Source organism: Periplaneta americana, chromosome 1 (genome assembly GCF_040183065.1).
Source record: "Periplaneta americana isolate PAMFEO1 chromosome 1, P.americana_PAMFEO1_priV1, whole genome shotgun sequence".
In the NCBI taxonomy this organism is placed as follows: domain Eukaryota; kingdom Metazoa; phylum Arthropoda; class Insecta; order Blattodea; family Blattidae; genus Periplaneta; species Periplaneta americana.
In genome coordinates this window covers 159,278,137-159,350,225 of record NC_091117.1, presented here as the reverse complement: position 1 = coordinate 159,350,225, position 72,089 = coordinate 159,278,137, and positions in this window count along the sequence as shown.

The following is a 72,089-nucleotide window of genomic DNA, read 5'->3' as shown; positions in this document are numbered from 1 at the left end:
AGGGTTTGGGCTACCGCTGACCCTATTATTACACAAAATATATCTAACAATTACTTTAATTTTAATTACTATGGTAAAACTAATAATACAAAATTATTACATTATGTTATATTATAAACTTTTTCTTTTGTAATTTCCTTGGGCTACCGCCGGTAGCCCCGGTAGCCCGCAAAATACGCCCCTCTACAGACGTGCATATCCGGACCGACCATGTCCGTTACACATTACGCTATCTGCATTGCTTTAGTGAAGTTTCCTGTCCCCACCCCTCAGACAGCGCACTGAATGGAATACTGTAAGTAGACAACGTAAAAAACATCAGATGAATACACATAAATAAGGTGTACAGAGAAATAAAATTATTTCATTTCCACACAACTATTTTTGCTTGTAACTTTCGACTCAGTCATTTCCGGTCCAGGGTCCCTTATTTCAAATTGATACATGTGCCCTTCCCCATCATCCCTGAAAGTTTGTAACACTATCCCGGAAACATCCTTTATGTATATGTAGTTACCTGGTGAAAGACATTTAAATGTATAGCATCGTCGTAAAATATAAAATTTGCAAAAAAGAAATTGATATAAAACAAAAAAGTACTGTAAAGGAGATCAGCATAGTCGAGGGTTTAGCCAGCGGAACACGTACTCCGAGACTGCCATCAGGCGTGGGTTTGATTCCCACTTTGACTGATAACGTGGTGGCCAACCAATTGAAGCAGAATTGCTCGGTAACTTTCGGCGTTGGATCTTGGACCCATTTCGCCATCATAATTATACTTCCCCTCTTTCATGAAATCTGCGTTCCTTTCCCATATTTTAAGCTTGCTCAGATGTAGAATGGTTCGGGCCGCAACCGAACTTGAACCCCGTGGTATGTGGTCATTAGTTGCTGGTGGTAGTGCTATGTATAATGGGCTCTCTCATGGCCCATGGTAACTCGTGGGACCTGGAGTTGAAGGACCGCGGTGATGTCTACGCGGAAAGGGATTCTGTAGGCTGTAGAGAAGTTCGGGGATGGCCCGCAGAAGAATCTGTAGCGCGGCGAGCCTTAGGACATGCACACCATTCCAATCCAGGTATTGGGCCCACCCAAGCGGCCTACTTGCGAGGGCAGTGCCCCTCTCCTCTCCTTGGATGAGATTAATACCATGCTTTCCCAACTGTAATGAGACTGCCAGATAAGGTTACGGCGAATCCTTGTACTCATCTCGCCAAAACACCGTTATTTATTTCCAATTTCACTGGATAATCGAACAGTTGATTTACCCTCAATAAATTACTTTAAAATATCATAACGATCATGATCATCGACAGCATCATTACCATCTACGTTGGACCATTACATTTTCACTGTTGTAAGAATTGAAGGGTTCAGGGCTATAGTGGGCCAAGCGCCATTTATTAAAAAACGGAGAAAGCAAGGTTTAATGTTAACTAAATACCATAGTTTAATAAAGATTGACATGTCATTTAGTTTTAATGTTCATACTTTATATTACTTGCTATATGTTTTCATTAAATTATGGTAACCACTTAATTTTAGTCCTTGTTTTCTTCGTTTTTAATACTATATGGCGCTTGGCCCACTATGGCTCTGAACCCTTCAATTATGAATGACCATTTTATATATATATATATATATATATATATATATATATATATAATTTATGTAAATAATTACACTGCGATTATGTGAATAAAAGCCGCAAGATTACCATGTAAGGGAACTATGAATAAATATAATACAAGGGACAAACCCAGTCCCTATAAGTGAGAAATAAATCTTCGTTCACTGCAGTGGATCGGACCCAGGTTTTCTATAGGCAGCCTATGTAACAGGAACTACTAAACTCAAACCCTAGCGTAGGTACACTGGTGGACAAAAATTTGGGACACTTGAATTTTACTTTGTATTTAATATGTCACCAATATGTTTTAAATGGTGAGTGATTTAATTATACGATTATAAACGTAATATAACTGAAAACGAAAATGATTATGACTTCATACCACCAAAAATTACTAACAATAACATTGGTGTTGGTGTTATGAAGTCATGTTCATTTTCTTTTTATGTATAGTAAGATTATAATCTTATTAATCACTATTTAAAAATATTGATGACCTATTAAATATATTTACAAAGTAAAATTGAAGTGTTACAAATTTATCGCCCACCAGTGTATTTAGTTTACGCTACTATTCTGCCGGTTTACAGTAATATTCTGCCCCTTCTTAGACGTATTCTTTCTCGTTGATTTTATATAAGAAATTCACTTTTTAATCTCCTATTTCTGTCAACTGTTAGATGTATTCTTACAAGTTATTTTATGCAATAAAATATCCTTTTATTCTTATGTTTCTGCCTCTCTCTTGTTACATGTATTCTTACACGTCGATTTTACATAAAAATCAAACATCATTATCTTATTTCTGTTTATTATTCGACATGTTCTTACTTGTTGATGTTATATACAAAAATTATTTTATTTTATTCTCCCATTCATCTATTATTAGATATATTCTTACATGTTCATTTTATTTAAGAAAATTTAAGTTTATTCTCATCTTTCTGTATACGTAATCTTACTTGTTGATTTTATATAAGAAAATCACATTTTATTCTGATATTTCTGTGTGTATAATGTTAGATGTATTCTTACCTGTTGGTCTTACGTCAGAAAAATCACATTTTATTCTTCTATTTCTGTTTTCTTCCTATTGTTAGACGTATTCGTAAACGTTCATTTCATATAACAAAATTATATTCTTTTCTATATCTCTGTTTGTGAAGAATATTTCACTGTCAGAAGGGACACTTTTTAAATCTCTTTCGAATGATGATACTTTGCAGTAAAAACGAAGTTTAATTAATATTAATTCTATTAATATCAGTAATGTAATAGAATAAGAGGAACAGAAGCAAGAATGGTACACACAATTCTGAAGAATGTCCACAAAAAACTTTAGCACAAATCATACGACTTCAGGAACTTGAGTCTTTACAGATTAATTATGTATCCTAATGTGCAGTCTTGAAGAATTTTCTTGTGTGGCGTGGTTTGTAACAACTGCGTGATAAATGCGTAAGAAAAATGTAATTTTGTAGTTAAAAATAAAAAACAAAATTCTATACGAAGCAACTATGAAATTCACAACACCTTTTTAGCTTCAGAATACTAGATAATTAGACATGATACTCCTGAACAGTTAATTCTTTTCCTGTAATATTCTTTTACCTTTAAAACTAAAAAATAATGGTATTTTACAAACAACTCTAATTAATGTAACTCTCAAAATATTGAGATTAGAACACATGTTTGCATGACATTTTTTTGCTCAGAATGTCTTCGGAAATACGTTCTGTAAGTGACGGTAAATCCTCGTGAATCACTCTGTATAAAGAATATTTTTCATTTTTATATTCAGGTAAATAAAATAGGCTACCAAACTAATGCAGATAGTTCAACACAGTTCACTCAATTAAGATTATTATTTCTTCTACCTTGTACTTTATTTAATGTAGTGCAATAAAGTTTTGGTATAATGTTTGAAACATGGATAGTACTCACTGGCCAGGTGATTGACTCCATTTTTTATCTAAATCTTTTGGCAACAGCAATAGCGTTGAATGTGGAGGAACCCGACGCTGAGGTAAGCGTTTTTTTATAGTAGTTGAAGCGCTGTTCTCATGACATCTCTCGCCTATTCATAAATCAAGTGCATACAGTATTATAAAGCTTGTGAGCAAAATATTCGCTGTTTACATTAATATCTGTTATATTATGATTGCATGTCACATAACTACGCAGTTATGAATTGCTTCATGCTGCCTGTCTGTTGCATAAAACTTACAAAAATTATTTTTATGGGTAAATAATTATCACTAAAAGAAAACATTAGACCCTTTTGTTTATTGAAATGTGTCGTCACATCACTATAAATGAAATCTAATAGCTTACAGCGTTCATACCCTATAAACAGAATGTATCTTAGATTTCTCGACTCGCAATACATTCGATGTTATAGAGTGGTGTTCCGTTGAACGATAAATTTCTGGTAGATTTCTAAGACATAGAAATCGTAACATAACTTTAAGACACGATATGTTCTCGAAATGAAGACCACTTCTTGGACATAAATTCTGTAACCAGTAAAAATAGTTGAAACAAAACTACAAGGTTATTATCTAGAGACGTTTCGAAAGTTTTAACGTGAATATTTCCACGTAGTAAGCCTTACGAGTAAATAAATTTAGCATACGATATTTCTTATGCGCCATATATAAGTTTTGTCAATTATTATAAATAGGCCTTTCATTTATATCTGAAAATAGGCCGACTACAATCCTCCGCTAATCACACGGTTATCGAATATCTTCGTAACGTAGGTCAGTGATAAATTCGAAGTTTTATCGGTTGTATTGTGTTATATGATTATCGTATGTTTTTTTTCTGTCGATCCACTGAACAACGGATTCAGTACGTAATTGACATGTATTTCAGAATTCGCTGCTTTCTTGTGTAATGACTAGAGCCCGAATGTTTGGAAAAATGCCATTTTTACTGAGTGGAAGTAAATCATTATTTTCATACATGTAAATGTGATTTGGGGTAAATCAAAGTGATAGGACCAATTTTTATTTTGCCTAGTTTGCCTTTTTAAGGTGTGTCTTTCTAATTCTATAATAAATGCCTTTTTTGTCATTTTGAAGGAATATTTCTTGTTTATTTGCAATTTTCTAATTTTCTAAATATATGAAACAATGACTCACTTTACTAGCAGTAGCAAATAAAAGTAATTTATTTCTGTGCTTAATCTGCTAATAATCGTACTTTAATGCTATTGGATTGGTGTAATATGAATAATGATCGATAATCCACAATTACAAATTAATACAATGCCATGTTTTCACGATACCAACAATCAGCTTTATAATTTTAAATATTAACCCCGTTCTCATAGAAGTTGTCACGTAGCATTTGCAATTGTTTGCTTTCATATTTTCAAATCTTACTGTTAAAATTTTGTGATACAGGTGTTTATTATTGTAGGAGAAAGAAATTTGAGTGAGGAACAGTCAGTTATTTTCGGATGGCAGAAGGTATAAGATCGGTTAGCTAGAATGCCTAATTTCAGTAAATCATTGAAAAATAAACTTCATGGTTATGTTAGTGAATTTAGTGCCCATGTGTTTTCAGAGGATGGAACAGTTTTGTTATGTAAGGCTTATGAAAAAACAGTTAATCACGATAAAAAGTATTTTATAAGTCAACATGTGTCACCTACGAAGTAAAAAATGAGTTATGATATAATTTTAATTTATTGCTAAAATATATTATGTCTTTTTAAAATTCATAATGCTTTTTTCAAAATTTATTGTGCCTTTTTTACGTTTTATTGCCTTTTTTGCCTGCCTTTTTTGCGGGCCCTAGTAATGACACAATTTTCTCCCGCATTTATTTCATTCCGAATTCCTGTCTTCGTATCATGTGAGAGAATTTCTTGATTCAAATGTATAAATGATACATTTGGTTCATTGAAAACAACTCTTTTTTCCACATTATATGTCTTCACTAAGAATCAATCTCACTAACAAACTTAAAAGAGACTGTTTTCTTTCTGAAGGCTTGGAATGAGTCGTAGTTAATGCACGATTTATTCAATATCTTGCTCGTCTCCACTTACTAAGCACACCTTGTACTCGTAGTACAAATAGTGTTTAGCAAGTTAGGAGTACACCTATACGTTTTGGCTACAGGTTTACCTCCAAAACGTGGATGCAAGTGTTTCCCTGTCTCTGAAAATTACACAGAAATTCTCTCTTCCCTGCTCATGTGGTCTTGTGATCATTTGTCTTGCACTGCAACCATTTACGAGAATAAAGGGGTCAGCAGAGTCAGAGAGAAAGGGCAGCTGTGACTTCTACGCCCCTTGAACAGGGGTTGAATATCGTATAAGGTTGTAGGTGGAAAGTAATTCTAGCTGTGCTTCTGAGAAAGCCGCTTTAAAGTGTAGCATTTCCGTGAAGTAGTAGACTCTCCAGGGGGAATACCACACATTTTAAAGTCTTCTTGTTGGATTATTTTTCTTGTAGTCGTGCAGCATTTTTCCTGTACCTACATTGAGAATGAAGATTTGTGCACGTATGCCATCATGAACTCCCACTTACTTCCGGCCGTAGCTTAATCAATTGAAGACTTCTTCCTTCGTGACGAAGTTTGTTTCGTACAAAACGCCTTTGGTGTAGGTATACCCCAAATACTTGTATTTTCCTTGAAATTCTCATTTCATAATTACTCCATTACCTCATTTTCTTGATCTCCTTGCACTTAAAATAAACCTCATGGTTTAAAATGACATACAACTCAAATTACAAGACCGTTACTGAAGTTTGTATGTCTATAAAATTGATGCTCATTCTATGACAGTAATTTTAAGACTTGTCTAATAAATAATGAACAATATTTGTTATATTACTACACCATTTTTATATCAGCAGGCGCACCAAAACAAAAAAGTATAACAGCACGAATGCTTTATTTGGTTACTAGTTCGTCGTTTACAAGCAAAACACATTAAATGATGAAAGATGAGTGGAACAGAGAAACATTCTCTCCGGCACCGCGATTTGAACCCAGGTTTTCAGCTCTACGTGCTGACGCTCTATCCACTAAGCCACACTGGATTCCCATCCCGATGTCGGATCGAATCCTCTCAGTTGAAGTTCCACCTCTTGGATTCCCTGTAGTGGCCTACCCTCATGCACTGCGTCATAGATGTCCACACATGCTTACTTACTTACAAATGGCTTTTAAGGAACCCGGAGGTTCATTGCCGCCCTCACATAAGCCCGCCATCGGTCCATATCCTGTGCAAGATTAATCCAGTCCCTATCATCATATTCCACCTCACCCAAATCCATTTTAATATTATCCTCCCATCTACGTCTCGGCCTCCCCAACGATCTTTTTCCCTCCGGTCTCCCAACTAACACTCTATATACATTCGTGGATTCGCCCATACGTGCTACATGCCCTGCCCATCGCAAACGTCTGGATTTAATGTTCCTAATTATGTCAGGTGAAGAATACAATGCGTGCAGTTCTGCGTTGTGTAACTTTCTCCATTCTCCTGTAACTTCATCCCTCTTAGCCCCAAATATTTTCCTAAGCACCTTATTCTCAAACACCCTTAACCTATGCTCCTCTCTCAGAGTGAGAGTCCAAGTTTCACAACCATACAGAACAACCGGTAATATAACTGTTTTATAAATGCTAACTTTCAGATTTTTTGACAGCAGACTAGATGACAAAAGCTTCTGAACCGAATAATAACACGCATTTCCCATATTTATTCTGCGTTTAATTTCCTCCCGAGTGTAATTTATATTTGTTACTTTTGCTCCAAGATATTTGAATTTTTCCACCCCTTCGAAGGATAAATCTCCAATTTTTATATTGCCATTTCGTACAATATTCTGGTCACGAGACATAATCATATACTTTGTCTTTTCGGGATTTACTTCCAAACCGATCGCTTTACTTGCTGCAAGTAAAATTTCCGTGTTTTCCCTAACCGTTTGTGGATTTTCTCCTAACATATTCACGTCATCCGCATAGACAAGAAGCTGATGTAACCCGCATAGATGTCCACTCATTAAGACGAAAATAATAGGGTAGAGTAGCATAAATCGCACCGCTTCCTAAATCGCACCACTGCTAGTTTAAAACAAATTACTATAGTAGTGTTTTTTTATTTTAGTACATTATTTTACGACGCTTTATCAAGAGCTTAGGTTATTTAGCGTCTGAATGAGATGGTGATAATGGCGGTGAAATGATTCCGGGGTCCAGCACCGAAAGTTACCCAGTATTTGCTCAAATTGGGTTGAGGGAAAACCCCGGAAAAAACCTTAACAAGGTAACTTGCCCCGACCGGGAATCGAACCCGGGTCACCTGGTTTCGAGGCTAAACGTGCTAACCGTTACTCCACAGGTGTGGACTATAGTAGTTTGGCGTCTAGTGGTATTGTTACAATCTACCATATGAACTTCCACCATATCACTTGATTTCTGCCACTTCTTTGTGTCAGCAGCGTCGTGATGGTGTATCTAATATAATCGCTCATGTGGATGTATATTAAGCTAACATTTTGTAACTAAATAACGGATTTGTATGTAAAGGAATCCATAATCTTAAGATGGTATTCGTTTAAAGAGGTATTAAAGAGCATTTAACTTAGTAGGATTTTCGAACATATGGTGATTATAGGCTAGAATGAAGGAAATAATAACTTATGGCGTAGTTTCTCAATTCGCACCACTTTGTAGGTGCCTAATTCGCACCGGTGCGATATGAGCAACTGTAGCAATTCTAACCGTACAAAAGAAGGCCCCAAAAATTTAAACCGAACTAGGAATTCATCAGGTGAGTACAATGTCAAGTGGTGAAAAGGGCCTTAATACAACAAGTGTGTGTTGCACAAGCGCACTAGGTATTTTGTGCCACCTGTGATAATTTTTAAACGTCAAACAGTGCGTCCTTCATTATCAGCTGGTGCTCCTCCAGGATCGTTATTTGTTTCCTCTGAGTCAGGTTACATCAACAGTGAACTTTTTTTCGAATAGCTCAAACATTTTATTTGCCACTCAAACCTGCCATAGAAAAAGTGCTGCTTCTGTATGTCCACCTATACGACCCATTCCAAAAATTTAGAAGCTATATTATCTCGGGATAATGGTATGCTCCTGTTTCAGCTTCCTCGTCATAATACTCATAGTCCCAGCCTTTAGATGTTTCTATCTTCAAATCATTTCAGACAGCTATATCATGAAGCAGCTCTTATGTGGCTTCGAGATAATCGTGGAGAAAAGGTGACGCAGTTTACAGTCTGAACTGCCTGGTGAAGCACATGGCAAATGTATAACAATAAAAAACACATTGAGAAAGTTTAAATGTTACGTAATTTACGCTCTATTTTTTCAATTTCATTTGAAGATGCGTTACTATCTTTCATTAATTTAAAAAAACTTGTAATTTGCATTTATTACATTATTCATTCAAATACTCTTCAATATTTTCAATATTAAAAGCTTTCCTTCATCCTGTTCCCTGCAGATAAAGAGGTGCGATTTAAGAAACTGCAGGTGCTATTTAGGAAACTAGTTGCCTAAATGGCACCATTGACATGTGTTTCGAAAATGTCATTTTAATTAAAAAATATTGAATCAGATTCAAGGATTCTTTTTTACATCAAAGGGAATGTATCTCTGAAAAAGGAATGCAGAAAATAAAAACTGTATTGTTCAATAAAAATAATAAATCCTAAAGTGGTGCGATATAGGCAACCTTACCCTACTTCTGTGAAAAAGGCGTATAGGCCTAAATGTATGTGTTTATACGTAGAATTTTAAAAATGAAATATATACTTAAACAGAAACAACTTACTAAAAATAATAATATTTTGAGGATTCAGTTTAGTCAGAAGAAAACCGACTTTTTCTCAGAAGTAATAATTTTGACTTGATGTGTTTTGCTTGTAAACCGACGATATGAAGTATTTTTTATGTAATGTGCATAAAAACAAGTCCTGAACACAGAGATACAGAATTGTTTTTATTTTCCTTGCCGGTACACATAACTCTTATTTTGTGATGCTTTTAAATCGATAAATAAACTAATAAAGTTAATCGTTTTATGTTATAATAATATATCATCGCATCTCTGTTAGTTTAAAAAGCCGGTGTTGTAATAAAAAACTTTATAAATGTGTTCTGTTGTATTGGAAATGTTGCGGTATTCTTCAACGGGGGCCCTATACACGCTCTTCGACTAGTTTAAATATTACACAGACACCCGCTTGAAGAGTCTCTGTGAATCTATCAGGAACTTGTTTAACCCAATACCGAAAGCAAACAAACAAGTCCGACCTCCTTGTGATAAGGTCACACATAGATGAAGACTCTCGCTTGCTACAGTCTGTTTGACCAAGAAGGTATCACGAAACATGTATTAAAAGCAAACACCACTCGCAGATTTCTTACTTTAAATCCTCACTCAGAATTTAAATTGCGATAGAGCGGTATAAGGCGTTTTCCTTCGTAGTATTAACTGGAATATGAGTTTGCTTTGTCAATAGTCAGACACGACTGTGGGTTTAAGAGGCCGGGTTCAAGCCCAGGTCGATGGAAGAGGGATTTTTCATCACGTCTTAACTTCCAGAATTGTTCCTGGATGATATATTTACTACCGGGCAAATATAATGCTGATCAGTTGTTCACGTCACCGCCCTGTAGTTCATGAAAGCTATATTTTCATACGTTTCATACATCTCATTGGCGCGCTCGTGAACAAATTAATGTGTCTTTTAGTAATATGTTAACGGATGATTTTTTCATTACTTAACATATTTTGTGAGTTAAAAAAACCGTTCTATAAATAGGATATCTGTTTTCAGAACATGGGAGGAGTGATAGTAGGAAGAAGAAGAATAAAGTGCATAAGATTTGCTGATGATATGGCGTTGTTCGCAGAAGATGAAATGATACTAAAGAATATAGTACTGGAGCTAAATGACAGCTGTGAACAGTAGGCCTATGGATGAAGATAAATGCAAATAAGGCGAAGATCATGGTCATAGGAATAATATTAGAGAAGCTAAACTTGCGAATTCTAAATGAGCAATAGAGCAAGTGGACAGCTTCAGATACTTAGGGTGTACTATAATCAGTAACATGAGCTGCTGCCAGGAAGTCAAAAGGAGAATAACAATGGCCAAGGAAGCTTTTAATAGGAAAGGAGCATCTTCTGCGGATTTCTTGAAAAAGAACTAAGGAAGAGACTAGTGAAGTACTTTCTATGGAGTGTTGCATTTATATGGGGCAGAAACATTGACACCACGACGAAGTGAAGAGAAGCGAATAGAAGCATTTGAAATGTGGATATGGAGAAGAATGGAACGTGTGAAGTGGACAGACAGAATAAGAAATGAAGCTGTGTTGGAAAGAGTGGGTGAAGAAAGAATGATGCTGAAATTGATCAGGAAGAGGAAAAAGAATTGGTTGGTTCACTGGCTGAGAATAAAGTGCCTTCTGAAGGATGCAATGGAAGGAATGGTGAACGGGAGAAGAGTTCGGGGTAGAAGAAGATATCAGGTGATAGACGACATAAAGATATATGGATCGTATGAGGAAACAAAGAGAAAAGCAGAAAATAGGAAAGACTGGAGAAAACTGGATTTGCAGTGAAAGACCTGCCGTTGGGTAGAACACTAAATGAATGATATAGGATATGACGGCAGTGAATATCTTTACTTTGAAGGATGCAAGAGGACGTACCTAGAGCAAAGTGCGCCTACGTTATATACTTGATATATATTTCCACATTTAATTTCAGGATTAAGATATAAATGTTTTTATATTTTCTTTATATGAGATTGTAATATTAGCTTCTTCAGATTTATCGTCGTCATCACATCATCATCATCATAATTATTTTGATTTTAATTTTGATCTTCTATTCAAAGGCCTGTTACGGTCTTAATGCTGAATTTTCAAGGATATTTTCCCATGTGAATTGTAATGAAACATATCTTTTTGAATCGTATGTCGAAGCGTAGGTTGCATGTGATTTTTCAGTTGGAAATGATAGTTATTGTTTATCGTTACAATTTTATATTTATGCTTTTGCGTGTTACAATGTCAATTTCAATGCTTACTTGCTTACAGATGGCTTTTAAGGAACCCGCAGGTTCATTGCTGCCCTCACATAAACCGCCATCAGTCCCTATCCTGTGCAAGATTAATCCAGTGTATATCGTCACATCCCACCTCCCTCAAATCCATTTTAATATTATCCTCCCATCTACGTCTCGGCCTCCCCAAAAGTCTTTTTCCCTCCGGTCTCCCAACTAACACTATATATGCATTTCTGGATTCGCCCATACGTGCTACATGCCCTGCCCATATCAAACGTCTGGATTTAATGTTCCTAATTATGTCAGGTGAAGAATACAATGCGTGCAGCTCTGCGTTGTGTAACTTTCTCCATTCTCCTGTAACTTCATTCCGCTTAGCCCCAAATATTTTCCTAAGAACCTTATTCTCAAACACCGTTAATCTCTGTTACTCTCTCAAAGTGAGAGTCCAAGTTTCACAACCATACAGAGCAACCGGTAATGTAACTGTTTTATAAATTTTAACTTTCAGATTTTTTGACATCAGACTAGATGACAAAACTTCTCAGCCGAATAATAACAGGACTTTTCCATATTCAATTTCCCATATTCAATTTCAATGCTAATCTGGAATATTAACAATTAATTAAGTTTATTGTAATAGGCCTAAATATGCACCTGAAAATATAATTACATTACTATATTAATTTGCTTACGGAATAGCGGTATATCCATATATTTTCTGCAATATATATCGATTATCCAACGGACAAACGAATTTTGTAATTAATTTGTTTTGCTGTATAGCAACGTCCACTATTCAGAATTCAGATAGTATTTTAACCGGATTAGTATTTAATCGACCAAATCGTAATCTCAGTTCATTTTCTGAACTTGGTTCGAAATTAATCTCCAGTCATCTGTCTTCATACAACCGGCCTTTGGTGTTTTTTTTTTTTTTTTTTTTAAGTTAATGCTCTTATACGGGAAGTGTTTTGCGTTGTACGTTTTAATCGACATGTTCTTGTTGCATTGATCTTTACCTCCTACTGCAAGTTCGTGGAATAAGACTGCCGACTCTAATGGAACTATGTCACCTGAGGTCCACCGTACATACATCACTGGCTAGAAAATGGATAGGGAACATGGGAATCCCATTGAGAAAATACGGTTTCTCCACATGCAACATTCATACATCTAATTTTCTTTAAAGAAAGTTTTTATCTCGCAGAAAAATATTCCGTGTCCCAATAAAACACTCCTACTTGCTATTTAGACATGGTATCGTTTCTAACACATGACTCTGACCTTTAATTTTCTCCTTAAAATTAAACAAATATATTGACGATTGATTTTTTTAATGTATAAGAGTTTGTTAACAATCTAACGACTTTAAAATTAATGTAATGGCTAAGTAATTTACTAAATGTGTGATATTCGTTTTTATAATTTAAATGCTCATTAGGTATATAATAATTATTATACTGTCATTTTTCTTCATGTATCAGTTTTAAAATTATCAGATTTGCAAAAGCTTCAGAACAGATAAGATTTCAAACAAATAATCTTTTAGGACTGGCTGCGCTTTCCAAATAAAGAAAACACAAACAAAAAAAAAATAATAAAATAAGAATTTCACGCTGTTATACTTAATCTTAATCATAATCATCATCATCATCATCATCATCATCATTATAAACTTCAAGGTTTGGGCCTAATGACCCGTTCCGTCTCCAGGACTTATCTGATCTCTCCATCGTTTTCTCGGTCTTCCAGGTGTTCTTCGTCCTACTGGTTTGTATGTCCACATTCTTATTGGTAGTCGTCCGTCGTCCATTCCTTCAACGTGTCTTAACCAATTTAATCTATTATTCTTGATTTTGTCTCTTATGCATTCAACGTTTAATTGTTTACGGATATCTTCATTTCGAGTATGATCTAATAGTGTGTGTCCTGTTAAAGGTCTAAGGATGCGCATCTCAGCGGCTTCTAGTCTTCTTTCCTGTCTTTTAGCGAGGGTCCACGTTTCCGCACCACACAGCAAAATTGGTACAGCTAATGTTTTATAAAATTTTAATATCATGTCCACTCTAGCCTTTTTAAGTAATGTGCGTTTAATTGTTCCTATCATCTTTTGGAACTTTAGAATTTTATTCTCTGCATCACTTGATGTTATAAATGAAAGGTTACAACCCAGGTAATTGAAGGAATTGGTTTGTTCCAGTATCTTATTATCTATTAAAATCTTCGTTCTGATGGGGCATTTCCCTTGAAATGCCAATATTTTTGTTTTTTTTTATGGACATCGTTAGGTTATATTTCTTTGCAACATTACGCAGTGAAAATACGGCTCTTTGTAAATCATCCTCCGTTTTGGCTAATACCACCTGATCATCTGCAAATAAAAGTGTGTTCAAAGTAGTAAAATCCTGTTATACTTAATGCTACTGAAATTGTGTAAGAAATAGTGTATTAAAAATTAAAATAAAATCTAAAACTAGGAGACTATTTCTCATACAGCCGCTTTGATAGCCACGTATTTTACAGAATCTATCGGAGCTCGAACTCCTGTCCATTAAGTGATAATTTCTTAGCTGAGCTATAGCAGGTCAGTCATGTCATCGGCTCGGGAACCTGTTCACTAATGGGGATTCTCATTAGAGTATTTTATGTGCATTTCACCATAAGTCTATTAACGCTGTATTGACACCTCAACTCTTAATAGCGTCTGTACATAAATATTAGGCCTATTTGAATTAAGGACAAAATCTGTACATGCATACATACATACATACATATACACATGCACACATACATACATACATACCGCTCGCTTACATAATTTAAGTCAACCGGGCGACGCGCGACCTTCACGAAGGTCATGCAACACGCTGCAAACCGTCTCCCGCTCGCTCGGTAGGTATTCCTCCAGACAACTCATACTTTCTTAAAATAAAATAGAAACATGTACTTTGCAATACATAAGTCAGTTGAAAAAAATAATTGGTTACTTTACGATTCTTTATCAACTGCTAAGGTTATCTAGCGTCTGAATGACATGAAGGTGATAGTGCCAGCGAAATGTGTCCAGTATCCAGTGCCGAAAGTTACCCAGCATTTGCTCTTAGTGGGTTGAGGAAACATTCCGTAAAATTCTCAACCAGGTAACTTGTCCCAACCAGGATTTGAATCCGGGCCCGCTCGTTTCACGGTCAGGGATGCTAACCGTTACTCTACAGTGGTGGAACCATTGAAAATCATAGGACCGGGAAATATTATTTTGAAAGTAACTGTATTATATTGTGATAAATCAAAAGAAATCTCCAGGTCTTAAGGAAACACATGTTGTTACTTCAACTTGGTTTTTCATTCCTCTTAAACGTTATAACAGAAAAAATCCATGACGGCACTAGTCTGAGCAAAATACCTTCAACTGCTATGGTTAATGGTTAGCATGCCTGACCGTGTAAGGAGTGGGCCGGGGTTCAAATCCTGGTTAGGACAAGTTACCTGGTTGAGGTTTTTCGGAGGGTTTCCCTCAACCCATTAAGAACAAATGCTGGGTAACTTTCGGCGCTTGATACAGGACTCATTTCGCTGGCATTATCACCTTCATGTTATTCAGACGCTAGATAAACTTAGCAGATGATAAAGTGGTAGAAAATAACCAATTAAATATTTCTGTATGCGATCACCCAAAAGATACTGTATATAGCGATCTCTATCCAATGAAGAAGAATCACCTTCTTTGCGGCTATGATAATGTAAGGAATATTATAATCATTTGAGTACTCAATGCTTACGCAAATTAAGCAGCTCTACTCTTCTCCGTTTCGTTCTGCAATGTGTGATTACTCATAATGTTTTGTGACACGAAAGGAATATTTCAACGTTCGCACAAATTTTGTACCCTGTAGATTTTTGTCAAGAAGTATCTAACATATACATGAAGAAATTACGAAAAGAAAAGATCATATAAATCCGTTATCATTGAATCTCCCGTAATATAAAAACTATAAGAATTTAAAAAGTTTATTTCTTTTACCCATTTATATAAATCGTTACTGTAAATGTAAAAAAATTGTAGAAAATTACTAAATTGTAAAACTATAAAAATTTGTAAAAATTGTAATTGTAATATTGTAAAATATTGACTTGTTCCACATCTTAAAGCTTCATTGCTCATGTAAGATCTATGGAATAAAATAAATAAATGAATGAATGACTGTCCATAGCCTACGGTCATCCGAGCACAGATCAACATATGGAGGACATTACATTAAACTCCTTGCGTGGAATATTGACACAACATAAGATTATACAGAACAGATATATGATTTGATTAAAAAGTCAGTTTCCAAAAGCATGATACAAGAAAAATGTCTTTTCTCAAAATAATCAAGAATATCTGCTTACTTTCTGGGAATCGAACCCGTCTGCATTTAGGTTGTATACTCTGGCGCCGGTTCTGATCGCTAACAGAAGTGAATTCGCTTAATCATGCATGAAGGCTTTTATTCGATAGAAGAGCTGAGAGATTGATGTAGGAGTGTCAAAGTTGATCGCCTCTCAGCGTGGGTCGTTGATTCATCATTCTTGACTGCTATGGGCCCGTTTAAATTTGTACTTATTACAGTACATTTATATGCGGTCCTGTTTCCTTTTTCATTCGTTATTCTGATATAAACTTACTATTTTATAACTTGGCAGGGAATTCGAGCCATTTCAAATCTATTCTGAATGAAGTAGCACAGATGCGTATTGAGTTTAAAAGGTATCCCATCATTATTTCATTGAGACACATCACAATTACGCAGCATATTTCAAGTTAATTTTACACACTTATGAGCTGAAGTTCTGTATTATAAACGTATTCTTAAAAAAATAGGGGTAGTTACAAAATAAACATAAAAATCATTAAATTATAGGGTTAATAGTATTTAAGTATTAATATATCGAAAAATATATATACAGAGTGATTCACGAGGAAAAGTAAAACATTTGGGATGTGAATTCTGAAATCATTCTGAGTCAAAAAGTTCATATGAACATAGGTCCGCTTTCGAGCGATGGCGGAGCTAGAAACATTTTTCAGGTAAAACGTCTTGCCCCAATGTGAATCAGATGTTACCATATGCTGCTAACGTGAGATGTGAGACAAGGTCATGGATCGCAATGAATGACGTAACATTGGAATCGTCCACACCTGTGGAGTAACGGCTAGAGCGTCTGGCCGCGAAACCAGGTGGCCCGGGTTCGATTCCCGGTTGGGGCAAGTTACCTGGTTGAGGTTTTTTCCGGGGTTTTCCCTCAACCCAATATGAGCAAATGCTGGGTAACTTTAGGTGCTGGACCCCGGACTCATTTCACCGGCATTATCACCTTCATCTCATTCAGACGCTAAATAACCTAAGATGTTGATAAAGCGTCGTAAAATAACCTACTAAAATAAAATAAAAAACATTGGAATCTGCATTGTGAACGACGTGGATAAATTCATTCACCTCACAAACCGGATGATGGGGCATTACAAATGTCCAATCGTCTGCCCTTATCTGATGTAATGACACAGGTCCTGCGCATAACACAAATACATTATCGCTTATCACTTCACAGCAGTTCAATCAGCTACTTACAGTACAGTAGTTATACAGATACAGTTATCGGAAGTGTGAAGTTGTGTTTTTCAAGATGTCTTATAAATTTCCGACTGCAGAATACGCCGATATTGTGTGTTTATAGTTTGTGCGATGGAAGTTCCTTGCGTGCCGTCGCTGAATATGAACGACGCTTTCCGAACAGAAGAGTATCATATGGAAGAATATTTACTGTCTATGGGGTTGGATGAAAGACTTGGTATACCAAAGGAAGTGAAAACGAGAGAGGCGCTAATCGACCGTATTTTGGATGCTGCACGCCGCATAAAGAACAACCACGAGCAACTTTCCCGAGCGATGAGCGCCCGAGCGCGATTCACAGTGCATTGAAGCAGAGGGAGATACCTTTGAAAATGTGCGAAAACATCGACCCCGACATCTAGAATATTAGGTATGTATGCATACCGGAATATAAACTTTAAATTTGTCCTTCATCTGTCCCTAAATGCGAGTTAGTACAATGGAATCCCAGAAGTTTTTATGAAATCAAAGAGCCATATCTCCGTAACCGTTCGAAAACGGACCTATATTCATATGAACTTTTTGACTCAGAATGACATCAGAATTCACATCCCAAATTTTTTACCTTTCCTTGTGAATCACTCTGTATATATAATATGCATGGCTTTGTTAATATATTCTTGATGTTTCATTCAATATTACAAGTGTTCGATATGCAGGCTGCACCATGCGACATATGGTATAATATAAATGAGGTAGTCGAATTCTTATCAAATGCGTATTAAAATATCTTCATCATTACATTTTCAACAGCTGCTCTGAAGCGATTCTATGCAGAATATAATGAGCAGTTATTATTTTGTTCGCTATACTTGAATTTCGTCGTAATTTAAAACACCACGAGGTTACCTTGTTATACACTGATTTTAAGTAAAAGTTACCATAATAATCTGGCAGGATTATTAAACAGTGTTTACTAGATTGGCATTATTAGAAATCAAATAATCACTCTTCTGCATGTTTTGAAACAACAAACGTAGTGAATAATACTGTGATTGTAAATAGCGTCATATATTGTTCGTAACAACAATAAGGTAAACGAAGTTCTGTTTATTCAGGAATGCAAACAAAAGAAGCTACGTATTCAGTTTTATGTTTAGAATAGTCATTTTACACCAACTTTCTGTTTTTAGATGTTGTGTTCCCAGCGACTGAACTTCTAAGCTTGTATTTGAAACTGTGACATAAACACATTAAATTTATTTTTACGGGTGTCTATTTGTAGCTTGTTATGTCTGTAATCTCTATGAAATACACAGTGCAGTTGTATACAGCTATTTTTGTGTGAAAGAAGTTCAGAAAGTTGAAGTTCATTCTGCTATTATGTCGTATGTCAATGCTTTAAAATGTTTTATATAAGTTTAATGCTTTAGTTCGGACATAGTAAACCGTTACAATGACTTCTTTATTATACATTCATTGCCATCACATTCACACATAACTCGATGTCACCGAGAACATAAAAGGATTTGAGAAAAAGGAAAAATTAATCCCCACACCGCTGCCAGTCAATGCATTCCTACGATGTTATTGTGTATGTAGGATTTAAACATAATTGTATACAGTAGTTATATACCATGTCTCTAAAATCTTCATCCAAATTTACAGTACTAGGCCTATATTGACTTTAATATTAGCGATACAAATTGGTACAGAATAAAGTAATTGTACTGATATCAAGTTTTCAATGCAGTGTTCACAAGTGTTCAATGTGCCACCACCCGGTCACACGGTACAGATAAATTCGGTAATTGAAATCTTCCCATACCCTAAGTTTCATGTCTGCCGTCACAGAATTGACTGCTGCTCTAATGCATATCTTCAGGTCGTCTAAAGTGGTAGGTAGAGGAGGCACGTAAACCGAATCCTTGATCAACTCCCACAAAAAGAAATTGCATACTGCGACGTCGGGGGAGCGAGGTGGCCAAAGGTGAAATGCCGAATCTTCAGGTCCATTTCTCCAATCCAGCGTTGAGGAATTACGTTGTTAAAAAATTCCCTCACTGCCAAGTGCCAGTGCGGGACACATTGTCTTGCTGTAAAATGAAACCTCTACCATCACCATCTTGCTGCAATTATGGGAAAAGCCAATTCCTCAACATGCGAAGGTATAAATTGCCTGACACTGTATTCTTTGCGAAAAAAGTGGGTCATAGATTTTTTTCACACGAAACCGCTCAGTACACATTAACTTTCGAAGAATCTCTTTCATGTTCTACAACAGCATCTCTAGCAACACTCACTAACGGGAGTCGGCGATTTGATTGATGGTTACGTCACTATGCACTCTGCACACTCCTGCGTTCTACCGCCAACCAAACGAAACTTCAGCACGCCCTCTTTCGAACTGTACGCGGTTCCTTCAAATACGATTTGCCGTTTGCAAACTATAATACTTTGCAGCCGAATGAGGACTTTAGAGATAGTCTGTGCAATGAGGACAGAAAACTTGAACTGCACTACTTTCACACAAACAAATCGGAATTTAATAACTGATAAGTGATAATAATCATTTTGTGGTTGTGAAACTTTGACTCTCACTTTGAGAGAGGAACAGAGGCTAAGGGTGTTCGAGAATAAGGTGCTTAGGAAAATATTTGAGCCTAAGAGGGTTGAAGTTACAGGAGAATTAAGAAAGTTACACAAGACAGAACTGCACGCATTGTATTCTTCATCTGACATAATTAGGAACATTAAATCCAGACATTTGAGGAAGTAGCAGGGAATGTAGCACATATGAGCGAATCCAGACACACTTACATATAGGGTGGTAAGAATAAACATGAGTATATAGTCTATACTGGACTTTTTTAGTAAATACTCTTGTTAGTACGAATAAAAACATTTGAATACTTACTCATTTTTTATTACATACTCATAACATGTAAGCACAGTAGAATATACTCAAATGTCCATCTTGTACAGAATATATACTCATGTTTGATAAGAATAAAAGCTATTGTAATTTTTATAAGTTCGTTCTCATGTTATTCTGAGTATGATTTGTAGCAGGCTCAATTCTGAGTATTGTGTTCAGTTTAAAGTTAAATTAAAAGAAATAGTAGCATTTATGAACGGTGTAGTGCCTCATGGAAAAATATAGAAAAAGTCGCGAACTTCAGAATTCTTTAACGCTTTGCAAAAGTGAATGTGAAACACGTACTTGTTATTCATAAAAAACATGACCTATAAAAATATGAATGGCTATAAAATTATAAGGTTAGATTGTATTGTTAAATATAATTAACAATTACAGTTTATTTTGTAAAATTTGAATTGAAAAATGCAAATACTTGTAACTTTAAAATATATATATATATATATATATATATATATATATATATATATATATATATATCTGCTCCATAATAAAAAATACAATTAGCATTCCCGGAATTCTAGAAATGGATTGCAATCTCTATCCAACATCCTGTAATGACGATTTCCCAGTATCATTTTTTTTTTTGTTTCCTGTTTTATTAACGTCACTTATCTGATTCACTCTCTCTTTCATGCTTGTTTATTTATTCGTTTATTTATTTATTCATTTATTTATTTATTTATTTATCTATTTACTTATTTAGCCATTATCAAAATTTACAAAAAGCAAAACATAAACCATTACAGCATGCCGATGGCATGTGAAAGTCTATAAAAAAATTTGAGCATTACGGTGCAATATGGTCAAAGAGGATAGGTAACACGAGTATATACTAACTTTTAAATGATCAAGAAGGCTCTTGAGATGAGTATATATTCGCGTTAGGTAGAATGTATTTATTCTTACGAAAATGAGTATGTTCTAGTGGTTACGAGTATATAGTCAGAGAAAGTACTCATAATCATAAGTACAAACCTTTAAAAGGTACTTAAGCTTTATTCTTACTACCCATAGAGTGTTAGTTGGGAGGCTAGAGGAAAAAAGACCTTTGGGGATGCCGAGACGTAGATGGGAGGATAACATTAAAATGGATTCAAGAGGAGGTGGGATATGATGGTAGGGGCTGGATTATCTTGCTCAGGATAGGAACCAATGGCGGACTTGTGTGAGGGTGGCAATGAACCTCCGGGTTCTCTAAAAGCCATTTGTAAGTAAGTAAAAGGACTAGTTTAATATAACATGTTAACGGAAAACATTTTTACAACGTTATAATCAAGAAGTGGCATTTAAAATTATTGAGCAATTTGGTTTTGAAAAAGTTTGCGGTTTACGATCATACCTGAAATTTAATTTTCATTAACATTATTTTATATTTATTGGAATTCTTTTCAATTTTAACGTTAATTTTACTGGAAACCATTGGAATTTATGACGCAGAAAACATAATAATATGTTGCCGAATAAATAAAAGAATGTATAAAAAAATTCAACTGGATATCAAAGAGAACGTAATAGTAAACGTTTTAAAGTTTTGTAGGATATAGATGCCCAAGGCAACCAGACGTTCAGTATTAGGCAGGGCAGTCCTTTTTTTTTTTTAGTGTATGTCCCGGATTCTTTGAAGTTTAATTAGAACTGTTTACAATAATTTATATCCAATTAAGATAAAAAAAGTACGCTGTTTAACTCGTAATTCAGATAAAATAAAAGGGAAGCACTTGTCAATTAACTTATCTATTTAGAAATTAAAATGTGAATTTAAGAGCTGTCTGAAATTTTAAATGACATTCAGATAAATGATATGTCTACGTTTTAGCTGCGATTAACTAACAGATTTAGGTGCTAAATTAAACAATTGTAACAGTTAAACGGGATAAATTAAAATGCGTGGACATGTACGAAAATAATAGATAACTTCGCCCAAAGAGTCATTGATTGTCACAATCAGTGGACGAGGGTGTCGGAATACAATTATCGCGCAAAATTACCGTCACTATCCAAAATTTCCCGCTTGTTCATTCTGTTTACATCCTCTTTTCGCCACTAAATTGACTGTTTATTCTTTATCCCATTTGGCTGCCTGCGATATGTACTCGGACTCCTGATATGCTCATGCATATTAATCTTATCGAACACTAACTGGCTGGCAGTGTTATTGTATTGGTAACGACTAGTAGCTCCCCCCACCCTCCATCTGCTTGTGTTGTCATAACGATCACTTTGATAGAGCAGGCGACGAAGCAAACCGATGAACAATCACGATGATGCTACATAATTCCATTTCGGATGTTGGAATTTCTCTCACGTACTACTAGATTATTGTTATCCGATGCCGGGAGCTGAAACTCTCGCTCGAAAAATAATAAAATACTGCGAGATGGTACAAGGCTGTCTTAATAGCAAATAAACTTGTGGAGAAGAGAGTGGAATTTTTCACAGTAGGTGAAATATTGAAAAACGCGATTCATGACGAGAATGTTGTTATGGTTCAATATTAATTAATTATTTGTAGTTTATGTTATTAAATTTATTTTCATATAATATAGAGCAGGCCTGCACAAGGTTTGCGCTCTCCGAGCCGGCTCACAGCTCATGAGCGGAATGCAGATATTAGCTGCGCTCTATATAAGGGTGGACTGGAAGAAGGGGTGAGAATTCCCGTTCAGTGTTTGCAAAACTATTAATTAATAATAAATAAATATTTATTTTACAGAAATAATAGGAATTCTATAGCTACTTAAATGTACAATATCATTTTATTATATTTTTATTTATCAGTACATCAAAACGAGGTTTTATGCTGTTGACAGCTGAAAGAAACAGTATCATACTTATCGTAATGAAACATCAGTCACAGATGTTCAGGGGCGATTTCTCCGGGCATGCTATGCTTGCTTCGCAAGCCCAATATTTTCGTAGAATGTGTATTTCTCAAAATGGGATTATGTACATTAAAATTTCTTTTGATTTTTGTAATAATGTCTAGGCATAATACCATCCGCAGGTTGCGCACCGCAAGATCGCAACGCTTGCTCGTTTCTCGGAGCTACAAGAAAGACGTAGAAACAGCGAGAATGTGATGCGCGCGCAAGTGCCTTCCTCCTAATCCTTCCCAGTCGCACATGCATCTGTTATATTATGCTGTATGAAGCTCTGGTCCGAGAGCTACACCGACGACTATATTTAACGTTACACAGATAGCAGCAGTGTTGCCGCCAATTCAGCGGTTTTCCCGCTAGATCTAGCGTTTTTCGGCGTTAGTTTAGCGGGTAAAATTTATGAAACTTGTATTGCTGATCTAGGGATTTAGCGGGTATTTTTAGCACTCACAGCGGCAAAATAATATAATTTTACATTGACAATATAGCAATTTAGCGGTTTCTGCAAGGCTTCACAGCGGATTTTTAAGAATCGAGTTGGGAACACTGATTGGCAGTAGTTTTTACCAGTGAATGTGCTGTGATTTGCGAGTGTAATGTAATTTTATGAGCGGAATGCATATGTTAGCTGCTGCATGTATTATTAGTTCTTAAACGTTAATTTGAAGTGTTGCAATGAGTTCGGAAATGTGTGTTATTGAAACGTTATTATCAAATCCATTTTCCCGGAGGACTATTCAAGAGAAGACCGACATTATAAAGAACGGCAGACCATGTCCAGAGCTCCCAGATTTAAAAAGACAGCATAAGGAGAAAAACAGAGAATATGTGCGCTCGTTCAGTACATCTCAATACAACAATACGCATTGGTTGGCAGGATCGAAAAAACTGAATAAACTGTTTTGTTGGCCGTGTTTGTTATTTTCTACAGATAACGGTGTATGGTGCAAAAGTGGCTTTGACAATTTAAATACTTTAACATTGTCTATTACAAGACACGAAAAGTCAGCAAACCAGATGAATTATATCCTCCCATCTTCCCCCATCAATAAAAGAGCAAGCCTAACTTTCGTGACCAGCATTCGCCCCTGCAGATGTTCGATATCTGCCTTTATTAAAGTTGATTGCTCACAAATATAAATGTTGAGCCAAACATAGCAATCATTTTCACAGCCAGCCTGTGTAGTCGTGGATATTATTGCTAATGTTTAGTCTTGTAAAACTCAACCAGGCTAGTAGTATTATTCAAACAATGTTTAGCCCTTAGGTCACATTGAAGATCAATAAGTTCGAGCTGTAAATCGTTAAATGTTATGTTCCGTCTTTTAGATTCCTCCATCCTGTACTGTAGCAATAGGTAATCAATGTGAAACAGTTACTGAGAATAGGCCTACACACTGCACTCCAATAGACAGCTGAGTGGTCGTTTCCCTTACATATAGCAAGTATATGTCATTCTGACGTATCCTCCTCTCCGTTTCGGCGAGCGGTAAACACGTCTCTCCCGCTCCGAAGGAGCGCGCACGCTCGTTGAGCGCTGTTTTTGCAGGTATGATATAGAGCGTTCGCTAGAAAACAGGTTTCGTTCAAGTAAAAGCCGTCGACTGTGACTGCCGAGGAAATAGTGTGTACATTTCCTCTGGACCTAGCGTGGGAAGATTTCGTGTTGCGTAATAAGAAGAATAACTCAATATGAACGGACTTCAAGATTGTGGTATTAATATACAGCTGACTTCCAATAATATTATTACCCTACAGTTTTGTGTGTGACAATGCAGTACACATTAAAAAAATGAATATTCATTTGAGATACGCTATGTTACGAACTAATCTTAGAAAGTTTCGTGTTATACAGGATTATTCATAAGTGTGTGAAGTGTTTAAAAAAAATTACCACTAATAAACTAAGCGACGGATACCAAATTTTATTATACTGAAATAGAGATAGGCTCACCAAGTTTTTTTTTATTTTTGTTTATTTTATTTTTTTTTTTACATATTTCACAAATACTCAATGTTTCGATCTTTGCAAATACTGTATGGCGATATTTCTGTGACAATCCATTTCATCTTATGTGCATATCAGCATATCACGACCGATCAGACCCACAGCAGCGGTGATACATTTGCAAAGATCTTGAAGATTAGCAGGGAGTGGAAGCAAAAAGACAAATCTCCACAAGAAAAAGTCACACGGGGTTAAATCAGGGGATCAAGGTGGTCACTTAATTAACGTGTCATCTTGTCCCATGCGCTCTATCCACCTTTGCGGTAAATTTTGATTCAGATACCTTCGCATGCTTTTCTGGTAATGAGTTGGACAGACATCTTGTTGAAAGATGTAATCATTACCATTGTTTTCATTCAGCTGTGGCATCAGCCAGTTTTCTAACATGTCCTTGTAAATCTGGAATTTCTCATACCGTTCTTATTACTGTAGGAAACAGGTGATGGCTTCTGGAATAATTTTCGAAATCATCGCTGTACAGTCATAACAGACGAGGTTCTTTCAAGGATGGTACAGTTCCCAAAATACTTCGAAACTTCATGAGACATTTTTTTTATTGGGTTATTTTACGACGCTGTATCAACATGTAGGTTATTTAGCGTCTGAATGATATGAAGGTGATAATGCCGGTGAAATGAGTCCGGGGTCCAACACCGAAAGTTACCCAGCATTTGCTCGTATTGGGTTGAGGGAAAACCCCGGAAAAAACCTCAACCAGATAACGTGCCCCGACCGGGATTCAAACCCTGGCCACCTGGTTTCGCGGCCAGACGCGCTGACCATTACTCCACAGGTGTGGACTTTATGAGAAATGTTCTTTCCTGATGAGGAATTGAATCAGCGCTCATTCCATATAATTTTGCATGTGTACCATGACGCACTTAAACATGCAGCTACGGATATTCTGACAAGTTAGAATGTTAAAATTAACCATGGATCCATTTTTACACATGTTGAAGAATCGAAGTCAGACTGAACTAAAAAAAAAAGAAGATATAATGATGTCACGAATTTGTATTCCTCTTGTGAAATTATGCCTAAATTAAATAAAAGAAACGTGATCTGGTTTTCTCTTCCGTGGGCCTTCATTCTGTTGTGTAGACCGGGCAGTGTAAAAGTCCCGAGATATCACTCGGCCGGCCGGCGGCCCGAGCCCCATGCCGTTGCTGGCATTTCCCATGAAATCGCGGCACTTTTCCCGCCTGCAGTCAGTCAGTCAGTCAGTCGTGAGTGAGATTTCATCAGAGGGGTAGAGTTGTTTTTTGTGAAATCGTGAGTGATATTTCATTAGAGAGTTCGGTAGTGTGTAATGGTGAGATATTGGCTATGTCATCGTATATGAATCTTGAAGACGTACATCAAGTGTAGAAAATTGTGCGGCAGAACAATACAAGCATTTAGACGTAAATTTCCTGGCAGCCCATGATGTCTTAGCTTCGCTTTCTTTTCTGGTCAGTCACAGAATTGTGTCTAGTAGTGTTCTTCTTATTGTCCCTGTATTTCCCTTGTTCTCCTTGTTCCTCGTGCTATTCGTGAACCCTCCTACGTAAAGATATAATAATTTATTTAATACTTATTTATTTATTTATTCTGGCAGTAGGCCTTCTCTTCTGCCCAGCCAGACTCTAAGGCCCTAATTCTAATTGAATACAATTGGTCACATAGTTATTACAATAATATTTAGACCGTAAAACAACAAAAAGTAAATAATGAAAGTTAGATAAGTAATGTTAATGAGACAGTAATAAACAATAGTAAGAAATAATAATAATAATAATAATAATAATAATAATAATAATAATGAGAATTTAAATATCTATTTTGTGATATATATATATATATATATATATATATATATATATAAAACTATTAAACATTGAAAACTTGTAACAGCTGTATTTGTTAACGAGAATTGTTTGAAAAATATTTCCTTAGTGCATTCTTAAATTGGTGTGATGTCTGACAGTCTCTGACATTACTCGGTAGAGAATTCCAAAGTCGAGGAACAGCCGAGTGAAAGAAGATGAATATGAGGATGTTCGGTGGGAGGGAATGGATAATATTGAGGAGTGTTGTGATCGTGTGTCTAGGTTATGATGGGTGGATAAATTTTGAAAACGAGACGCAAGATAGGCAGGAGTGGAGAAAAGCAATATATGAAAGAGGAGGGAAAGACAATGGATTTTCCTGTGAGCTTCTAGACGGAGCCAGGACAACATTTCGAGGGATGGAGTTACGTGATATACAGCATAGTAAAACTATGTATCTGCCGAAATTTTTGTTGTAATTTCTCCCGTATAGCGTTCCTATATAATACCCGAATATCGTCATTTAAATTGTATTTCCCTATTGATTCGAGAAATCCGTTCTGGATTACAGATTAAATTAGTGGGAGGTAGAAAGTGTTTATGGAAAGAAAGAGGGAAACGGGGGTACCTCGATAAAGCTCACTGTATCTACTTTGTTCGCAGCAAATTCCACCAAAGCCAGGCCGATGATCGCAACCCGGGCTGCTTCGTTAGATGACCAGAGTGATAACGCTGAACCAGAGATGCGTCTTATCTTCTCCAGAGGTAATGTTCTAACAAGGTATATAACTTTTTTGTCTTTTACAATGGCCACAGTGCACCTTGTGATGTAAAGTGGAATTTTGGCAGGGTAACAGATGTATCCTAAAATACCTACGAGTATATTCTGTTCTATTACAAATTACACTTAAACTAACCCAAAATTAAATAGAGTCTCCGATGTAAAAGGGCTATGCTTTAGCCTTTCGATTAACAACGCACCATGTTGAATATCTTCTGACTACATCTTCACGCATTTGATTAAGAATCATATAGCCCAGGCATGCCCACGGAATAGCACGCGGAATGAAGTTCGAGAACTCACTAGTCCGCGGAAGGTTGTAAAAAAATGCTACTGTCCGTTACTCAGGAGAAGACGAGGGGCAAGAATGTGACCTTCTTGACTATCGCTGTTGATTATTATAAACCTCGCTCAGATAAGCATCCCAGTATCCAGGTTATTACTCGTGCTGGGAACATGAGTAACAGTGCGTATGGAAATTAAAGCTAAGTTGAACAGAAGGAGACCTAATGTTTCCGCTTACTGCAGTACATATATTGCACGTGTTGTCGTACGGTATCTGTTCATATACCTTCCTCTTCAGTCCGCTCTCGTCTTCTCCTGAGTCACCGACAGTACGTAAGACGTCAAGCTTGTAGTCAGTGACGCCGCGAGGGTTGTACAAATATATAATGAACATCAATTATCATTCATGAGCAATATTTATTGTTCCTGTTAGTTTTAAATTATTACTATATTATTATGCATTCTTATGATTTGTCTTTCATACTTTCATAACATGATCCTCTTTTATATTTTATGTATTGGCAGCGTTTGAAGAACCTTCACCATAATTTCACCATTTTTCACTTAATATTGTTGTTAAATCAGACGAAATTCTGTCAGCAATCGCTACCCCAAGTATTGAGATCAGGATGTCATCAGCCAACCCAGCCAATTAATAAGTAAGAAGAAATAAACTTGTTAGTTTCTTGATTTTCTTCAATATCGGATTCGATATAAAGATAACAAAATAAAATATTTAAAACCTCAGTATAAGAAGAAAATAAAAATTCGCTAAACTGGAGCTGCTACGGCAGCTTTGAACCGTGCCGTTACGATTACGACCAAATTTAACTAAATGCACAATGTCGCCAACATAAGGACATGACGTTGGTCTGTGGCGTCGTTAGAAAGAGAAAATTGTTTTTTTTTCTCTCTACCTCCTTCGTTCTGAACATTACTGAGAGATAGCACCACTTTTAGCGACAAGATGTATTTGCGTAAATATTGCAAGTAGCTTACGTGGCTTTGGTGAGGGGCTCGCGACAGGAACAGTTTTGCTGTGGCGCATGCTCGGACCTCTCATGCAGTGGCAGTGTGATCCTTACTTGAATTTATTTTCGTGTGTACATTCCCAATCAAATCAAGAAGCTCCCTGCTTGTTCCGGTTACATATCTTGCATATTACAAGAAGGTTAGGTTTGGTTAGTTTAGGTTTATATTAACCAAGTCCGCGTATGCACAGACAGCCAAGACGATCATGTCGGTCATGGGCCTTATGATAGTTTTTCCTTTCAATAAACAGTAACATGATGAAAGCAGTGAATAATGTCATGGCCGCTAAAAGTTTTCTTGTAAAAGATGAGTTATTTTTTCTAGACAATAAAACGGTAACACGGTCGTAATTATGTACTTAACGCTTTGGTGAACTTGAGTCGGAATTTTACTTTCTTTCATTTGAATGATATTCCCTGATAAACACCTTTTTCTTCCTTTATTTCGTTGTGACAACTTACTTTAAGATCTTACTAAAGTTGCATTTTCATTTGGTGCATTCAAAACACCGCCGTTTTACTGCATAAACCTTGCACTTGACTAATGGAGTGAATTATTTTAGAATATAGTCGCGAATTTTACTACCACCATTTCGTTGGTTTTTTCTTTGACACGGCTCGGTACGGCCCGGTGACTAATGGCCAGCGAGCAACGTCGACTACCGACGTTGGTCTACCGTGCGTATTATCCAGTTGTTCCTAAATATTAAGTATGCTAACAATATTATTCTATTCTACACCATACCAATACAAGTTAATAATAATTACTACATTTCCATACCGACAGCTAAGTCATTAGAAAAGTATAAACACGAATTATTTACGTTAAAATATTACAACCTTACGTTCCTTCTCATTTCTGTTAGCAACAGTGTCCTTTGTTCTCCTTGGCAGTTTATGTATTGTTCCGCATGGTGGGAGTCGTAGTGGCATTTCAAACAAACAAAACAACATGTATCACCTCCATGTTCCTGACTGAAAAACATTAAAGCCCATACCCCCTTAAATTTGGTATATATGGTTATTTATATGCTCGAAGAGCCACCTCTAACGCAGTCTGTATACCCCTTGAACACTGAGCTAGCTACCTAAGAAGTTGAAGGCTAGGGTGGAAATGAAGGGGTAGATCAGCTGGAACGCTTGCTACAGAAATGCGCGCAGGGCTACGTTTAGACATGCCTGAATATAGCCAACTATGGTAATGTTATCAAACATAGCTTTTTCGGTTTCTTTCAGTAATGTTTGTAACTCGATTTTATAATACACATGATTACTATCATTGATATAACCGTGACTTTATAAAATATAACTTTAGATTCGTTTGCAGTGTAGCTTTTATGCTACACATAATTCATATAATTTTGTATGCAGTGTAGCCTCGTTCAAGGTCACATCTATTTAAAAAAAAAAACATAATTTTTAAATAAGTTATTGTAAATGTTAAAATATATTTTTGTAGTTTGAATATAGAAACATAGCATATGTAAATATCCAAATTAAAAAGTAGCTCAAAACTAAAATATTTTATTTATAATGAAATAAGTATTTTTGACCCAAAATACAAGCCACTTTCGTATTCATACATTTGAGTACGTAGTAGGCGTGTTTGAATTTCTCACGTGGCACAAACAGTCGTGGATCAGATCATGCACAGTTTGCTTCATTTCTTTATCCCGTCAAGATGAGTAAACGTAAAGAGCTCAGTTCCAACTTCAAGACGATAATTGACAATCTATCCCTAAAGAGATATTCTTTAAGAAGAATGGGGCTACTTGTGAACAAAGTCACGCAACGATATAGTGTTTTGTTAAGAAATTTAAATATAACGTTTCGGTGGAGAATATACAAAGAAAACCGAAACGAATGAAGTTAAGTGAAAAAGAGGAACGAGCCATTGTGAGACAAGTAAAATCGAACGCTATGGTAAGTGCTCCAAAACTGAGGTCATCACTGGAAGTAACTACTGGTAAGAAGGTATGTACTGGGACTATCCGTCGGGTACTTCGTAGACATGGTTACCATTCATGGTAGAATCATAAGAAAGAGACCTTTCTTTAGCAGAAAGAACCGAACTGCAATACTGAAGTTCGGAAAACAACACGTACATAAGGGTCAGGAATTTTGGAATAATGTTGTCTGCTCTGATGAGACTGAAGTTACGGCTCTGGTGGCGTCAGAAGAGTGCGGAGAAAACCCAACGAGGACAATAATGTGGCCAACACACTGCCCACAATACAGCATGGGGTGGTTGCTATGTTGTGCGGGTGCATGTCAGCAAGAGTGGGTGGGAACATGCAATTCAATGATGGTCTAATGGAGAAGGAAGTGTGCATGGATATTCTTAAGAAAAATGTGAAATGTGCAGCAAAATTGCTATGACGCCTGCATACATGTTCCAACGACCCCAAACGCACGGCCGAAATAAACAAGACTTGGTTAATTTGGAACGTGGCTAAACTAAAGAGAACTCCTCCTCAATCTGCTGATTTAAACCTGGTTGAACATTTATGGATTATCTGAATCCGAGGGTCTACAGCAAACATCTTTCTTCGAAATAATAATTGAAAAGGGAGATTGCTACGGAATGGTAAAAAAATCAGTCCTTACATGAACGCCTTGTAAGGTCCTTGCATTGAAAATGTGAAGCTGTTATTAAAGCCAAGGGCTTACTTACTTATGGCTTTTGAGGAACCCGGAGGTTCATTGCCGCCCTCACATAAGCCCGCCATCGATCCCTATCCTGAGCAATATTAATCCATTCCCTACAATCATATCCCACCTCCCACAAATCCATTTTAATATTATCCTCCCATCTACGTCTCGGCCTCTCCATAGGTCTTATTCCCTCCGGCCTCCCAACTAACACTCTATATTCATTTCTGTATTCACCCTACGTGCTTCATGCCCTGCCCATCTCAAACTTCTGGATTTAATGTCCCTAATTATGTTAGGTGAAGAATACAATGCGTGCAGTTCTGCGTTATGTACCTTTCTCCATTCTCCTATAACTTCATCCCTCTTAGTCCCAAATATTTTCCTAAGAACCATATTTTCAAACACCCTTATTCTCTGTTCCTCCCTCAAAGTGAGAGTCCAAGTTTTGTATTGTATTGTATTGTATTTATTAACATTCCATGGTATTCATACATTGCTTTATAGCTAGAATATGGAACAAGTCAAAAAACGTAATACTATTATAAAGTCTTAATTTATAGTCACAGTCTAGATGAAATATATATACAGACGAGATTTACAATATAGTCTACTAGTACAACACATAGTTTTAGTATCAATTTCATGAAGTGTTATTGAATGTCATGAATTCACTTACAGAATAGAAGGCATGAGAAATTAGGTACTTCTTTAATTTGGCCTTAAATAATCTTATGTTTTGAGTTTCATTTTTTACATCGATAGGGAGGCTATTAAACATTTTTACTGCCATATAACGCACTCCTTTTTGATAGCACGATAGACTTGCCGATGGAGTATGAAAGTCATTTCTTTGACGTGTATTTATGCTATGAACTGTTGAATTAGTTACAAAGTTTTCACGATGACATACGAGGAAGACTATTAATGAAAAGATATACTGACAAGCCATGGGCATTATTTGTAGTTTTTTGAAAATAGTCCTACAATATTCCCTAGATTTGGCACCTACTATTATTCTAATTACTCTTTTTTGTAATAGAAATATACTGTTACTATCTGTGGAATTTCCCCAGAATATTATTCCAAAACTCATTACCGAGTGGAAGTATGCAAAGTATATTGTTTTTAAGGTATTGATATTTACTGTCTTTTGCATAGTTCTAATAGCAAAACAAGCTGAATTTAGTTTCGGGGTAATTTCTTTAATATGATTTTTCCAGTTTAACGCATAATCGATTTTTAAGCCAAGAAATTTGGTTGTTGTTTCTAATAGGGATCTGTTGTTAATTATTGCGCTAGAAGTTTGCGAGTTTTAATTTGCACAGGATTTAAATTGAATTATGTTAGTTTTGTTACAATTTAATACCAATTTATTGACTGAGAACCAGTCACATATTTTGAAGAGAATTTCCTCTGTTGAAGATTGGAATGTGTTGGAGTTATTGGCTGTAATTACTATACTTGTGTCATCTACAAATAATATGGGATGACCTACATCTTTTATTAGGGGGGGCAAGATCATTTATAAACACTAGAAAAAGTAGGGGACCTAATATTGATCCTTGAGGAATTCCATTATTAACCATACTACCATACAGAACAACCGGTAATATAACTGTTTTATAAATTCTAACTTTCAGATATTTTGACAGCAGATTAGATGACAAAAGCTCCTCAACCGAATAAAACACGCATTTCCCATATTTATTCTGCGTTTAATTTCCTCCCGAGTGTCATTTATATTTGTTAATGTTGCTCCAAGATAATTGAATTTTTCCACCTCTTCGAAGGATAAATCTCCAATTTTTATGTTTCTATTTCGTACAATATTTTGGTCACGAGACATAATCATATACTTTGTCTTTTCGGGATTTACTTCCAAACCTATTGCTTTACTTGCGTCAAGTAGAATTTCCTTGTTTTCTCTAATCGTTAGTGGATTTTCTCCTAACATATTCACGTCATCCGCATAGACAAGAAGCTGATGTAACCCTTTCAATTCAAACCCCCTCTGTTATCATGAACTTTCCTAATGGCATATTCTAGAAGCCTAGGGCTACTCTACAAAATATTAAAGATCAGTGATATATTTATTTTAATCATTAATTTATTTTTCATTCTATCTGTATGAATGAGTCAAGAAAAAGTATAATATAATAAATTTATTTATATTTTACATGTTAAATAATTGTTGATTTTATTTACTTTTATGTAATATGTAAATAAGTTTATCTGGAAAATTTTTGTCCAAGAAAAGATTCAATTAGAGTAAATTTAGTATGAAAATTTTATTGCTTTATTTATAAAATCCAAGTGTATGAATATCAAAATGACTTACTATATGTATATTCGCTTTGTGTATGTCCAGAAAGAAGACCGAACTAAGGACTTAAAATTGAACTTTACTATTGATATGAAAATCTTATCCTTCTTTAACTTCTGCAGAATCCCTTCATATTTCAATCTTGTACTGCATAGAGCAGTAATATGTTGATTAAGAGGAAACTTCCATTTCTTCTCTCGGACTGCAGCTGGCTCAAACGTAGTAATTCGTAGAGCTGTGTGTAGATCTATCAGCTTTAAGTATAAATCGCAGGGTACAAAAAGCTAGACGTCATCACGCTGTTCACATACCGTGAGATTGGAGAGTTGTACGTCCTAACGAGAAGGCGGTGAAGAATGGAAATATAGATCAGGCGTACAAAATCTCTCCAAATAAAAATATATTTTTCCCGTAATTACAGTGCTTTTTAATTATTTAGTTCGAAGCAGTCGCAGAGAATCTATCAATATGAAAATAAATATAGCGTTTTCCCAACTGTATTAGGACGTAGGAAATTACCAGAGTCTAGTATATACAGTCACGAAGCTCAATACTTAGGGAATATGCATCCATAGAAAGTTGCTAACCACTAGGATCACCTCATCACAGACAATGCGAAATAGTACCGGCACAGTCTATTGTTCCTAGTACCCTCAACAACTCAAGCTTCGTGACTGTATATACTAGACTGTGAAATTACTATGAATGTATTTCTAGAACTGAAGGCAAGCAGATACAAAATGTCTATATTATATTCACATCCTGGTATCTGTATAATGATTGGTTGGAACAATTTTTGTTTTATTTTCATTAATATTAGTCTGAAGTATCTTCTGACATTTGAATCTGAACAAGTTACAGTATATTTATCACTTAACTTGTAGTGTACATAAATTGTATATACCAGTATTCTGTTTTACAGAAAATATCTTAACAAAATTTATAAATGAGAAAAGTAAGAAATTTCCTTTTCGTCTTCCTTAGAGGAGAAAGTAAGCAATATTCAGGAATTGCTGTACAGTACAGTACGTACGTATAATGCAATAAAGGAAAACAAATTGTTCGTTCACTACTCACTGTCAGTTGGAAAACAAGTTACAGGAATTTTTCAAAGTAGCGACCTCTGCCGTAAGTACAGTATTTTTCTGCAACAAATCAAGTACTTTTCTGAAGTTTGTTAATTATTCTGGCATAACCAGAAACAACGTATAACTAATTTCATACAGTTTAAACATTAAAATGGGACAAAAATGCATCAAAATAATAATACAGAACACGAAAAGATCACGCACTTGTCACAATTGCAACCAAACGCCAGAGCGTTTCTAACAAATATGTGAGTTCCATAGGATTCCAATAAGACTGCCTTGATCTAAAGTGAACTATAATGAACGAATATCTAGAACTATGCATTATACTCTTACAGCAAGCATAATAGATAAATATCAGAATACGTTTTTTGGTGGCTCACAAAAGAAAGAATTCACATATCTTGTCAATAAAATAAGAGAAATTGGGATTAATAAAATACCATGGTCATACTACAGTCTAGTATATACTTGGCTCTATTTTCGTTTTCAGGTGAAGAAAAGAATGGGTTGAGAAGAGTTTAACACTTGTTGGGTACGTTACAAATTGTATTCAGTGAAGGAGATTTACTTTTTTGTAATCACCAGTCGGCTCATTTTCGTTCCCAAACAAGTTAGGAAAGTTATCGGTTAGTATAGCCTGGAGTTTTAGGATTCAAACTCTGACCCTAAATGTTTACGTCAGCACGCTGCGAAAGATAATATATCCTACAGTAGTTCTGTATTTAATAATAATAATAATAATAATAATAATAATAATAATAATAATAATATAATAATCTATACTAATAATAAATCTGTAGCCGAAATTTTTCTGGTAATTTTCGATTTTCCAAAAACAATTGGTCCTAACATATATAATTAACCACCCTGAAACCGAAAATCGCTTTTTTGAATTTTTGTTTGTATGTATGTCTGTCTGTCTGTCTGTCTGTATGTATGTTTGTTACCTTTTCACGCGATAATGGATGAACAGATTTCGATGAAAATTGGAATATAAATTATGTTCGTTGTAAATTAGAGTTTAGGCTATATGGCATTCAAAATACATTATTTAAAAGGGGGGTTATAAGGTGGCCTGAATTAAACAAATCGAGATATCTCGCTTATTATTGATTTTTGTGAAAAATGTTACATAACAAACGTTTCTTTAAAAATAATTTGCGATAAGTTTTATTCCTTGAAACATTTTGATAGGACTGATATTTAATGAGATAAATGAGTTTTAAAATTAAAATAACTGCCATCTAAGGCCGTGTAATGAATTAAAAAAAAAATGACTTCGTCTATAAGGAGCCTTGGATAGCAACAATCGAAAGCTATGAATCATAGCCTACAGAGAATGTTTCTGTGTTTGTATGAAGTAATATCGGAAGCTAAATTAACCGATTTGTATAATTAATTATTATTTCACCATTGGAAAGTGTAGTTTCTCTAGATGGACATAATGCTATAATGTTATTACAGTAACTTCTGATATAATATAATGTAATGTAATATAATATAATATCTACACTAATAATAAATCTGTAGCCGAAATGTTTCTGGTAATTTTCGATTTTCCAAAAATAATTGGTCCTAACATATATAATTAACCACCCTGAAACGCGATAATGGCTGAACCGATTTCGATGAAAATTGGAATATAAATTAAGTTCGTTGTCACATAAATTTTAGGCTATATGCCATTCAAAATACATTATTTAAAATGGGGGTTTTAAGGGGTCTGAATTAAATAAATAGAAATATCTCGCTTATTATTGATTTTTGTGAAAAAGTTTACATCACAAATAATTCTTTAAAAAGCATTTCCGATAAGTTTTATTCCTTGAAAAAGTTTGATAGGACTGATATTTAATGAGATAAATGAGTTTCAAAATTAAAATAACTGCCATCCAAGGCGGTGTAATGAAATAAACAAATGACTTCGTCTATAAGGGGCCTTTGTCAACAACAATCGAAAGCTATGAATCATAGCCTACAGAGAATGTTTCTGTGTTTGCATGAAGTAATATCGGAAGCTAAATTAACCGATTTGTGTAATTAATTATTATTTCACCATTGGAAAGTGTAGTTTCTCTACATGGACATAATGCTGTAATGTTATTACAGTAACTTCGGAGTGAATTGAGGACAGGTAAGATTAAAATAGCTTCTTATGCACAAACAACTTGATAGGCTATTCTGTGTATTCGTTTCCTGTATTTCTTAAAATAATGTTTATCTCAGAGAATTAACGAACCACAAGTGTGTATTGATTTAGTATGCAGTAATAATATGTTAGCTTAGCATTCCATTATTTTATAATCCAAATTTTAACCATTATCAATTGAATCGTGTTAAAATACATAAAATACATATGCATTAAATGCAATGCAAAAAAATTGGGTAATGAGCCAAGCAGATTATGTTGCGCTGTTGTAAAATAAAATTTGTTCCTCCTGAGATTCAAGATCCCCCATAACAAATTAAAAACTTACTTATCGGTGTACATCCGTTATCAACACATTTTTTATATAATATAATATAATATAATATAATATAATATAATATAATATAATATAATATAATATAATATAATATAATATAATATAATTTAAGTTATTTAAGTTATTTGAAGGGTTCAGAACCATAGTGGGCCAAACGCCATTTACTGAATACGTAGAAAACAAGGGTTAAAATTAAGTTATTATCATAATTCAATGGAAACATATAGCAAGTAAAATAAAGTATACACATTAAATCTGAATGATATGTCAGTCTTCTTTAAAGTATGGATGCATGTAATAAAAATTAAGAAACATGTTAAAGGAATTGTCATTGTACCAAATGAGTGGTCTCTGGACCAAAATGATCGCATTTTAATTATTTAAATACAATTTGAATTAACGGTAAGTAACATATTAAACGATTTATCCTTCTATCAAACACGGATCTTCCCTGGATCAAATGTCCTATTTTAATTATGTAATTACTTTATATTTATTTCTAACGGGTGCAGCGGAGCTCACGGGTACGGCTAGTAATAATAATAATAATAATAATAATAATAATAATAATAATAATAATAATAATAATAATAATGGAGCATGACAGCTGTAAGTGGGATTGCTGCTAATTGAAATGGTCTGTCCAGCTACTTTTCAACCATAGAAACGTACTAACACTGCGAAACTAGCTCTATACAAAATATTAGTGCTACATATGACGGAAAATAATGTTTAGATCGATAATAATACTGAACTAGTAATAATAATAAGAAAGACAGCCTTTCAGGTTTTCCAATAACGGGACTGCCTCATTGGACAAAGCATAACAAAGACACAGAGTGAAAACAAAAACAGACCACAAAAGAGAGATGTGGGGAACGAACAAAAAAGGGAAATTAAGTACAGATAATAGCATACACATAACAGGCCTAAACATAGTAAACAAATATATATATATATATATATATTTATTTGTTTACTATATATATATATATATATATATATATATATATATATATATATACACACACACAATATATAAGTATTATAGAATATAGGCCTAATAGCAAACATGATACACATTAACTGTAAATACTCTAATACAGGGTGTATATATATATACACACACACAATATATAAGTATTATAGAATATAGGCCTAATAGCAAACATGATACACATTAACTGTAAATACTCTAATACAGGGTGTAACAACTTTAATGTTTAGAATTTCTGGAACATGTTCCCTGACACATTCTACGTTGATTAAACCTAACATACCTATATCCGAAATTGAGAGGTTACAGAGATAACAGAGCTGGAAAAAATATAACTTCTTGCAGCTCCAAGCATTATACCGTTTATACAAGGCCTATTTTATGGCATTACTAAGTAGAGATACATAAGAAACATTTGAAAAGCAGTGAATGAAGGAAATTTTACTTTTAAGAGAAATTAAATTAAAATTGTTTAGGTTGCTAAGGAAACGAAACAGACAACAGTTTAAAATAACAGTTGTGAGAAAAATAAACCGCATTGTGACTAGTCTTTTTATTGAGTTTTGATCATTAAAACATGCCTTTTGTATACACACATCAGGAATACGCCGACATAGTTTATGTGTATGGACTGTGTGATGGCAATGCAACAGCAGCTGTTTTGGCAAATCAAGCACGGTTCCCAAATCGTAGGATTCCTAGCGCACAGGTATTTTCACGTGCCTATTGGTAAATTTCAAGAAGTACAGTGTTTTGGAATCTTAAGGACATTTTTTTTCAACTTTGCACTGCTTCTTTCATACTCACAAGTAGTTGATATTAAAATGTAATATGGTACTAATAAAAATAATGAAATAGACATGTCACTTTCGGAAATTGATGTTACTTCTTTCAGTATTCAGAGATAAAATTAAACTCAAAAATTTAACTTTGGGGTACAAATACTCCAAACCTATAGAACTTTGCATATAGGTATGTTAGGTTTAATTGACGTAGAACGTGTCAGGGAACATGTTCCAGAAATTCTAAACATTAAAGTTGTTACACCCTGTATAGACTAATATATGCAATTAATTCATTTAACGAAATAAACTCCGTTACGGTGAAGAAAAACATATGAAGAGTTCGCTGGAAAAACGATGAATGTCACAGTTTTCTTAAGGTTGATGTCATTATCTAATTCAATGGATCACTGCGAAATTTAATGTTGTTCTTATGAAAAATGGTAAAAAGGAGAATTATCACCACGAATACAGTAATCCTTGCCTTTATTTTCTATAGAAAAAGCACTACATCTTGCAGTTATAGACTCAATTAATCATTATCTAATCCTTAACAGAAATGTGACATTCATCGTTTTTCCCGCGAACTCTTCATATATTCTGAGATTATGAAATTCTTATCTTACTGTAACAGCCAGTAAAAATTTGTTTAAGCGAAGAAAATGTTCTTTTTACGTCACATGACGTTACAGCGACACAATAATAATAACAAAAATCAATATACAAATTAGCAATATTTACATTTTACACAAATAATTTATTTATCAAAACCTATCCCGTTGCAGTGAACGAAAACATATATTCTGAGATTATGAAATGGAAATCTTTTACGAACATCACATAAAATTTGTTGAAACTGACAGAATATTTTTTCTACGCCATATGACGTTACAGGAGCATATTTATAATACATTACATCATTGTTATTTAATGACTCTATGCGTACATGCTTGCAATTCTATCCTGCTTATGCATCCACGTGACGTAATAGATGTACCAAAGGAAACTACTCGATCCGCTGTACGTTTGGAAACAGAAATGCGCTGACTGATAATCACCCAAATAGAAAACCCTTCTCACGCCTTTTTGCATCTAAAGACTAAAATAAATCCAACGTTCGACACATTGCAAACTTTTATAAACTAATATTTCACCAGCAGTGGAAAACGTCGAAGCTACATACATTGCGAATTAATAAACGATATGTTAAGTTCTGTCATAATAGCAATCCGTTTCTACAAAGTCGTGTACAGGTCGTAGGTCGCTGCAAGGGAAATTTATTTTACTAGGTGCACGCTGTTGCCAGATTACACTAAAAACTCTCTTCCAGTTGGACCAAGTTTTAAGCACCCTACTCTGTGTATATGACCTACATCGCGCAACTAAATTCATGTGCAGAACTCTTGAGTGTCAAGAGGCCCTGGGTTCACTAATTCGAATTACGTCTGTCTCCTCTGTAGCGTGTCTCCTTTTCATACGTCAGCAAGCAGTTGATTGAACAATAACCTGTTTATTTATTTGCAGATTTCGTACAGCGTATAAATTTTGAGAAGAAAAAAAGGTAAATTTTATATCTATATACTTCAATTTACATATTGCGTATGTATGTACGTACGTATGTATGTACAGCTGTCAAAAGAAAAAGTGGCCGCTCTCCTGAAACAAAGATCCCTTCGGGTATCTTCGCTACAATTCGGAGACAGGCGATGTTACATGTTGTTGGACCACGTTGCCTGATATCTACAGTTATAATTGAAGTATTCTGTGTGTTATCGATAGCATAATGGTAGCGTTCAGGCCTCTTATTCATGAGGTCCTGCGTTTGACTACAACCACGTGCTTTTTATGTTCTTTTTTTGAGAGAGATAAACTATACATAATGGCTCCTTTCTCTTTTACGATTATTTTAGTAATTAACATCAGGTTCATTAATATATTATGCCATGACTTTATCATTATGATATTGTGGCTGCAAATGGAAAGAAAAAAGATTTTATTCTCAATAAAAATATCTTTCGTGGCATAAACAAAACAAATTTACTGGCGTCGGCCTTAAAACATTCAAACAATTAAGCGTTCAAAAAACAAAACAAAAAGCCACAATTCAATATTTAGTCTATCTTCCTCTTATCTCGATCATCTTGCAGTCGAGTGGGCATGGAATTGACTAGTCTTTGCAAATAGCGACTGTTTTTAGACACGATATTCCAGGCATTCTGAACATACCCACATACATAAGTGTTCTGTCCATGGGCAGGTCTTTCATTGCAAACCCAGCAATCTCCAATCTTTCCTATTTTCTGCCTTCCTCTTAGTCTCCGCATATGATCCACATATCCTAATGTCGTCTATTATTCTTTTCAACCAGAGACCCAACCAATTACTTTTTATCTTTCTAATCAGTTTCAACATCATTCTTTCTTCACTCACTTTTTCAAACACAATTTTATTTCTTATTCTATCTGTCCACTTCACACGCACCGTTCTTCTCCACATCCACATTTCAAAAGCTTCAATTCGTTTCTCTTCATTTCGTCGTAATGTCCATGTTCCTTCCCCATACAATGCCACACTCCACACAAAGCACTTCACTAGTCTCTTCCTTAGTTCTTTTTCCAGAGGTCCGCAGAAGATCCTTCTTCTTCTATTAAAAGCTTCCTTTGTTCATGTTTGCAGTTTTTCTTGGGAAGGATAGGCCTAAATGCGGTAATATCCCGTTGCTTTCCGCACACCACTATCTCTTTCGCATCTTATTAAATTTCAGGGGGCCCAAGCGTGGAGATGAGGAGAGTGGATTTGACTAATTGTGCCCTCCGGACTTCACCGAAAGTCACGGCAAGGGTTAAATATTAATTCTATCAGGATGTTTGACCCTATCAGAGATCGGAAAATCTCAATTAGCCTTTGCCCCCCGCATCCTGGACTAGCTTCTACCAATTATCAGAAAATCTTAGAGTGTGATTGGGCCAATTTTTCTGAAAATGTTTCCACACTTTTGCCCTCGTAGCTCAGCGGACGAATGTCGGAATTTAGATGTCAACGTCTCAGGTTCAATTCCTCGTTACTCCTTTTCATTTTATTTGGTTCAAGATAGTATAATGTAATAATACAAAAAGAAAAACTAATAGCAGTAATATGCAACTGGATTTTTCCAAAGCTAATGTTAAATTTATGTTATTTATATCGCTAAAGAACGATTACAATAAAAATAACTTGAATATTATTTATACAGTATCACTAAAGAACGATAACACAATATAAATGATAAATATCTGTTTGTTTAATTAATATAAGATGTTATATAATACGTATTTAATTATCTAAATAAAATAACCTATTTTACAAAGAAAGATGTTTATTTGTGTTATAATAGTTAGTTACATAAAATACAGATTACTTATATTGCGAAAGAACAGTAACAATATAAATAACTTGAATATTATTTTATAATGCTAATGAAGGAAAACAATATAAATGATAACTTTAATATTATTTATATCGCTAAAGAACGATAACAATATAAAAAACGTGAATGTTATTCATATCGGAATTTCACAGATTTATTACAGATGTATTTAAGAAATTGTATAAGAATAGTAATTAGTAACAGTGTCCTATTTATTCTTCTTGGAGCCAAATTTGTAACTTTTAAAAGTGTGGTTACTATGTTGAAGTGTATGTGTTGCAACGGATGCTTGATTTGTTATGTATGTGAGTCAGTTATGGGATGCTTGATGTCGTCGCAATGTCGTAATTATAGTTTGATTGTGTCTGTGTGACTATTGTGTATTAATTTATGATGTATGGTACGGAAAGCTGCATATTTGTGTTATAGAAGTGTTACGTATGTGTGTTGTTAATGTTTTTGTATGTTTCAAATTGATGACTGATATTTGTTTTGCAATCGCAATGCCTAATTTACGGATTGTTTATGTTTTGTTTCCATCGCGTAAGCTAATTTAATTTTCTTTTCCATTTCTCTTTATGCTTATCTGTTTTGTGTATAAAACTATAGCCCTAACATACATATGTAAAATAGGGCTAACCCCCATTGGAGATACTGTAGTTACAATAGTAATAATTATTATTCATATCGTTATAAAACGATAAGAGAATACAAATGATAACTTGAATTTTATTCATATCTCTAAAGAACGATAACAAAATATAAATAACGTGATATCCATCAAGAACGATAACTGGATATAAATGATAATTTGAATATCATTTACATCGCTAAAGAACGATTAAAAAATAAAATGAAAACTTGAAAAAGGCCCGAACCCAGAACCTTTGAATCATTAAGCAAGCACTCTACCGCTGGTCTGCGAGGAGCAGATATGGAACACTTTCATAGTTCCGGAACTCCTTGTACAAGCACATGCATCGTGTAACATCGCCGCGACCCAAAGTGGACTTTGAAAATATTCGCTGTTGACGAGTGCGTCCACTTTTTTTTTGACAGCTGTACGTATGTATGTATGTATGTATGTATGTATTTTTTTTTTTAATATTAGTTGAACGGCATGTCCCATTACAATAAAGGTAATACTACATACCTTCCTACCTGTATGTTTACAATATAACATATTATGTCTCGTTTCCGTTACTCTCTAGGCGTATGTAGGTCTGTTATTCTGTTGTGAAAATTTGAGTCTTTCATTATATCTATTGCCTACTCTTATCTATCCTAGATTAAATTATCCTAAGTTTACTCGTCTAAATTTATAACATTGACATAGTTTATGAATGAATGCGCATCTTCTTACATTATTTTAAGCTTTGTGAAAGTCCACTTGCCAGTTTTCTTTAACTTTTCCCGCTGGAAATCTAGTCTTTTTTTGTCCAATTTCGGGCACTCGAAAAGGAGGTGGTCGACGGTCTGCTCCTCTGCTCCACACGTACACGACGGGTTGTCCTCAGCTTGAATCTGTATAAGTAAGCTCTGGTTTTTCCATGTCCAGTTAGAAGAGTTGTGACCTTTCCATTAAGTGGAATGTTAACGCGTAACCTCTCTTTTACACTGGGGAAAAACGATTTTGTCACTGCACCATTTTTCGTGGTTTGCCACTCACTTTCCCACTTAAGCACACTTTCTTCTTGAAGTTCCCGCATGATGTCGCTAACTGGTATCCTGTCGAAGCTCACTGGTAACTCGTTGTTACTTGCTGCCTGCTTTGCCAAGTGGTGGGCCAGCTCGTTCCCCGCAAGTCCAACGTGTGCCTTGACCCATGCGAAGTGAATAGTCCAGTTTAATGTTTCCAGCTTTCTTATCTGTGTTCTGATTTGTTCTATCAAGTGGTGACGTCTATGTATGTATGTATGTATGTATGTATGTATGTATGTATGTATGTATGTATGTATGTATGTATGCGTGTAATGCTTGCACATTAAGGTTCTACAGTGTAATAAAACATGTTTGCGCAATATCGTTCTTGTAAACAGAAGATCTTTACAGTTGACTAAAATGCCGTGAATAGAGATGAAAGTTATAAAACAAGAAGAAGAAAATCAGTTCTTGCGACTACAGCGTAAAATAGAATGTTACTAAAGATTATTTCACAAACTAGTCAACGTCTTAAAGTCCAGTGTGTTCATCTGTTTCTTTGACCAATTAAATTTCTACGTCAAACAGGTTGCTAGTTTGAATCTTGGTGAAAGTAAGTAAAGCGATAGGTTTGGAAGTAAATCCCGAAAAGACTGAGCATGTCATTATGTCTCGTGACCAGAATATTGTACGAAATGGAAATATATAATAATTGGAGATTTATCCTTCGAAGAGGTGGAAAACTTCAAATATTTTGGAGCAACAGTAACAAATATAAATGACACTCGGGAGGAAATTAAACGCAGAATAAATATGGGAAATGCGTGTTATTATTCGGTTGAGAAGCTTTTATCATCTAGTCTGGTGTCAAAAAATCTGCAAGTCAGAATTTACAAAACAGTTATATTACCAGTTATGGTTGTGAAACTTGGACTCTCACTTTGAAAGAGGAACAGAGATTAAGAGTGTTTGAGAATAAGGTTCTTAGGAAAATATTTGGAGCTAAGAGGGATGAAGTTGCAGGAGAATGGAGAAGGTTACACATCTCAGAACTGCACGCAATGTATTCTTCACCTGACGTAATTGGGAACATTAAATCCAAACGTTTGAGATGGACAGGGCATGTAGCACTTATGGGCGAATCCAGAAATGCATATACTGCGTGTTAAGTTCAAAGTGTGTCATGGCTCGCTGTATGCCGTCATGTGGCTAGCCGATGAGCCTAGAGAATTCAATCTTCCTACACTTCCGCAAAGGCGTATTACCTATGTGCCAGAGAAGTTGCCTGCCAAGTACGGCGTTCATTCTGAAGAGTACGTACCTATACGTACGGTAACGGCGGGAATGTGAACTGTTTGGAAACACGTACATACTGATTTGAGTTTTTTTCTTACTGTCGGGATATGGGGAGAGGGTTAAGACGATTATTTACGTATTTGTTGACATTAACTTGGACGGTCAACATGGATACGGAGCATTTGATTTGTGTTGTGGAATGTTGCCGTATGCAACCGATGATAACAAATACCCTACGTACGACTTGCCCACGCAAAACACAGTTCGAAAGAGGTTATGGTAGCACACAGACCGTACAGGCCGCCATCTGTTGCTACGACGTTCAAGTTATACCATACCCGTTCTCAAGTTCAGGTTGAACGCCTTGAATAATAGGCAACTTCTCTGGCATAAAAGCTGAAACTCGCTTCAAATCGCTGACTCACAACATGACGTCATGACACACTTTGAAATGAACAGCCAGTAGAGTGTTAGTTGGGAGACCGGAGGGAAAAAGACCTTTCGGGAGGCCGAGACGTAGATGGAAGGATGATAGAATGGATTTGAGGGAGGTGGGATATGATGTTAGAGACTGGATTAATCTTGCTTAGAATAGAGACCGATGGCGGGCTTATGTAAGGGCGGCAATAAACCTGCGAGTTTCTTAAAAGCCAGTAAGTAAGTAAGTAAGTAAGTAAGTAAGTAAGTAAGTAAGTAAGTAACTTATGTTGTGCCTATTTATTTATCGTGACAATTGTGTTCAGTAGAATTATAGTAGATCTCCCCAACGGGCAGTTCGTAGTCCGCTTTTCATGTTCCTCTGTACATAAATTCAAGCTACATAATATTTCTTTGATAAATTGTAAAGAAGGTGGATGTAGTCTATACTATAGTAACTGTACAATGGAATCCACCGTTCGGATTGGGATTTATTTCGTACAAAACATTATTCATAATAAACCTTGCAAACACAAATCATACAGTATTCAGACTGACAACACAAAAACAAAAAAGCACTAGTAGCTAGTGACTAGTGATTTGTTTCCACATAATGTACTGACTGTATTTTTGTAATAATTTTGTACTGCTGCAAAATTAAAACTATTATTGCCAAATTACCCAAGTGAAATGCCAAATTGGACGATTGGGCAGTATTAAACTTTTCTGTATAAAACTTAACTTTTATTGTTCTATTTGCGTCTAAGATGAAATATTGATCAAAAAAATTATGTTCATTTAACTTATAAATTATAACCATTAAAATAAGTTTTTGTATTTTTTCACAAAAAAATGACATAAGTACAAGAAATATTGCCAAATTTCCCTGTTTCCCCTATTGTAAAATTCATTGCAATGCAAATATAAGACTGAAACTAAATGTTATTATATTATTTGTCCATATTATTACATCAGTATTATGGCACACTTATCAGTAATGTTCGTTATTATGACTTCAAAATATCCAAAATTTTTACTTCCGAAATTGGTAACCGGAACTGCCTCCTACTATTGCAATTCGTTCACCAATATACATATATTAATATGAAACTACATTGACAATTCTTCTTCAAAAACTGAATTATAGTAACAATGTCAACTTAATAAAGGAAACATATACATATATTCAAGAATGACTTAATAGCACACCAATTTCATAAAGCACAAAATAAGCTTAAAAACAACAAACAGAAGATGCAGATTTCATTTTAATATTACGTAGAATCGTTACACATCTCAAAAGACACCATGATATTAACATAATATTACGAATTATTTTTATGAATTACGACAAATATAAAATGAAGATATAAATTACATCGAAAAAGTTTTACATAAATATATTGAGCTATATATTACAAACACAATATCATATATTTAAACACATAATTTGAAAACGTATTTGCCAATTTAAAATACATACGTAACTGAAACCATCGTAACATGAGTTTTGTGTAGGCTATTTCAATATTAAATAATTAGTTATACATTGTAGACTTATTTATAACCGAAAAATGTTTCCAAGAAGTAAAATACATAAAAATCTTCAGTCATTATTACATATTATTACCGTACTTATTATTATAACAACAATTTGATGGTTTACTATAAGAGAAAACAAAAATTCCACTATGTAATTTAGATATCGTAGAAGCAAATTGTATCTGATGATGCCGTTTATACATTATTTATATTTAACATGTATTAACAAATGTTAATATTAAATAGATAAGTTATCAGATTGAACATTTTAACATTATTTATTGTATTTAGTCAACTTTTCACATAAAAAATTTAATTGTCAAAAGTACAACATTCCCCCATAAGGATATATATATGTGTGTGTGTATATATATATACTTGGATTTCTCCAGATGAATTGACACACAACGAAATAGATCACATCTTGCTAGATAAACAAAGACTTACTAGTATAGTATAGTATATATATATATATATATATATATATATATATATATATATATATATATATATATATGGTAAATGGACAATTAAGAGAAATACTATCAGTAGCCAAGCGAGTAGAGCAAGTTAATATTAGTAGATTCAATATTCTGAAATTAAAGGTAGAGGAAACTAAGCAACATTATCAGGTTGAAATTTAAATTTAAATTTATAAAATAAATATTGACAAAAAATGGAAACAGTACTAAAATCATTAGTGGCGTAATCCCCTTGGTAGCAGGAGGGTTAACTTAAAAATTATCTTGATGCAATTAGTTAATAGATCGCATCTTATCTTTGTGAACTACATGGTCTTCTTTAATATTGTAACTAACACATTATCAATTTCCACAAGAGCGTCCGTGACAGAAATGGATGCAGATATTTGAGGATAGAGCAAATAGAGACTTGATTGAGCTTCTGTCGACTTGTGGATCTAGGTCAAAATTTTAAACATGTTTCCGTTTCATTGCACCTTCACCATGACCAATTATTCCACCCGTCTGTGTCTGTAAGGGGAGGCAGATTTTAATGTATAATTTCCATATGTGTTAATTACGTATTCTCTAACATTTCAATAGTATTATTGCAACTCCATTACATCGCTATTTGAATCTGGCACATGATTGATATCAGACTTTGAGTAATTCAGAAAATCATGATATTCTGTATTATATCATCTATCGAAATCTTCCATTTGGCAACCTCAGTCTGTTCAATCCAACCGTTTCAACTTTATATTGTGACTTCATATAAAGCTTTTATCCATCTTTATCACTGTTACTCTCTTCGCTTTACCGGTGTAACCTGTAGGTCAGCGGTGACCAAAACTCGAGCTGCAGTGATTACATGCGATAGACAGCCTATGAAGTAAAGAGACGGAGGAAAGGTACTTGGGATGAAAACTACAACCAGTGATGGTTCCTGTACTAAGATCTTGATGAATCCTGCAGGTATGTTGTGGGATAACCGTACGCCAGGAATGAAAGTGCTGTTTTGTTACTTAATGGTGAACTCCATTCTCCTGTCCTGCACAGCAAAGAAACCTACAGTCCTTTCGAAGAATGTGTCCTTTTGCCTGATTTCTTCAAGAAGATCTGCTTCAATTGACAGTAACGCCAGATTTGATAGTCTTTTTTCGCCAGTCCTGTCTCTTGAATATGTTTTAATTCGTTTTAATGCTGAGAAAGACCTCTCGACTGAAGCTGTAGATACTGGTATTGTACATATTAGTGAAATTAACTTTGAAAGCTGTGGAAAACATGTCGAAATGGATTTGTCTGACATTATTTGTAATAACTCAAATGAGTTTTTTTCTTTAAAATCATCAGCAGCATAGAACACAGTTAGCTCATTTCGCAACCTGACTTCCTCAAAATGGTTACCATAGGCACTAAGTAAGTTAGAGAATTCAATCTGTGGGAACTGCTTTTGATAAATGTCATATTTTCCATTCTCACTTGATATTAGTCCTAAAAAGCCTAAGCTACCATAGTCTTGGAATCGACTTTCTAGATGGCTGTCAACATTGTCAAATATTTCATAATATATTTGTTTGTAATTCACATTTCTTTTGCATGGTTCTCCGACTTCATCTGCTGTTTCTGCAAAAACAGTTTCAAATTCATTTCTCATGGCTGATATGTTTCTGCGAGTTTCATCTACTTTCTTCCTACAGAAGGCAATGCCAAAAGATTTGCTTTGAAGAATGCTATATAGAACACCAGTAAATGCAAATATTTTGTCAAAAGTTCTCAGCAGAAAACAGAAAGTGAAGTCCCTCAAATTTAGAAGGTAACCCTTTACAGGTGCCAAAATATCTTTCTCAATTTCTCTTGAATTGTTTAGCATTGCATCAAACACCTTATATAAGTCATTTCTATGGACATAGACTGTATTTACCAATCTCTTTGTATAATTTCATCGAGTTGGTGCAACACTAGGTAGCCTCCTCTGTAGAAACGCATCTAGGAACTTGGTTCTCTTGGGTGACCGGGAGAAGAAGGCAGCAATGCCACTCAGAGTACTAAAAAAATTGTTGCATTCTTTTATGTTATTGACTATGTTTGATAGTACCAAACTTAGACAGTGCGCATAACAATGTACAAATAACGCCTGTGAATGTGTCTGTTTAATAAGTGCTTGTACCCCGTTTATACGACCTGCCATTGAGGCCGCTCCATCATAAGACTGTGCGATTAGTTTATCATTGCTGTCAAATTCCGTCAAGTATTGTCTTATTAGCTCAGCAATCTCTGGAGCTGTGCGATTTTCACTTACATCTTGAAAGCCAATAAACCTTTCTTTTGTTTGGCCATTATGTACGTATCGGAGTACAATGGAAAATTGTGCAGTATTAGAGACATCTGTTGTTTCGTCAACTAAAACTGCAACATAATTGGCTAATTTTATTTCTTCTAATAAAGATTTGGCTACTGCTTCTATTAGATCATTTTGTATTCTATTAGACACGCCTTTGAATACTGTAGAGGTTTCTAAGTGTGCTTTCAAGAGGGGATCGTATTCTGCAGTATATTTCAGAAGTTCAACATAGTTACCCCTATTAATGGAAGTACTGGATTCATCGTGGCCTCTGAATGCAAGTTCTTGCTTGCTTAGAAAACACACAGCATGAATAAATCTCTTAAGGAGTTCCCTGTTTTGCTCAACTTTCTTATTATGAAAAGTTATTTCATTTTTAAGCTGGTCACTTAGTTGCATGTCAACCCGAACTCTTCCAAAAGAGGCAATTAAATAGGATGCTTTAATGTGCCCAACAGATTGCTCATGAGAAACTGCTGCTTTTGTGAAGCTCCCTAAGTTAATGTAACCTGATTTTGTCCAGCTGGTATTTCTATCTTGGCCAAATAACAGACAATTCCAACAAAATAGAGAGTTATATTTTCTGCTTCCAGCTAGCCATAAATATTTCTCATAAGAAGAAACTGTAAAATGTCTGGTACAATTTTTAGATTTATGTACCAAATCTGGCAACTCAGGAGTTGGCCTACCTTCCTGTATAATGCTCTTCTTTTCTTGAAAAGGCCTCGTTGAAAACGGTCGCTCATGTAGCTTCTCAATTATGCACTCCAATATACTCATTTTTCATATAAATTACAAATGTTCTCAATAAAATTAATATAACAACTAGAATATTTCAATGACAATGCCACAAAGCGAACTGCATTAACTACCTTTAACTACTTCGCGACATGTGTAAATTCTAAGCGTAAACACAAATTCAAATTGTAGTTGGCCACGCTTACCAAGTTAACAAACTGAATGCAATAAAAGTCAGTCCAGAAATAACGACATTATAAAACATATTAAATAAATTAACTATGTAGGCCTACTGTTTATTAACAAGTTTACATTCCAGCTAAAAGGTAACTTCCAACTTGATACGAGTAAAATATGTTCAATAATATTATCATCACTATTTTTAAAACCTTCCGGCTACACTATTGGCTATCCTGATCTGATCAATTCACCATTTATACCTCTATGGCTCCACGCCAACGAGCTAGAGAAACTCTAGCTCGTTGCTCCACGCGCTAAGAACAGTGAGCTCTCACTGGCTAAGAATTCTGACGTCACCTAACGCCAGCTTGCAGGATTTCTTACATTATACACGACTAACCCCCTCTCACTCTCTTACCCGCAAAGCACACCAGAAATATAGAGAGCGCATGCGCTAACTCAGCAAATTCAGTATTGCTGGGTCTGGCGAGCTCTCATCTGACAGCACATCATAGTGGATTCGCGCGTGGGAAATTCAAACTAGATTTATGCAACAATGAATATAGTATAGTAAAACAACGGTGTATAGAAATTACTTACCCCAGCAATGCTGGGGTTGCTGGGATTGACTGCACGCCACTGGTCACTGCTGCCATCAAGAGCAAGTGAATAATATACGATTTTCCTTGCTTCTTTTTTTAACCTTCCTCTTGAATATAATCAGGAATTTTCTAAATTCTTCTCTCGATACTTGATCGAGAAATTCGTAGTTTTCCAAAATTAAAGCTTCTTATGGACAAGTTATTAAAGCTATTTTAATCATTACTCTTTTGAGAAATTCTGTTCTGTTAAAAGACTTTAGAGCACGAGATATTTCAAACCCCATTGGGTAGCCGACTTCCTTACATTTATTTATCTCATCTTTCTCTTCCTGGCTATAAATTAAGACATGTCAATTCCTGGCATATAATATTGAATCAGTTTTTCTACAATATTATTATTAAATGAATGACTAATAAATAGTTACCCTCATCTAAATATTAAGAAGATTAGAATTGAGATAAAACCTAATAATTTTATTCTTCTAAGGAGAAGATCTAAAATATTAATATCCATGCACGTACAGAAGAATTATAGAAACACATACTTAGTGCTCAGTAATAATAATAATAATAATAATAATAATAATAATAATAATAATAATAATAATAATAATAAATCATATTATAATAATACATTATTCAGCGTGGAAATTAATGTTTCTATATACTCGTAATTGAACTGTTGAGCAAAGTAAACTTATTACATTTTGTCCGACAGAACAACAAAAAAGTTCTTCTTCCATTCTTCACGCAACCATCTCTTACTGTTTGTAGAGACAGAGTTTGTAGAACGACATGTTACAGCCACTGCTTGCCTTCAGTAATTACGTGAATGAAACACACAGCAATGTAGTCTACAGGAAACTCCTCGTACCCGTTTAAATGTTTGTGATTACACGATGTAATCTCGACACTCGCTTTGGTCACCGCTGCTGTAGGTACTTAGTTTTTGAAAATGAGCAAACCATTTCAATTGTCTTCAATGGATTAGCTAATTATATTATTTTTATTTTTAATTTTTAAAATTCCAGTATAATTTTTTCTTGATATTTTGGTATAAGTAACAGATAACTATCCCGCTTTTTTTTTTTTTTTTAACTTTCCGTCATTAGATCAACTTTACATTCATATGACTATTTTTATTAGCAGGATAGTATAAGAAGTAGTTCGAGATAGTTGTTCGATACATGGACGTGTAAACTGAGCTCTCAGCAGAGGCGAACTATCATCCAGCCAGTATAGGGCCTATTAAGTTTTTATAATTTGTATGGAAACCAGGCATGATGGAAACATTTGAAAGTAATTGTGAAATTCAGTACAAAAAGCATTAAGGTACATGTGTCAGATGTATAGTGAGGGTCACATAAGAACAGTTCCTAAACAGCAAATATTGCCGTCTTGTCAGTGTTGCCAACTGTTACCAGATATCACACCATCCTACGTACTAAATGACTTATTTACTTACCGTACTTTATGTAGGAAGGTTATTCTAAATAATTCAATAATTTGTAACATTTTCGTAGGCAAACTATACGAGAAAGGGATAAATATGTCAAGTATTTTGTTTGGCAATACGAAATTCATTGGTTTGACTAAACAAATGACTCACGAGACCTAACCTAAAAATGTATTTTGTTTGACCACGTGAAATTATTAGTACTAACTCCGAAAACTTACCTGACTATAGTCTTGAATTATAACCACAACGCAACACATAAAATAACTATTATGTATTAACATTAATACTGATATTAATTATTAGTATGTTCAAATATCATTAACTTCCAGTAACCGGCTCAGAAATCTAGTACAATTTTAATTTCATGGAACTCCAGTACCGACAAATTTTGTCGATATTTGTCTCAGCTGCCAACATACTAGTTACGAAATCACTACAATTTGTAGTATTTGTCAGTATCGAAATTCGAAACGAAGTTGGCAAAAGAAAATTCAACCTGCATACTTGAAAATCACCACAATCCACTAGCATATATAGACATGGGGGAAGAACGGTTAGGTTTCACCCTTAGGGTATGAAGTAAGCTGACCCGGACTATATAAATTGCAAAGTTTCTAAATGCAGGTCAGTGTTGTTATTTCATCACGAATTTGAATTAATCCTATAAACGCCATTATTTTTGGTTTCTCTGTTGATAGTTTTCATATTGTTTAATTTATACACTTCTAACTGGATTTCGTCCTCTATTTTTCCAATTATGAGTTGGTCATTAGGATTTATAGGATTTGTTATTAATAGCTAACAGAATCCTATATATAATTAAAACTAACATATATACAATTTATAATTTTACACATTAAATATACAATTTTAACACAATTTCTAAAATTAAATAATGAATATAAGTTGTTTTGTCTTGCACTTACGTCTAGTTTTAGTGCAGGAATCAACCACCGTTCTTTCTTCATTGTACAATTCTAAATCTATATTACAAAACAAGCGTATAAAACATTTTGCTATAATTATTTCTTATTAAATCTTGTGACTATTTGCACTTTAATATATTTCTAAATAGCACCAAAGCAGTAAGAATTTATTCTTATCTAATCTTTACTTATTCGTTTTCAGTTATTTCATTAATTCTTTCAATTATTTTTTTTAATCAAAAAGACATACAAACCTATCTGTAGATTTTTGTTATTATTATACATTAGTCTTTTAATAGCTATTTCTCTATTTATTAATACGAATTTTTCATTTATAAATTTCTTCCGAATTTCTTTTGTAGCTTGACATTCAAGGACATTATGAATGTCATCCTCTCTTTTTTCACATAAAGAGCAAGTACCTTGAGGTAGATTACCTATATTATTTCTTAATCTCCAAATCCCCAGTCTTAACCAGGCTAGCCCAAATTTTCATTCATTTTTGTATTATCAATATATGCACTTGGTCCCTATACTTTTTTATAATCATTAAAAAATATTAGTTAGCGCATTTCATTAATACTGCTAAAGTCTTATAATGTTTTTACATCTTGATTTTATTAAATTTAAAATTGCTGCACTGTTGCTAGCAGCCAAGTTATCCCATAACCATCCTAATCCCATACTATAAATGTTGTTTTTAAATTTACGATGACTTTATTTGTAGTATTTGTAATTTGATTCCATAAATATTTTTTCATAAACGTATTTTGGCTGCTTTGGATTCTTTTAATTAAATATTTCGTATTTCTAACTAGACTTGTACTCATGACATTATCCATTTCCATTTCTATTCTATGAGCTGATCATTAGCACATAATAGTGTTAGGAAATTAATGTTAGTAATTGTAAAATATTATTTTAAATTCATCTGCCATTTTATAATGACTTCGCCAATGTATGTGTTAATTATTGTCGATGACAGAGGGAACTTTGACTCCTTCATTTATATTAATTGAGAGTTTTTCTATTTTAGTTTTTATTCCTATCTTTTCCTGAGTAAATATAACAAATACTAAGTTTTTGTGATCTGTTTTTGAATATTAAACTTTTATAAATAGGCTGTATCTTAATGATTAGTTCCCTAAATATTTAACTGACTTAAAAGACTTTAAGGTATAAGGATATATTATTGTAACAATCGCAGTAGTTATGAAAATATTCCACAAAATTATAACATCGAGTATTTCGCAAACTTTAGTCACATGGGCCGAAAACAAAAAACTATCTTCCATAGAATGCTTTAGTTTATGTTAGTTTCGGCTGGTCATTAATATGAAAATCTCATCAACGTGTATTGAATGACCTTGGTATATCTACTCCATAGTCACTTTAATACAATGCGGAAGCTAAAGCAACAATCTACTTGTATAATGCAAATTCAATAATACTGTTCACAGGCATCTATTAGGTATTCAAACTGAGGCTCACATGATAATGCTCTGCGTGTAATATTACAGTATTTCCCTTGATTAAAACCTGCCTAAGAAGGTATTATTATAATTATGAAGATAACTAAATCGAGAGTTCAAACGTTTCATGGGACGCGATGAAAGAAATAAGAAAGTAATATTGAATGAAAGAAAGCAAGATTATAGGCATACTTATTAAAGAAAAGGGGAAAGATGAAAGAAAGAAGAAAGAAAAGGAAAATTTTGGTACATATAAAAAAAAGAACAAGGAAGGCAGCAATATTTGAAGAAATAAAGATAATTATATAAATATTTAAAGAAAAAATCTGCCCTCAATGAGGGTGACCATAAAGATCCAGAATAAAAGCACTACAGAATAATTTAGAAAGACAGAAATTGTTTAGTAAAAAATTCAGAGAAATGCAAACCCAACAGAACCATCAGTGGCCAAAATATAAATGATAATGTAATATTTGGATTGCATCCTTAAGAAGAAGAAAAAACGAAGAGAGAGGAGAAAGTAATAAGTATAGAAAGCTAGAAAGGAAAGGACCAGAAATAAGAAAAATTAAAAATGAACAAAACTGGAAAAGAAGAAAAAGTCGAAAGAATCAGTTAAAAGAAAAAGTGGAAGAAAGGAAAATAAAAATCCAGAAAACGTTAACGAAGAAAAGAATGATTAAAATAAAGGAGAAGAAGAAATGAGAACATTGAATAGTAAGTTCGTAGAAAGAAAGAAGGGAAAAAAGAGCGATACAAAGAAAGAGAAAAGGGAAAGAGGAAAATTAAGAAAATTGAAAGAAGGTGTGAAAGAAACAAAAAGAGAAGAAAGAAAGAAAAAAGAAATAAAGAAAGGAAGGAAATCGAAAGAGTTAGTAGAAAGAAGAAAAGTGAAAGAAAGGAAAATAACCCAGAAGACGTTAACGAAGAAAAGAATGATTAAAAGAAAGGAGAAGAAGAAATGAGAACATTGAATAAAAAATTCGTAGAAATAAAAGAGGTAAGAAAGAAAGAAAGAAAGAGATAAAGGAAGAAAATGGAAAGAAAGAAATAGAGGAAGAAAGTAAGAAAGAAGGAAATAAAGAAAAAAATAAGAAAGAAAAAAATAAAAAAAGAAAGAAAGAAAGAAAGAAAGGGGATAATTAGAAATAAAAATATAAGACAGAAGGAAATATGGGACTAATGAAAAAAGAAAACAACAGAAGCAAAGGACATAACAGACAATTAATGGAAATACTGTAAAATTAAAGGGAATACATACGAGAAAGAAACAAAAAGTGAGATGGAAGTAAAATTAAAACTTGTGACGCTCATGTTGCAAAAGAGAGAGAACGAGCACGTAGGAAAGAGAATGAAAATAAATCGAAGAATAGAGATCGAAATAAACAACTTCATGACTAGAAGTGAAAAAGAACGTAAATAAAATCTAAACAATTCCAGAAGAGAGACAGTATCTCATCTGATACACAAGAAATGACATAGATAAATCGGTCTTGACTTTCATGAAGTCACATAACGTGACAATACGGGAAGAGGCGCAGAATGAAAGGACATTGCTCCATGTGAAGAGGGAGGGAAATTTTCCGTCACGAGAGTTATTTGTACAACCATCAAAATTTCCCTCTTGTTATGCATTTCATCTAGGGGAACAATGGATACCACGCAACAGTAAAAATGGAACAAGATAATGTTAAACAGCACATCATAACGTGTGACATCCTACGTCCCTCATCTTAGCAAGTCTGGAGCTTCTCCCACTTGGTATATGTGGCCGTTATTTTAATAACGCGTTATATTCTCTCCCTTATGCAGAGTTTTATAGCGGTTGGGGGCTTTGGATTAACTTTTATGTCTAGGAAGGGTGCGGGTGTGTTAATCATCCCCTATACGTCAGGAAGTGGTGGTTGCAGACTTTGACATGCCTTCAGGGGATGAACAGAAAACCTATTCAACTGCTAGTTTGAGCTCTGTGGTTTAATTAGACATGTTTTACAGCCTAGATAACGACTGGAGATTTTTGTCACGAGGATCAGTAACGATATGTTATTTTTTAAAGTATACTTTTACGTTTTGTTGAGATGTAATTTGTGATCAATACGTAAAACTGTTGGTGATTAAATAATATAAAAGTAAAATACAGAGTGTCCTTTTTAGATGCAGACTATTTCCTGATCATGTGAAATTAGAGACCGGAATTTTAGGTGCTAAAGGTTAATATCGTTCCTCGGTATAGTTTATAAAATAGAAGCCATGCTCCCACTTCTTCGACATGTCATTCTTATCATTCAGTATTTTCCTTTTGGTACCGTTAAAGGTCTCTAATCTTCTTAACTACCACTTAGAAAATAGTGCACGGTTTACAAGATTCATTACCCAGTCCTTGCGACTGTGTTGTCTCTTATTATATATGGACTCCTGTGAAAACCTATTCAACTGTTAGTTTTAGCTCTGTGGTTTAATTAGACATGTTTTACAGCCTAGATAACGACTGGAGATTTTTGTCACGAGGATCAGTAACGATATATTTTTTAAAGTATACTTTTACGTTTTGTTGAGATGTAATTTGTGATCAATATGTAAAACTGTAAGTGATTAAATAATATAAAAGTAAAATATAGGATGTCCTTTTTAGATGCAGACTATTTCCTGATCATGTGATCATTAGAGCCCGAAATATTAGGTGCTAAAAGTTAATATTGTTTCTCGGTATAGTTTATTAAATAAAAGCCATGCTCCCACTTCTTTGACACATCATTCTTGTAATTCAGTATTTTCCTTTTCGTACCGTTGAAGGTCTCTAATCCTCTTAACTACCACTCAGAAAATAGTGCACGGTTTACAAGATTCATTACCCAGTCTTTGCGAATCTGTTGTCTATTATTACATATGGATTCCTGTGAACTAGGCTTAAAACCCTCCTCACGGGTACCACATCTATTTATCTACACTCAGTGTCATTCTTAATTTTTAGCACCTAAAATTCCGGGTTGTAGTGATCATAGAGTCACTCTATACAAAAATGAGATACGCCGTTGCCAAATAATCTGTTGGAATATTCTCTGGGTATAAAATTGTACCTTAACTTATAAGTTAACAATAGGCGCTTCTCTTTCATCTTATGCAAAAATTCCCATTAACCTGGCCAGGTTCTTATTGCGTGGTGTTGAAAATTTAAACACGAATATTGACCTTTCAATCTACTCAGTAAGTTAGTCCTGTTTACATAATCTCCATATTACAATTTTTTCCACAGATAATTATAATCCTGTGGATTTTAACCAAAATAATGAAGGAGCCGCAATCCTTGACTAGTTATACAAGCATTCAATATTTTTCCAATCTCGTTCCTTAAGAAATTTCAATTGTAAATAGTTGCGTACGTTATGAATAGCCGGAAGTTTTTCCTTCTTCTGTCAGTACAGTACAACGGAGTCAATATACTTTTAACATTATATTCAGAATCAATATCTATTCGTAAAAGCTCAACTTCATACCGTATTCCATACGCTCTGAATGCACAAAAAATTCCTGCATAGTATGGAAAAACACGTTACCACTTATCACTAATTTCTACATAATAGGTTTGCTTAATATTTTGTAATTCGACAATTTTTTTAATATTGGGACTTTCTCTGTAAGAAACGCTTAAGGGGACCGGGTAGTGATAGGGGTAAAAAATCCGATTTTTTATTTTGTGTTAAAAAAAGTGCAAAACTTGTTCTTTAAAACAATATGGGCCTATATATATATATTGCTGGGATATCTCTGCAGATAAGCCCTTCAAATGGCCTCTTAAAATTTGGCGGCGCATGTAATCCAGACATCCTTACTTTTTTTAAATGCACTTTTCTGTAAGTCGATATTTTTCAAACTGAAGTGCATTTTTCTCTGAAACTTCTGAATTAATTTGCATTAAATTTTTACAGTGTTTTCTGCAGCCTGTGTTCTATAAAGTAAACCTATGGGTTTAAGAATATCACACACACATAACATGAAAAAATATATATATATATGTACATGTATATGTATGTATATATATGTATATGTATATATATATATATATATATATATATATATATATATAGAGAGAGAGAGAGAGAGAGAGAGAGAGAGAGACTATGCATTGAAAAAAATGACAAACATTGTTAATCGAAGTTCAGTATTTTTTTCTGTTTCACTAAGGGTACAATATTTAACTAAATTTTGCTTCTAGAATTTACAATATGCATTACTTCATAACTTAAAAAAAATACAAGACATGTGAGTGTAGATTGTAGCAAGTAATCTGTACCCTGAAGAATGAGGTATATTTAGTCAATTGGGAAAACAGGATATTAGTTAGGGCCTTTCTTTTACATTTCAATAAGAAATTAATTAGTTCTCTTTTAAACCACTGAATTGAGAATGATCGATTGTATAAACATGGAAATTTTTATTCCACTGTGAACAATAGAAGTCTAGAAATAATGAACTACTCCTCTGTACTGAAATTCTAAAATTGCACAGGCATCACTGCCCGCTCCCCTTAAAAAAGTATATATTCCATAGTATACAGTATCTACACCCTCATTTATTTCTCATAGCAATTCTGAAATCCAGACTGAACGCTGGATGACCGAAGCCTGCATTTGCAGATTAGGTTTTAATTATTAATCCTCGTCTCCAGATATTAGGTGCATCGTTCACATAAAAACGTTACAGAACAGAAATCAGTACTTAATACTAATGTATTTCCTTGCAGTTAAAGAAAGTATACTACAAAAATGTTTCAAACGAAATACTATGTACATCCTTTGACACGGAAAATGATCTCTCTAATGTAGCGTGAATTTATGTAAATATAGTTGGGTTTAATGAGAGATTCACACGGGTAAATATTAAGCATCGAGTATACTACGCCATTCTTCATACATGATTATGATGTAAGATGTATGTGCAGAGAAGCGAACCTTTATTTTCCCACCGGGGTTTTCTTTTTCCTTATTAATTCGTCCTTTAATCATAAGTTGTATCTAGTACGTTTCAAATGTGACAATAGTACAAAGCTTATTTTGTATAATTTTCTGAACAACTGTTCTAGAAAATTATAGTAAAATTTTGTGGGATACGTTCAAGTTAATCACGAAAGTAGAAAGCGCGCTGTTAAGTGCAAAATGTGTTTTCACAGGTGACGAGCGATGTTTTTTCGCACCTGGTACAATGATATAATGATGTAATGTATTATAAATATGCCCCTGTAACGTCATATAACGTAGAAAGAACATTCTCTTAGTTTAAACAAATGTTATGTGATGTTAGTAAAAGATTTGCATTTCATAATCTCAGAATTTGTGTTTTCTTTCACTGCAACGGAATAGGTTTTGATAAACGAATTATTTGTATATACAGGTTGTGTTTCCGAGGTGGTGTTACAAACTTTCAGGTATGGTGGCGAAGGGGACATGTATCAATTTGAGATCAGGAACCCTGGTCCGGAAATGACCGAGTCGAAAGTTACAAGCAAAAATAGTTCTGTGGAAATGAAATAATTTTATTCCTCTCTACACCTTATTTATGTGTATTTATCTGTACATCTTACACATACTGTATTCCTCTGACGTTGTTTACGTTGTCTACTTACAGTATTCCATTCAGTGCGTTGTCTGAGGGATGGGGACAGGAAACTACATTAAAGCAATGCAGATAGCGTAATGTGTAACGGACATGGTCGGTCTTGATATGCAAGTCTGTAGACAGCAGTGTATGTGTACAAGTTCCAATGTCCAGTCGATCAGTCCCAGTGAAATGGAGGAGTACAAGAGAGCGGTATAAGCAGATCTGATTTTCGAATACGGATGAGCCAATGGGAACAGTAGACAAGGTCACAGATTGTATCGGTGCAAGCACCCACGTAGGAGACATCCGGCTCATACCATTTTTCCACGACTGTTCCAAAGATTAAAGGAAGGATGGCACATGGTGCCAAATTACAATTCCATTTCCACACAACTATTTTTGCTTGTAACTTTCGACTCAGTCATTTCTTATCTCAAATTGATACATGTGCCCTTCGCCACCATTCCTGAAAGTTTATAACACCACCTCGGAAACTCCGTGGTCTGTTGGTCAGCATGATGGCTTCCAGATCAGGAGGTCCCGGGTTCGATTCCCGGGCTCGGCTCTCGGTGAATTTTTCTTGAAGAAGAAAATTTCTCTGGATGTCTAGAGTCTGGAAATTTGTATGAATGTGAGTCTGATTGTGAGTGTGCCGGGTTAATATTAAATAACCAATCATCAAAAACATAAAAATACATCAGGAGTGTCGCTGGGTAGTAACCTGAACACACGTTTCAGCGTCACATTGTTAACAAGTAACTCCATCTGTTAGCACAACCATAAAGCATCTAATAGATGCTATAGAGTTACCAACAACGAAAAAAAAAAAAAAAAAAACACCTCCGCAACACTCTATATACTGTGTAAAATAGAAATATTGATAATTATCTTTCGATATGAATAAATTTAATATTAATTTATTAAAATTACAGAACGCAACGTCTGATTAACGAGCAATAGGCAGGAATGTAATTACGAAGAGCAGATATATTTCATCTCCACTGACTCGGAAGGATGGAATTGAAATATACTATGACGTTATAGTAATGAAATGGTTATTTTCTATCCGTGTGATATTATTTCACGTTTAATTACATTTTAATCATAGATGACTGAAGTTTTTGACCTTTCGAACATTTTTTGTGGGATTATAATAGAAGTGAATGGCGCACAATGTGCATTGTGGGATTATAATTTGTATTTCGCACTAAATGAACCCACTCTCGACCTATAGCTTTTATTACTCTTCTTTGTAGTGTTCGTGATGGTAGTCCTGGTAATGAGATAAATATGTACATGTGCATACCGATAAAGCGCACAGGGTACAGGGAGATCAAACTTACACGTTTTCATAAGGCAAAGTGGTATAGACCTTCGGCCTGTCCGAATTCGATTCCTTGGTCAGACTTGGAAATTTTAATTTAAAATCTATATTTTTTGGTAGCTACTACTTTTAGTAAAATTGTTTGTCGTTCCTTTTTGCATTCTCTATACAGGGTTGTTTCCGATTTCTGATAACGAATGTGATTGACGTCATTTGCGTTAGGATAGCTGAATTGTGGCGAGACGTGACAGACCAGTAGTGAGTGATTTCATAATCAGAGTGCACGGTGTATCACAGTAGCAAAGCCCAAGAAAATCGAGCCTTTTTGGGAAAGGTACATAACAACACTTTCCGAAAATCATACGTGAAAATCATAGGAGCCTGCAAAAAACGTGGTTTCGTTATTTCCAAGAAAGGTATCTTGTGTGTACCTAATAAGACTGGCAACGCTGGGATGGGACTAATTCCAGAGTGGAAAAGCAAGCAGATCCATTCCCCGTCACAATTTCCCGCACCCCACGAGATGATACAAATTAATTCCATTCGAGCTTTACCAATGTTATTAAGTACACAGAACATGCCTTTTTTGGAAATAACGAAACCGCTTTATTACAGGCTTTTTTTTTTTATTTTCTGTACTTGGCATCGGAAAGGGTTGTTGTTATGTACCCCCCCTCAAAAGGCTCGTTCTTCTTGGGAATTTCTGCTGTGAGTCGCCGTGCACTCTATGAGATCACTCACTACTGGTCTGTCACCTCGCGCCACAGTTCAGCTGTCGTGTGACTCCTGACGCACATGATGTCATTCAAATTCGTTATCAGAGATCGGAAACAATCCTGTATTCTCTCACAGGTTTCTTTCCGCTCTTTTTAGAACGTTTTGGTTCTACATGTTAACTAAATTTGCTTTCATTTTTATCTTATATTTTTTCCGCATGGAATAAGCACGCTTGTAAGTACTCTTTTCTTGCAACTTTTTCACTTCTGTAACAAAGTATACTGACTCTTGTAAAAGTTAACAATTTCAATTTTAACAACGGATTATTATTCCGTTTATTTTTTAATTTTTGTTATCCAAATTTTTTTATACAGGGTGATTCATAAATACATGTAAAAATTTGTGGGCATAATGTAGAGGTAAAACTAAAACTAAAGTGTTCTATACAACTTTTTCCTCAAATCCTTACTTTCAGAGTTATGATACAAAATGTCCTATCTTGCTGTCCTATCCATACAACTAAACATACCTACGTACAGCAAACAAAGTTCTATTAGGTGTACGAATAAGGAACATCTACCACAGTCGCTATGTATGCGAACGTGACACAGCCGAAGGCTTTACTGGCCCATGATTTTGATGCCTGGCAAATATGGCACTATGCACCATAACTCTGAAAGTAAGGATTTTCGAGAAAAGTTGTATAGAATATTTTAGTTTTATTTTTACCTCTACATTACATCCTCAAAGTTTTTTTACAGGTATTTATGAATTACTCTGTATATGAGGCCTCGTGCATGCCCACCAGCGTATGATGTCAGAATTTCATTTTATACACATTTCATTTGGAAACTGCCATCCATCTATGACAAGACGATCAGAAGACGAGGAAAGAATGAGACTGAAATTGCCAATGATCGACAGATTACTGTCTCTTGTCTGCGTGCTATGTTTTTAAAATTACTTCATGCACTCATTTTAACCGGGCTCCCAGTGCGAGTCTTTTTCTCCTGTGCAGTTTACTTTTCCACTTTCGGTCTTACTAATAAAAACTCTTTATACAGACGTTTAACTGTCTTATACTTATACAATGAGTAGCTCGTTTATAAGTCGTGTGTAAATTCCTTACTAATAATCACTACATACGCCGCGTGTAACAGTACAACTGTTACACAGCTACGTCATAGTTTCGTCAAAACTTCGTTACGAAAGGTAATAGAATATCTGAGGTTCTCTATTGCATCCGGTAGAGCGCTCTAGTGAGGCGTGTTAAGTATCGATAGTAAAACTGGCTCTAATCGATTACCACACTATATTTTGGTCAAAGAGTACAAGCTACAGCAATATTATTCTAATTATTCTGTGCTCTTTGGTTTGTTCCTCTGTGGTTACAAGACAACAATCATCACAAAATGACAGTCGATACGAACAGCTGTTAGAGGGGCGACCATTTTTTCTCTATATACAACGCTTAAACAAAGGGTTTCGTGTATATAACTACTGCAAAGCAATTCCCATTGTATAGTTACAGGCTGTTTATACGTCCATCGCTTCTGCATGGTTTATTAGTAAAGTTTTCTGTCTCAGCTCTGCATAAGTCTCATATAAAAACTATACACGGTTTATTAGTAAGACTGTTTGTGTTTACTTACTTACAAATAGCTTTTAAGGAACCCGGAGGTTCATAGCCGCCCTCACATAGGCCCGCCATCGGTCCCTATCCTGAGCAAGATTAATCTAATCCCTACCACCATATCCCAACTCTCTCAAGTCTACATATTTTCATATTATCCTCCCATCTACGTCTCGGCCTCCCCAAAGGGCTTTTCCCCTCAGGTCTTCCAACAAACACTCTATATTTTCATTTCTAGACTCGTCCATACTGCTACATGTCCTACCCATCTCAAACGTCTGGATCTAATGTTCCTTATTCTGTTACGTGAAGAATATGTGTGCAGTTCTGCGTTGTGTAACTTTCTCCATTCTCCTGCAAACTTCATTCCTCTTAGCTCCAAATATTTTCCAAAGCACTTTATTCTCGAACATCCTTAACCTATGTTTCTCTGTCAAATTGAGAGTCCGATAATATATAGATAGTAGATGAACAAAACTAACTGCCGCTCTCGCTCGGTGTGTTCGTTGCATTTGTCTTTCGAGTCTCGTCTCGTCTTGTAACTTTCGTGCGCTTCGAATCTCGCTCATCATTCTCGAAATAGCATTTGGTCGGCGTGGAAAGATTTCGTGACTTTGAGTAACATACATCATTGAAATAAATAACATTCGAATGTTTAATTGAGACAAAAAGACAAAACAAAACAGTAGGGCCTATCTCGGTTACCAAGACATTCTGGTTCTATTACATGATATTATCTATGAATACATAAATAGAAAAAAACAATTGTCAAATAAATTTGCATTTTTAAGAAATATGAAACATTACGTTAAATAAAGCGTTAATTTTTTTACTTGAGATTGCACACTTGATCTCAATCTTACGAAAAGAGAATTCCTAGCCTTTTAATAAGGGCCTAGTAATAAATAGAGATTGGGGAATGAATTATTATACACTAAAAGGTAAAGATGATGTTTCAAATAGGCTAATTGATTGTGTATACGTATATAACAGTCACCAAAACAGATAAAACTTCAGTCTGGTTTGTGAGTATAAACAAATGTAGGGAAGACTGGGGCAAAGTGGTCACCTTAAGAGAAAATAAGCTACAGAACGTAAATTAGCTTTGTTTTCCTCTCACAATCTTTGCTACTAAAAAGACGTTTCCTTCCCCTTTTTAATACAATCATTACGAATTGTTTACTAATTCAATTTTTTATGCAATCAAGAATTTTTTGTTTGCCTGCACATTGACCACTTTACCCCAGGCCCTGGGTAATGTGGTCCCCCAAAAATAAAGATACTTCTAAATGAATGATGACAGTTATATTATGAATTTTTTCGACAAAAAAGGTATATTAAGCGTTTTTATCGAATAGTGCACCATTAATTCACATTGCAAAAAGACGAAAACAAAATATAGTAGTGAAAGTACAACATAGCACAATGGAAAAAGGAACGCTGTCAACATTCATACACAAAACCTGTGTTAGTTAAAAAAAAATAACATAGTATTGAAAGTAGAATTAGGATAATAAAGAAATTATTGTAAACATTTCTAAACACAAGCTAGTCTTTGTGCGAGATAATATATTTTTCTATTTTTTAAGTTTATTTACACAGAAATCACATTTGAAATCGTCGCTGCCATCACCTTCAAACACAGCACATTCCTCGTGAGCCCATTCTAAGCATGATGAATAACGTATCCATCCTTCACCTCCGGTTGACCTGAGATAGCCTATGTGTCCTTACAGAAAATGCACTCCGTATCATCATTATCACTTCCTTCCTCGCTGCTTGTTTCTTCACGAAGAGCGACCTTCGTCGTTTTCTGCTGCTGTTTCTTAGTTTCAATGTGATTATTTTTCATAATATTTCTCCGCACTCCCTTTATTGTGGACTGTTTGTTGTTCTTAGTTTTATCTTTGGCTCCTTTGTCCTCTCTCTCTTCAGCCAATTGATTTTTATACGGACTACTGGTCAGGATTTCAGCTGAACCTGTTTTTCTTTTTTGGGAACGGGCAATAGTGGATTTGGGTGGAGAACTGATATCTTCCAGATTTACTGTGAAGGATGAACTAGGCTGGGGAGAAATTGCTGCAGGAAGAATGATAATGGAACCATCATTAGGCGTATCTGAGGATGTGGATGGAACTGGGTCAACAGGCAAGGTTTCTGAATCGTTAGAAGATTCTACATGATTGAGAGGCATGTCAGTAGGCAACGATGGAGCGAAATCCTTATCATCAAAAACATCTTGATCAAGAGGATATAATCCACATTTTTGGAGCCATTTATTGCATTTGTAGGTGTTGCTGCTCGTAGATAAACCTCTCCAAAAGTTTACTGACCTAAAACTGTGTCTTGGTTCGAGTTCATTACTCTTCTCTTAAGAGTCATTCTTGGAATTCCGAATAATTTGCTGGCTTTTTTGCAGCCCATTTCACCCTTCCAAACACACCTGATAGCCTCGCGCATTTTTGTTGGACTCCAGCTGTATTGGGAAGTTTTGCGGGGTCGATTTCTAGACATTTTATCTGTATTCTGCAACAACAAAGAAATAGTCACGAATTTAACAATTTCTGGGGCAAAATGGTCCTCTAGAAAAAAATGAGGACCACGTTACACCGACCGCTCTATTTTAAAGAAAGTCATGGCTACGGACGGATACCATCTTGTATAGTTTCGATAAACATTGAAATATGTAGTATAGAACTGGGTCTTACTTGAGCAATAACTTTATATAGTAACTCTCCTAATGACAGAACGTACAGTGGTATGAAACAGGAAGCTTACCTTACATCAGATCTTCAAAAAATGGAATTTTCTCTGTATCTTATCATTTAACACGTCCAAACACTTCAGCAGACACGTACGTAATGGCTGGATAGAGAAGGAAGTACTACGGAACTCTAAACGGAGCTGGCAGCTCCAACTGGAGAGATAAGTAGAGGATACCACTTTACCCCGGGGGACCACTATAGACAGGTCTCCCCTAACGATTCACGGCTGCTTGATGTTCGAGAGTTGACCATTCCCGATGTCTTGAAACACTCACGAACAGCATTTTTACGTCAACGCAATATTGTCGTGCGGTTTTCGGCTTTGCGGGCGCTGTTGGTCTTGCTTTCTCGATCGTTGTTCAACTCTAATAGATGTAACTTTCAACTTTCAGCTTTTTAGAGAGCAGACTAGATGATAAAAGCTTCTCAACTGAATAATATCAGGCATTTCCCGTATTTATTCTGAGTTTAATATCTCTCTAGTGTCACTTTTATTGTGTTACAGTTATTAAATGGATTTTCATATTGTTTTGAATTACATTTATGGATTTTGAGCGAGCATCAGCAAGTAGCCATCATTTATGGTTATAACATATTTTATTATTATTATAATTATTATTATTATTATTATTATTATTATTATTATTATTATTATTATTTCGGTTAACGAATTACTGATTCCTTAAGGAGAGTGTTGTTCGTATCTCAGACCATTACCAAAATACTAGACCAAAATCTCCAATGACAGCTGTCTGAAGAAGAAAGTAAATGCTCATGCTTATAATTTGGGAAACGTTTTAACAAGAATAATTAGAAATAATACTGAAGGAAGGGAATTTGTCCGTGGCCCATTTCTTTTAGGTCTCATCCCTATATTTTCGTCTCTTGCCCGAGGGAAACCACTGAAAACCAAGGGCAGGATGAGATGTTCCTACCGGCAAGCTAATTACCTTACTTTGCGACTTTGTAAATGTCTCTGGAGTAAAAACATATAATAACGACTACGATGGTGCTACCCCTGTAATCAACTTTAGGAACTTCACCTTACAAAAGGTGTTGTAAACATTTTACCAGTATGTAGGTTAGATATAAACCTAGTGTAGATGTTCCGCGTTAAAAAGAGTCACTTATAAATTGACGACATAGTACAAAATATATAATATTAAATAGAATTTGTATAGTCCAATGTGTAAATATGTTTTTGTTATTACTTTTTTAAACCCAGAGATGTGTGAACAGAAATCTTAAGATCCATAGAAGTTATATAATAATAATAATAATAATAATAATAATAATAATAATAATAATAATAATAATAATAATAATAATAATAGGGGCATCTTCTGTGGACTCCTGGAAAAAGAGCTAAGGAAGAGAGTAGTGAAGAGCTTTGTGTGGAATGTATGGGGAAGAAACATACACATTTGGACGAAGTAGAGAGAAACGACTAGAAACATTCGAAATGTGGCTATGGAGAATAATGGAGCGTGTGAAATGGACAGACAAAAAAGAGAATGAAGCTGTGTTAGAAAGAGTGAGTGAAGAAAGAATAATGCTGAAACTGATCAGAAAGAGAAAAATAAATTGGTTGGGCCACAGGCTAAAAAGAAACTGCCTACTGAAAGATACACGGAAGGAGTGGTGGATGGATGAAAAATTCGGGGTAGAAAAATATATCAGATAATAGACAATGTTATGATACATTAATCGTATGGGGAGACTAAGAGGAAAGGCGGAAAATAGGAAAGATGGAAGAATGCTGTGTTTGCAGCGAAAGACCTGTCGTTTGAGCAGTACACTTTGGTTGAGTGGAAGAGAAGGCCTCATGGCCTTAACTCTGCGAGAAAAATAAAGCATTAATAATAATAATAATAATACTGTATTGCCAGAACAAAGATACATATTGATTTTTTATATAATAACTCTCTAGCACCCCCAGAAAGAGTAAGTTACATACTCGTGCTCAGGGGGCATTCCACATAAGTTAATGTTAAGACATTTTATTGAATACCACGGTAAAAAGTAATAAAAGAAAAAAAGAAGAAGAAAAAACACATATCACAATAATTGAACTCTAAATTTTCTCTATTAACAGCAATTTTAATAGATTTTTTTTAAAATTAAGGAGCATTAGCAAATTGTATGTTTGGAAATTGATCTATTATCATGTTATAAAGTCTTGGACCGAAATTTATACTGTGATTATACACTATGAATAATAATAATAATAATAATAATAATAATAATAATAATAATAATAATAATAATAATAATAATAATTTGATTACAAAGAATTTTGTTGTGTTCGCTTTTCGTAAATTATTTTATGGTGGTTATAAGATAAGTTCCTTCAAATAATTTTACCAACTAATTGATTTTTTCTTTGTTTAATGCCATATTTTTATGAGATGTTTAATAAAGTTTTACTGAATATTCTAAGGAAATTTTGATATTGAGTTTTCAACAAAAATGGTGAACAAAATGTAATAGAAGACACTGATCAAAGTTCATATTAATAGAAATACCTGTGCATTTAATTAGTCTCACGAATACTCGTGTCCATTGTTTTGGGTAAAAATCAGTAGCGGAGGACAGAATTCAATGACCTGACGTCGCGTAACATATTATGACACACACGTACATATATATCCCATAATCGGACATTATGTTCAGTTCGCTTCAGGTCACGGTACCAGCACCCACGCGCGTATTGTCCATTCGATCACAGTCTGATACCAGATATACATATGTCAAACTTCTTCGATATGAAGTATTAAGCTTGAATTGTATCAAGGTTTATATTGTTAAGACCGTCAGACTTATCAAATAACAATGTGATAAACACAAATATGCTGTTTTTACGTAATAGATTGTATGAACCATCATCATATCATTAATAGACCTACAAACAACTTCAGTCATAACAATCAGTGAAGACATAGGTCTTGACAATGTTTTTTAAACCATAGATTTACTCTATAAATATTCACATCAACAAATCACATCAAGAGGAAGACCGGAAAACAGTTTAACTGCGTACACGTAATGAAATCCGTTTACCAGATTCAGCTTCTTTAGGCAACATTGAAGATATATTTTGTAATTCTGATGGTCAAAATACCACGAACAGGACTGGAGTACTTGATAAGGAATTGGATGCATGGCTCATCAAATTCAACTGTGTCCAAGATCTACATCTTTTTCGTTAGTCAGTTAAAGCTTTTCTGGCATTTTTGTCAAATTCAATTGCTTAATTGCCAGGTCCTTAGTACCCAAGAAAAAAAATTCTATGAAGCTCTTAAGCGCGGTATGGATATTTGGATTAACAGAACTTACAAACAAAGTAGGAATTCATTAAGAGCTACCAAAAGGATTAGGCAAAAAGTAAAGAAAAATTCATATATGAAAAAATCTACTACAAGGTACTAAACACTAATAGAGTATGAATGTTGGTTATCCCACAAAGAAAAGAAGCATTTTAAACCAAATCATGTGAATGGTGATAAATGAATACATTATGTTTTCTTCTTTACATCAAATCACTATGTAATTTCTGTTTCTTACTGAATCTTTCAATTTTATTTCTATTTTAATTGATTTCTATTCATTTTCTCTTTTTTCATTTCCTTTGTACTCTCTCCTTTTTATTCATACTTTTCCTTTCTTTTTCTTTATTTATCTTTCTTATTTCATCTTCTTTTTCTTTTCAATCCAAAGATTACACAGGTCAACACAGGTTTTTCCTTTTTGGTTTTGACACTTGTTTCATATTCACTTTGTTCACCTGACTCCAGAAATGTCAACGGTTTTGTCCTATCACAAATAAATTTTTAATAATTTCAGTATTTGTGATTATTAAGACGTTAAAAATACACAATATCTCCAATTAAATAGAAACACAACTATTTATTTGAGCGTAAACAATCACTCTAATTTTGTTAATTTTGCATCACTGTGTTGTTGGAGTTGACAATATTTTATGATCAAATGGCAGCACTTTCTACTGTTGTAATGGCGGACATTGGAGAAAAGTTACATCATTCAGTTCTGAGAAGGTTTTCTAATGCAATGTGTTTCTGTGGACTATTTGGTGTGGTTTAGTTTGTTTGTTGTGCTATGGCCATGAACAGAAATCAGTGTTTGAACGATCCAAATATATTTTGTTATATTTGTGGACGTTTCATGATTGCAAAACAGAGACACAATA